Source organism: Pezoporus wallicus, unplaced genomic scaffold (assembly GCF_028554395.1).
Source record: "Pezoporus wallicus isolate ANWC-B61680 ecotype Strahan unplaced genomic scaffold, APGP_CSIRO_Pwel_v1 contig_1181, whole genome shotgun sequence".
Lineage (NCBI taxonomy): Eukaryota > Metazoa > Chordata > Aves > Psittaciformes > Psittacidae > Pezoporus > Pezoporus wallicus.
This window is the reverse complement of record NW_026641428.1, coordinates 6,050,109-6,106,880: the sequence shown is the minus strand read 5'-3', so window position 1 is coordinate 6,106,880 and position 56,772 is coordinate 6,050,109. Positions and strand designations below refer to the sequence as shown.

The window sequence follows — 56,772 nt, the reverse complement described above, 5'->3', positions numbered from 1 at the left end:
GACTTAAGAGCAGAAGCCATGAGTATGTCTGGCTTCTAAATACTGTAACTTGTCAATAAATCTGTTACTTGATTTCAGAGTTCTGAGCTTTGGTGTGCTGTGAGGTGTGGGAGGGTTATGTGTGCATGTCAAGATTTGTGACAAATGTATTGATTTTCTGGGAGATTTGCTTAAGTGGCTCTTGGGTTTCAAATTTGGTATTTCTTATATCCACCCTTGATGCTTTTCAAATAGACACATGGCTTGTTAATGGGTGTTTACACAAAGATACCAGTTTTCATCTAGCAGCCTAAGCGGATCTTTATGAACATTTCACATTATAATCTACTTACCAAATATCATCTACTTACCAATATATCGGTTTTGTTTGTTCTTCAAATGTTGAAGAAGTTGATCTTGGGTAAGTTTTATGGTCCTATGCATAGTCATTGTTCTTGCACTCTCATCTTTCTCATTTTCATCATAAAGTCCTGCCCTTCCCTCCTTACTTACAACAGCTGTGCTGTTCCCTAGATTTGAACATGTCTGGTTTAAGTAAGTGCTCAAAATATCTGCTTAGAGAAGGCTCCCTGTTACAAATCTAACACCTTTAATTGACAACTGACACCAATTTCTGTTAGATTGCTACAACATTGTGACCGCTGGCATCATACCCTGTAGTCCAATAACTAAAGAAACTAGGAATGAAATATGGGATACGATCATCTGTTTCTAAATCATTGGTAATTCTGGTAGCTAAGAAGAAACTTTGAATGGTTTTAGAAAGTTAACTTTTATCTGATAAATATTTGCTTTTACCAAGGAGCACTGGCAAGCTTTAAAATAGTTGACAATTTGATGTATGTTAATAACTGATCTACTGACGTATGAAATTTTGGTGATCAGAAATAACTTTGCTTTGAAGATGTGGTCAGTAATTCTTTTATTTTGAAGGTGGATTACTTTGGGATAAGTTTACTGAACTGATGTTCCATGAAAACACCATTAAACTAAGCCCAGAGGAACCTCTGGAGAAACACTGGATCTTTTTTTCTAGCACTAATCTAATAATAATGATGATAATGGACAGGGATAGATATGAAATTTTTAGTTTTCTAGGTAGCAGTGTTAGTACGGGGTATTTTTAATAATGATCCTTCATATATCACTAGACCTGTTAAAATAAGCCGTGACAGTATTCCTACATGAAATACATGCAAAGATTGCCCTCTAGAGGACATTCTGAATTTTTTTTTTTGATGTATGGTTGTTTGGGGGGGTGGGGGGTATTTATTCCTCCTGATCTCATCTTCACTTTCTGTTTTTACACTGCAAGTGTTCTAGGAGGATGAAATCCCTGGAAAAAAGGTACCAAAATATTCTGTACTCTGTTGGCCATCACTTGATCTGTCACCACACATCACATTGGTTTTGTTTTGTGTCCTGTAGACCAGCCAATAAAAAAAACAGCACAGAAACTAGAGAAACAGTTGAAGTGTATCTGCCTATATTACAAACAGACCAATATGCTTAACCTGGTAAATTGCCACCCCATGATTAAGTGGACAAAAAGTTCACTTAAAGGCATTTTCTACCACCTTCACTACTTTCATTCCTGTGTAACTTCACTGTATTTTCATTGTAGCATAAAATTGTTTCTCTTGTTTTGCTATGCTACCTGTAAACTTGACTCATACATTGATTTCCAGCAGTTTTACCTGGTATTTATTTATGCTTTGAAGTCATCAAAGAGATAGTGTGGATGATGAAAAATAGGAAAAAGATACACATGACTGTCAGATATAGACATCCATGAGGAAAACGGGTAAATACAGCAAAATTTGATTAAATATACCATGCAGTTCATAAATATCCACTGTACTATTGAACTTCTAGAAATTTTGTTGGCAACAAAAAGGGTCAGAGTGAACTCAAGCTTACCTTGTGTCTTACCTCGTGTCTTACCTCCTACTCTATTTTACTTATTACTGCCACTTGGTACACAGGATCGCTAGAAGAAGAAAGTTCAAGAACCTTTCCTGACCCATTAGTTTCTGTCTGTGGCTCTGAACACGGTATCCCAAATTAACTTCTACTTTCGCTGTACCATCAGGAAGAACATATTCTGCCAAGTGCTTAATTTTCTTACTCATTCTCCAAGCTTCATTGTCTATATATTATTTTGTTTGCCTATACTTACTGTTTTTACCAGTGGGGAGATAGAACAGTTTTCAAAATTATGCATGTGTGTAGCCCCACCTTTAGGATCTGGAATGACTCTAGAAACTGACTAAATCTAGAAAAAACATTGAAGAATGGTCTTTTTGTGGTCTGCTGTGGGGGTGCTGTGTCATGTCACATACTCTTACTGCAGCTCTAATGCTCCATTTCACTCTACATGTTCTCTTCTGAAGGTTTGCAGAAGTGCTAGGTTTTGAGTTTTTGGTTTGTTTGGGCTTTTTTCTTCCAGTCATAATTTTTATCCTGCTTGATCACACAGTAAAGCCAGAATCTTCTTTCTTTGTTGTTTGCTCAGTTTGTCTCTTGTCAGAGATAGTAAAATTAGTGTCACCTGTTTACCAATATTCTTATGCAGGATCAGGGAGGAATGAGTTCCTGGCAGGGAAAAAAAACCTTGATTAAATGAACTCTGTAGTCTAGTAATTTTGGCAAGACAAGTCATGGTTAAAAGGCATTATATCAAGTAAGAGTGTAAGTGTCCCACTGAGTACATGTATATACTTGTGTACCCCAGCCTCTTCCTTTCTATTTATCTGATTTTAAAAAGTGACAATTCAGGAAACATTAAAAAACTCCCACATGATGCTATAAAGTGTATTGCAGAATTAATTTGACAATGATCATATTGTATGTAAGTAAGTTTATTTTTCAGTATCAGGGTGGGGAAAATAAGGGAAGTGAAAATTGTGTGGTAACTTGCAGAGTGCTTGCATCACTGAATTCCATGTAATCAGATTTCACAACAAATCATGCTAAAATTGTAACTGTGATTTGGTTCTAATATACCTTGAACTCTTAACCTCATTTTTGCACTGAAGGAATAGAAGGGTCATATATGACATGTACCTTAGAATGGTTTTATCAAACATCTGAATATCAATCTTACTTGACTTTGCATATCATTTTTATTCAGTGCAAGTAATAGCTTCTATATTTTAGAAAGTCCTTCACCATGGCCATTTTAATTCTGGCAATATGAAATTCTGCTATGATTATCTTGACTATAAAAGCTACATGTGCGTACACTAGAACCGAGTTCTCCAAATCCGAGTTGTTCTTCATCTGGAGACGGGGTTGTCCCGCAATTTAATCAAGCTATTACAGTCTAACTGCAGCTGTTTCTTGGCAAAATCAATCTCTGCTGACAGCTTTATGCCACGTACAAAGCCACTGCCTAGCTCTTAAGAACCTTTTCAGCATTGCTTCATACAACCAAAAGCTGTTTGGCCTGAATATGAATGCACATCTTTAAAACTGTCCATACTAACTGGCATATTGAAAATAGGATGTAATCTATATAGCCACTTCTTTAGAAAAGTTCATCATAAAGCTGAATTTTATCACATTCAAATAGTAGTTTTAGCTATATATTTTGAGTTCTTCTTCTACACACTGTGAAAAAAGGTTAACTGCTTGGCTAGTGTCGAGACATCCATTTTGCAGGATTGATTCCATTTCATTTATCTTCTGTTTCTCCAACTCCTGTATATCTTTCAGCATCTCTTTACCTTTGCCCTGCAGAAAAAAATGTCCATATTTCACTAAAAGCTATACAGAGCATGTAGTGTTCACCCTAACAAAATTCTGTTCTACTGTCCCTATTTTAACCTCTTAATAGTTACTCGGGTACAAGTTTGCATTGGTAGAAATTAGCACTAAGACAGGTTTCCCTAGATATCTTTCCCGATATGTAATATCTTCATCTGCCTACATTCTTGTCTGATGGACTGAAAATGAATAAAATTAAAGCTCTCTAGGTATTTATGCTACCAAAACATAAGTGGGCATGTGCCTTATTTTTTAGAACACCTATCTGTAAATAGGAGAGATGCTACTATTAAGGCAAGCAACTACATCCCTGCTTCACCTTTGTGTCCCTTGACCTTTCTGATCCTGTTTCCTTTCTTGTCCATACCAAGCAATGATAAAAGGTATGCCCTCCTTACTGCCTGAGACCAGGGCCCTGAAGAGTTTTAAGTACTCTTACCAGGAGCTGTACTGTGGCTGCTCCAAGTATTTCCCCATTATCTGACTAGTGCAGGAGTATGTGTGGCCTGCTGCTTTGCAGGATGAGCATTACCACCTATCTGTGGCTAGGCCTGGGAGTACAGCAAAATGCTAGTTGCAGTTTTTAGTGTTTGAAACATATGCCTGCCAGATGCCAACACCATGGGCTGCTTCTGGTACACTACAATGTTCTTCACAATCCATCAAAGGGCATTATGTGGTAACACATTAACAAAATGTGAGCTTATATAAATCACCTGCTTTCACTGAAATCTAATTTAAACAATGTACCTCGGTAGTTTCCATAACTACAGCAGCACTTTCATGTTTTTTATAGAGCTCGTGTCTTCGATCTGGCTTAGTCTGAAAACGTGGTTGCTTCTTAACTGGATCATCTTGGCCAAAAGTAGGGGAGCTGGTTTTCAGCAACTGAGTAACACTGGGCACAAAAATGAAAGGCTTGAATACAGACCTAGAAAGAGAAAACAGAACAGAGATCCTTTACTGATAGTTTTTATAAAACTGTTGAGTGGGTAAATTGCTGTATTTTCCCCATTCTTCTAATTCCTTCTTTTAAGAAACGTCTTTTTAAAAAAGATTATCTCCTGATGCCTGATGTTTAAGTCGGTGACGTAGCAGTGTTTCATTAAATGGGTTGGTATATAGTATAATGTACATCATGTTCCTCCTACTTTTTGATTGTGCTTTTTTGGGGGAGGACAACACAGAACATGACAGGATGGACTAAAAAAGAATATAATTAGAGAAATTGCATCACTTCTTAGTTTAGATATTTGTGAATTTTATCCTAATTACTAGCTGCCACATCACCTTGCAGGATCTGGAGTTCCAGTAAAGAAGTGAATACATGGCAGATTAGGCTGCTGAGGCAGTACAGACACCATGCTTCCAGTTGTCATAAATCCACCTTCCATATTAATGCCACTCTCTTTGTCACGAAGAATTCCCATCATTATTTCAGAAGTGATAGATCCTATTAAAGATACAATACAATTATTTACACACACTGCTACTTGTAATACATGTAAATGGCATGTGCTTTACAACTGGCTGCTTTTCCTTTAGTAGGTAATACTAATTTTAGTTTGTCCATGTTGGCACAAAAAAAAATCCTTTCAACAGCATACCTTAATATGTAATACACTTTAAAATGTTATTGTTTTCCCCAAAGTATTTATTTCAAGGAATAGGTGATAATGAGCTGTAACACTTATGACTTAAAGAAGGGGAGAGGACGGCAACACATGATGCTTCCCAGAAAGGTAAAATACATATGGCTAGCAAATGGTCATTCAAACAGTAACTTTTCAGTTGAAAATTAGCAGCTTGAATTAAAGGCTGAAATTTCTGAGCACTGCATGGAAGATAAATCATTATAATAGTTATTAATATTTGTACACAGTTAATACCACTATATTGCTTTAGAAATGTAAAAATAACAACTGTGCACAGATTTTGTGTGTAACTTTGCAAATGAAACACCAAGACTGTCACTTTTTTTTTTATTATTTATTTTCAGTTATCTGACCTTCCAAAGCACTTAAGCTTTAAGTTGACAATAGAAAGGATGCACTGGAGTAACACATTGTACACTCAGAAACTACAATAGTTCATCCATTTGTAAAGAAGTCTTAATCAACTACGTATGTGAGGTATGCTGCCAAATGTCTCTTTAAATTCTTCTTGGTAACACAAACCCCTTTCCACATATGCCTCTGCATCTAGTGTTCAAATGATATTGCTGATTGTGTGTAACATACACTGAAGCTTAAATATCAGCACAGTATCACCAAACAATCCAATATTGTAACAGGCAGCACTTGCAGTAGTTTTCTGGTGTATCAGTTGAGGGTATGCTTATGGCAGAAAACAGCAATTCATGCAATTTTATTTTATTTTATTTGAAGGTGTCATCCACCATCTCATCTTTTAGTGTTTCCCTCAGTGAAGTTCTACCTGCATAAGTACTTCTTCTTAACTGCCTTGCTGTTTTCTCTTAAAATAATTATTCTGCTGCTGAGTCAGACTTCTCTAGTATTATTTTTTATACACAATTCAGTTCGCTGTGGACAGGCATGCAGCACTACATTTCAGCAAGGAAATGCTCTTAAGTATTCCCACAGTAGCCTGGGAATTCAAGCAATTCAGCAAGCTAGATGAATTAAGGATATAAAAGAAGCAGCAATGAGTTTGTCAACTGCCAGTTGGCAACTTGTCCATTAGGAAAGAAGGTATTGCATATTTTCCACTAGACATTTTTATTATTTCATATTTCTGAAATACATTCCCTACTTTTTTGAAATAGAAATAATGTTTATCTAAAATGGTCTTCACATGGTAGGCAGCCTGAAAAAAATGTAATGCCACTGAGTGAAAAAGCTGAGAAGGATACATTAACAAACCAGTGATTTTACTGATGCTGTAAACCAAATAGCTTTTAGTTAGGGCACCTATTTAAAATAAATCTAAACAAACTGAAACCATACTAGGCTGATAACCAGAACACCTAGTGTGATTTTTAAAATGGCTCAGTTAAATGCCTGAAAATGGGGATTTAGACTGAAAACACTGATAGAATCTCAGCATTTTTATAATACAAGTAAATACAGGTATTATGAAAAGGTTTTCGGTATTCAGAACCTGCAATTCCCAAAATGAATGCAGGATTTACATGACCACTAAGGCAGGATAGCAAAAGGTGATTCATTCTGATGCATTAACTAAATGCTAAACCTGGTCTGGCAGAGCTCAGCCAAATAAATAAAAAAAACACAGGGGCACAATTTGGGTTCAGATTAATTACTTCAAATGAGCAAGTGAATACAAACACAGCAAAAATCTGCCAGGTGCATGCAGTTTGAAGAGAAGTAATAGCTTTTTTTCTATAGAGGTCTGAAAAATAAGGAATAAGTGATTAGGAGCACCTGTGTAGACAGAAAAACATTTTGTTCTGCTCTCAGGGTGTCTTATCAGACTGCACAAGATTAGAGTAGCGGTTACTATGAAACTACAAAGGTTTAAAACCAATCTCAAAAAAAAAAATGCAAGTTATGTATCTGAATGCTGCGCTGTTGTCTTAGGCCTCTATGCATGGTACCAGACTGAAGCTGTTCATAAGGTTCTGTTTGTGGCTGCAAACTACTGGGAGCCTGTTTTAGCCTTTCTTTCGGGGTTGCTTTTTTTTTTTTTTTCCCAGAAGTTTAGTAATAATGCATAGCAAAATGTTTCAAAGCAGGTCTTACAGAGTTTAGTGGTACAGTCAGAATGTGTCCTCTCAGTGTTGTTAGTGTAGCTGTGTGTTTGATACTTGACCCTTGTTTAATTTTGCCTCACCAACAAATTGGCACTAATGGATAGAAGACTTCCTCTGAGCAAAAAGTTATTCTAGTAAGTTTGGGTTCACCATATCACATGAATGACTGCCCACATTAGATGTCTAATCATTTATGATTTAACTTAATATGGCTCACTAAATGCTTTGCGTATCTTAAAGATAAAAAATGGTACCTTTGTGTTTGTTCAGAAGTTTATAGCCTTCACAATATCGTCCTCTGGATGTGGTCATTCTGGCTGTATTTACATAAGAATACGTGGCAGCGAAATCAAATTCCTTTTCCCCATCCCACCAGCCCTTGCCTTTGGCGTATTCCCTCAGTCCTGGGTGTTCTCTGTCAATCTTGGTTGTGATAGAGAGCTGGTTGGAAATATTTCGTACACCTCCTGTTTGTAAGGTAAGGAAAGAATCATTCTAATACACTGAATTTTTTTATTGGCATTTTGTTTACTATTAGCTTACTGAAGTAAACTATGCTCTGAAGAGTTTTCTACAAGATCTGAGAGTCCTGTGGTTTTATTTTTGGCCCTCTCTCCCTGCCTATATATATCCTTCTGATTGAAATTCCACTGGCACTCAGTTCTGACTCACTTCTAGTTCCAACATCTTACTTCAGGTTCTGCCCTGATTATTCTTATCTTTATGTTGTTCCTTTTAGACCTCCAAATCTTGTCCTCTTAAGTCGGCTGGAAGAATCAGCCACTTGAGGGCCCGATGCATTGATCCTGTCAGTGCTACCCTGCCATCAAATGGAATTGTCATTGATTGCCAACATCCTTAGGACCACACATAATGCTGTCACTTTCATGCTGTGACCCTCTTGCTGCCCTCTATTTTCCAAGTGCAGAACTGGTCCTCTGACTCTGAAAAGGCCCCCTGTGACTCAGCTTCTCTGTGAAGGGGTCAGCCACTGCACACTGATGACCTAGGAAGCAACTTCTGTTGTTTAGAGGCACACATACGTATGATGCCTTAATGAAATGAAAAGTGGAGAGCTGCTGATTGTCATTGCATTTGAAATGTTTAAAATGAAAAGCATCATCCATACCTTCTACTTTTTCTGCTGCCCAGTATTTTCCTGATGTCTCCAGCACCCATGCTTCCTTTCTGTCAGCTATCAGAAAGCTGTTATAGTACGTAAATGCCATGTGGCTCTCCATACAGTTTCCTCCCTGTCCATATTTTTCTAGCAAATCAACTATGACAGTAAGAGCTTTTTCAGCTGTGTCTGCTCTTTCAAGTCCAAGCCTAAAACAAAAGGAAGATGTTATCTTGGGAACTATAGACTTCACATAAAACTATAGAGTCTAAGTATTCAAATTGACTTGGAATGCTATTTCTATATGCACCTGATACTTGTATGCTCCGGTAAGAGAAAGGAGCAAGTCACTTAAAGGGTTTGAAGTAGGTCCTCTCTGTCCTTGACATGGGGAAAACAACCAAATGGAAACAGAGAAAAGCAGGGAGACAGTGGGCCTAGGACAGGAAACGTCTGTAATACCTGTGCAGGTATGGGACGGACAGTCTGCTGTAGGTTAATGAGCTTACACTGGCATGCTGTAAGACAGGCACAAGAAACTGCATTATTTATGTGGAGATGTGTAGCTAAGACTGAAACTTGAAAAAGAGGAGGGAAACAGGAAATTAGTACAGACCCTAGAAAAAGGCCCTCACACTGGACGCTGAGGTCTAGCTGCGCTCTTGTTAAATGTCATTTCAGTTTAGTATCAACAGTGTAGAGAGAAAAAATGACGATTTCCTTGACGGATTCTGCTCTCGTGTTTAATACCTTTCATGGGCTCCCAGTTCTTGGCGGTGATCTAATGCCTGTGCCAAGAAATACTTAACTTTTAACCATGGCTCTAGAGCAGCAGGCAGACATGTCTTCTGACAGTGAATGCACGTATATCCCCATACAACTCAAGCCAGACGTTTCAAAACTAAGTCCTGAGTGGGGTACCATTTACCAGAACAGCCCGTGCAAACCTTACGAGGTCCATGCCGAGGAGCGCTTCCTCATCGCCCACCTCCTCTCTGCCCCACACCGCTTCGTTCCCGATGCACACGCCGTGCTCGTTGGCGCCCATCTCAGCCCCCCAAAGCCAGGCGGGCCGGCTCAGGACCACGGCGCACGTCTTCTCCACTTGCTCGATCGTGATGTAAGTGCACTGCAAGAAGTCAGAACACGCAACAGCTTTACCTTTCCCGCTATCGCTTTGGCGAGCATCTCCCCTTGGTTAATCCACGAAATCGCGGGCTAAAAATACACAGAAAATAGGACTAAAAGGTGGGTTTTTCCCGAAGGGCTCGCCGCCCCCCGCGCCCTCACCTCCAGCGCGGCGCCGGGTGGGTGCGCGGCGGCCGGGAAGTGCACGACCTCCTGCACCTCGTCCGCCGGCCGGTCCGAGTTCTTCCCGAAGACGACGCGGGCCCCCGCCGCAGCGGGCGGCAGCGCCACGAAGGTGTCGCAGGAGCGAGGCAGCGGGCCCGGGAACATGCTGGCAGCAGCGGCCGCTCCTCGGCGTCCGGCGACGGCAGCGGCGAAGCGGGGCGGGGCAGGGCCGAGCCGGCGCTCAGGCCCGCCCCGCAGGAAGGCCCGCCCGCCCCGCAGGAAGGCCCGCCCGCCGACCCGGAAGGCCCGGCGGGGACAGCTGGCTGAGGGGCCGGGTCGGTGCTGGAGCTTCTGTCTCGCCGCCGCCATGGGGAAGTCTTTCGCCAACTTCATGTGCAAGAAGGATTTTCACCCCGCCTCCAAGTCCAACATCAAGAAGGTGAGAGAGGCGACGGAGCTCTTGCGGCGCTTGCCCGGCGGCTGTACTGGCCCCTTAGGCGGTCGGTTAGGCCGTGTGAGGCGCGCACCGAGGCGCTGGGACGGGGCTGGTACCGCAACGGCATGTCGGCTGTCCTGAGGTGGGACTGGGGCTGGGGCTGGGAGAAGGAAGAGGCAGAGGAAAAGTGAGGAGATAGTTGAAGTTCAGGTTTACTCGTTCACCGGTGCGTATAACCGGTGCCGTATGGCCTTTTTCCTGCCTCCACCGTGTCAGATCTGGACGAATAGGCACCACGCATCGCACAGGAGAACTGCCGCGATGTGCCGATGTTTTCCCGGTATTTCCCACCTGTCTTGACCTGGTTCCAAATCTCTTTCCCAGAGTCGGACCATTCCAGGGGCTCCAGGAGAACCTGAGGTTTGGGGGCTGTGAGACTTCCGTCAGGAAGTGTTGCAGTGGGAAAGACAGTGTCACAGCCACGGTGTCTTCTGAGCCTGCTTTTCCCTTTGGATCACTCAATTTTCTCATATCTTCAGTTTTTAAATCGTATTGCAATTGTAGCTTATAAAAATCACACTGCTTATGCAAAGCTCATTTGTTGAAATGCTGGATGAAAATAGTATATTTTATGTGATTAGAATGGGAATTTTCACTTGTTAAGTATTTTCAATAGATTAAGCCAGTTAAGTATTTATACGTGAACATATTTAGTGGTGGGGTTTGTATTTGTTTAAAATACAAACTTGTTTTAACTAGGTATGGATGGCGGAACAGAAAATATCATATGATAAGAAGAGACAAGAAGAATTAATGCAACAGTATCTGAAAGAACAGGAATCCTATGATAACAGGTGAGAACTGGCATAAGATGACACACTTTTCTCACTGCTTCGGGTTTTCATGGCAGTAAAGATCATATTGTGGGTTATTTGGAATGCTGCCTCCCATTTGCTGTGGTAGGAGGAGAGGACAGTGACTCGTAAATTGATTTGGGATTAACTAGAGGTCACAGGAACTTCTTTAAAGTGGCTTGTGTCTTCTAATTGATTTCAGAATATGCTGTGTTGCACAGAAGAGCAAGTAATCTTGTGTGACAGTATGTTTTGTAGAATCATAGAATGGTTTGGGTTGGAAGGGACCTTAAAGCTCATCCAGTTCCAACCCCCTGCCACAGGCAGGGACGCTTTCCACTAGATCAGGTTGCTCAAAGCCTTATCCAGCCTGGCCTTGAACACTGCTAGGGATGGGACAGCCACAGCTTCTCTGGGCACCCTGTGCCTCACCCCCTCACAGGGAAGAATTTTTTCCTAATGCCTAATCTAAATCTCCCCTCTGTCAGCTTAAAGTAATTTCAGTTTAAAGTAATTTCAGCTTGTTCTCTCTATGTGCCCTTGTAAAAAGTCCCTCTCCAGATTTCTTGCAGGCCCCCTTTAGATACTGGAAGACTGTTAGAAGGTTTCCCTGGAGCCTTCTCCAGGCTGAACAGATCTGTCTTTCATAATTCTGTGGAAAGTTATGTTTCAGTTGTGGTTGAAATGTATAGTTTTTGGTGTGCAGTGGAACATGCAAAAGTATTGACTGGTCTCAGTTTTTTTGACATTCAACTTTTGTTACTCAAGTTAACAAATGAAAAATTGTGTTATTATAATTTCCTGTTGCACTTTTTTATGTATATAAATACCCCAAACTGTCCTTTTTATTTAGATTGCTTATGGGGGATGAACGTGTGAAGAATGGACTTAATTTCATGTATGAGGCCCCACCTGGAGCAAAGAAAGGTACTGTGGTTTCCTGATTGTGAGCAGACAGGACTGCAGGGCTAAAAACCTTCACAAGAAATAAGCATCATGTCTTTTATTTTAAAATAATGTGTTCATAGTGAGGTAATGCTACAAGGTGTGATTTCCAGTTCTTCTTCTGGGAATATGCAGACATACATAGTATGTAACAATTTTGATCTCACAATGCTTTATGTTCAGACTGAGAATGGTTGGGTTTTCTTTTTAAATAACAGTACAATGTGAAGGGAAAAAGGAAAATAAAATATCTTTTCTGGCAACAGCAGAAATACTGTCCTTGACCAGAGATGTTTCTTTAGCCTATTTTGAAGCCAGTTGATGAGGAGGACTGCACCTTACCAAGGTGGTGACTCAGACCACACAAACCTGTATTTTGACAGAGTTACTTTCACTTAAATTTCTGCCTGTAAATCAGCTTGATGCGTGTCATGCACAGAAAGTACCCAAGCAATAAGTTAATTAGTTGGAGTTTTATAAATAATAGAGATTCTTTAGCCAAAAATGCTGGCTAACCTGACTCTGGTAGGTGTGACTATGACTGTATTTAGTAGATTCATAAACAGAAGTTACTGACTACCCCGTGGATACTTACATCAGTCAATTTTAGGGAAATCTGAATATAAGTGCAGAACTAAGAAAATGTACTCCCATTAAAAGAAAACATGTTCCCTTTAAAATGCATCTTTCCCATTTGCGTTAAAACCCTTGGAAATCCTTGGAGGTGGTTATGGAGCAACTTTTGCAATTGTTTTTAAAGTTCTTAAGTTAATCCTTTAAGCTTAGAGCAAATGCAATTTTAAACTAGTGATTTTTTGCTAAAAATTCCTTTTTTTTAATTTAAAGTATTGTTGCTACTTTTGGGAAAAAAAGATTACATTTTTTTGTATTTTTATCAAATTGGTGTAGTTTTGAAAGATTATTCTTGCTTTGCAGGATTTGTAACCGTATGCTAGATGCTGATTATTTATGTGTGCTGTATTTACTTTCTAGTTGCTGAGTATTTGCACTATTGTATTAATGTAAACAAACTGTTTTGTCTCCAGCTTAGACACCAGCTGCATTTTACATGTATGAGTAACATATTATTTCTTTTCTTCCCATGATTTCTGAAAATTCCAAGAGGAAGCTAAAGAGGTATTTCATTACATTGTTTCTTTACGTTTTCTTCCTACTTACTTGAAAAGTATTGAAAAAAAAGAATCAAAATTACTATGTTTTCTATTTTATAGCAAGACGGAGAGACAGAATACAAATTTGAATGGCAAAAAGTGGCCCCTCGAGAAAAGTAAGATGTCTGATTTTATCTGAATAAATGTATTTCTTATTACCTGCCTTTCAGATTCTTTTCTCTTTTTTTTCCTTCCCTTTCTTTTCCCATTTTATCTTTGAAGAGGTCACTTGTATAATCTCATCATATCCTGGCAGTTTATTAGTAAAACCTGTAAACCTGGAACTGTTTCCTTGATAAGCTCAAGTTCTTATTTGAATTTTACATCTGTCTGGCAAACACATTAAAACTCATGTTTACTGGAAATACATCTCTGAAATGGATACACGCTTAACAATCAAAGATAGTTTTGTATATTATGGTTTAAAAAATAATGTAAACTCAGTATTTGTTTTCTTTTGTGTTTGTGTAACAGGTACGCTAAGGATGATATGAATATCAGAGATCAGCCATTTGGTATCCAGGCAAGTTACATAAATTTCACTCTGTGGATGTCTAGGGTATCTTTCAAATATTGTCTAGCTGCAGCATTCACATGAGCTCTCTTAATTTTATCATCTGTTTCTCAGTGAATTTAAAAGCTTCTCTTATGCCTAATAACAGACATTTCTGTGAATGTTAAGCTATGTTGTTAACTAAATTATGTCAAGTCTTTTATTTTTATTCTTTTTGTTCCTTTTAGGTGCGGAATGTGAAATGTATTAAATGCCACAAGTGGGGCCATGTAAACACTGACCGAGAATGTCCCTTATTTGGCCTGTCTGGAATTAATGCGAGTTCTGTCTCCACTGATGGTTCAGGTAGGCAATGAATATCTTTTAAAGATGCAGGTTAGAAACCTTTGGGGAACTTACCATGTTTAATTTTAGGATGCTTAAGTTTCAATATTTCAAAGAGTTGATGAATTAGGGAAAATGCTTCTTTATTCTAAATGTAGGGTCCACAATTTCAAGTTAAATATTCCAAATGACAGGGACTTAATTTTTTTAATTAGTAACGCATTCTAGAATGATGCCATAATGAATGTTGCTTTGCTTCTATCTGTGGCAAAAATTGAGAAGCTGCAACAAGATTGTTTATAACACCATGAAATATTTGTGTCACAAAAGAAAAAAGCCTGTAACAGATCGTCAAAGACTGTCCCAGTTCAGATTCCGGTAAACTGCTTGGAAAAGCTGGAACTGTATCAGTGTATCTTTGTGAATTACTTGGAAAAAAAGGGGAGGTTTGGGGTTGTTTCACATATGTAATTGTGCTTCTGTAGGTGGACAAGCAGTTGAAATCTAGATTTCCAAATGCCTGGTTTCCTTTCAGTGGCTTCTTGCTGCTTCCTGAGCTACATTTTTTTTCCTCCATTAGTTTTCCTGTTATTTGAAATCACAAAGTGTTAGATGAGGTTTGAAGAAGTGGGTATTCTAGTCTGAGGTGCCCCTGCGCATGGCAGGGGATTTGGAAATAGATGATCTTAAGGTCCTTTCCTACCGTAACTGTTCTATGATTCTATATAAACATTCAAATTTAATCTCTTTTTTACCTACAATACTTTGTTGTCCATAAGTTGTAATGCTTTTAAGAGATTGTGACACCGTAAAGAAACACTTGGTAACATGGGTGAGTCTTCAGCCTTTCTGTACTGTGCTTTAAGATCATGTGCCATGTTGTGTATTCGGTTTTGTAGGGATGCCATTACAGTTGCACACTTAATAATACCTAGTTTCTTCTGTCTTTCCTCAGGTTATCTGTTTTATGTAGTAGCTCTTAGTTTTATTCCATATTTAGCCTACCAACAATTTTGCTTTTCAGAATTAGATCACCTGGATATGTCATTTCTTTGAGATGAGTCCTGGAAGACTGGAGTTAAAGGAAACAGTGCCTCTTGCACTTCCCTGCTTGTAGGCACCGTCTGATTATTATACCATTGTGTGAGCCATCCTGTAGTTGACTTTCTTAGCCTTTCTTTTCCAGTAGGTTATAACATTATTTTGTTGCCTCATTCTTATCTTAGACGAAATTGCGCTTGGAGCATTCAGTGGCAGTAGAATTGTATTGTGCAGCTCTTGCATATCAGATATGCTTTTGTGCTGCAGAACTTGCTCCCACCCCAAGTTCAAATGGGTAAATTTTAGATGTGTTTTGGCTGGGAAAGCAGGAAGCATTTGTACTTGCTTGCATGACCTTGAAAATGTTCATCCATAAAAGTGTAATATGGACACTTTGCAATGTCAATATAAGACTAACTGCTTGTTTCAAACCTAACTGAACTATGCATCTAGATGCAGGCAGCGTTTGACTGCTGTGGATGTTTCCTAGTCAGATGTTCCCTGGGTAGCTTTCCAAACCGTGTTTCTAAGCCTAAAGAGAAGGATTTAGCACACATAATGAATTTTGTATGAAGAGCAGTGCTGTAAAATTACTCAGTTGTTCTCAGAGTGTGCCAATGCCCTCTCATTTTCAACTTCGGAACTTAGAAGACAGTGTTCTATGCTGAGCATAGACTTTTTTATAGGTTGAGGAAGGATTTCAGGGCGTAGGGTTGGGTGACAGATCAGGGTTTGTATATATAATTTGTAAGACGCTGTTCCTGGATTTGAATAGTCAGCTGTAATGATACTGATACATTTTCTTCCTTTCAGGGAAACTATGTAAAAACACTGTAGGTAAAGTTTAAAATAATTTTAAGTTCTTGATTTAACAGCAGATACAAGGCTTATAGGAAGTGGTAATATCATTAATTAGATCATCATATGAAAGGTTGCCTACTTTTTGTAACCCCAGGAATACAATCCTTTCATAAAGCTTTTATAAAACTTCATCTGATTTAATAACAAGCTAAATTACGCTCCCTTGACACCTTCTGGAAATTCCATGTATGCAAATGAAGCACTACAGTTAAGTGAGAACGCAAGTTATGGAATTCACTGACTCTCTTAAGGCTCATGATTCATCTACACGGCAAGTTAAAGCTTACATCACACGTTTAAAAGAAAAGTTGGGAGTTTTTTTAACTAAACGCTGGCAGCAGTCACATCTTACCTGGGATGGGAGTAAGTAATTATTTTTGCGTTGCTGCTAATTGTACCCAGTTGTTACAATGCTGCAGATCTGCAGTTAGCTCTGTAATACTAACCTACACTGAAGGTAAAACAGTGTTTTTACATTTCCTATCAACACTGCAACATTAAAAAGACAAATTCTATCATGTTCTTACCAGTATCCCCCAACAATATAATCTTGTCTTGACGTTTTCTCTTTGCTGCTTTTTGTTTCCTCTCATTACTTCTACTTAATGCTTTGTTGCTAGCCCTAATGCTGAATTGGTATCCACCTCTAGGGACTTTCTTCTGCTACTCTGTACAGCACATCTTCTCAAGCTCTGCTTCTTCCTGCTCCTCTTTATCAATATTTGCATGCACTCCTAAGCTGCTTTTGTGTTTCTAGACTAAATTCCTAATGATTTTCTGATTATATTATAGTACTGCAAATATGTCCGTTGCCACACTATTCTTACTTAGATTGGCCAGAACTGCAAAAAAAGTACTGCTTTTTAAGGGACAGACACTTGTAATGATATAATATTTTCTTATGAAACCTTTATGGTTAGGTTTAAAAAACTACAAACAGACCAAAAGCACTTTATTTTTTTCCCACCCATCTCCACGCTCTCCCACCATGTATGACAAATAAGTGACTCTTCATGCTTAGAAAACTGGTAAAACCCATGTAAATAGTCCAGTGATATTCATTAATTATGAATATCAATAAGTAGGTGTATAAATTATGAAACGACTTGGCATCTAAGGTCTGAACTCCAAAGAGCGATTTCCAGAAGCTGTCTGTTCATTTTTAGAATATAGAAGAAAACGTATCTCTGAAGAGAGCGATCAATATGGTTTTCAAGGATAGTGATTGCTTATGGTATACAGCAAGCCTGGAATGTGTATTTAATTTATTTGACTCAGGGTTTTAATAGATAAATGTGTAAAAAATAATGTTTGCAATCAGGTCTCAAAGTTGACAAATGTTGGGCTAAGGTTTTAGAGCAAATAATACTTTCAAAGGTCAGGAAGTAACTGTATATGTAGAAAATCATCTTTGAAAGCTTGATACTAGCCTGTATGTCAGGAAACTGAAATGTAAATATTGTCTCATAAATGGAAGGGTACATCTGATAACTGCAGATACAATAAGGAATAAAATTTTAGTACAGTAGTCAATATACCTGCACTGCAATTCTATAAAAAGTATTTATAAAAGAATTTAGAAGTATTTAGAAGGACCCAATTTAGGCTGTAAATCATTGAATTTAATCTTTTTTTAAAGAGCAAATTTTTGCAATATTCTTATGAAGTCTTTGAAATGATCTTTATTGCTTCAAATTTAGTTACTTGGTAGCACTTTATTTCTTGTGAGTTATAGTCTTCATTCTAATAGAAGATGATCTCTCATTGTTTTCTTGCAAACTGAACTGAGTAATTTTTTCTAAGCAGTGTGTGGTAGTTACACTACTTAAATTTAGCTTAGGATTCTTTAAAGTTTGGAAACATTCTCCCTTGTTAGAGCATGCTGTTGGAAGATGCTAGTCCCTGCCTTGCAAAGTATCTTGGCTGGTAATGAATCTCTAAGCAATCAGTACTTGGGAACCCTCGGCCTTATGGTTCTGAATCTGATATTATAAGGACGTTGGCATCACAAATTTCTGCAGATGTAGCTTTAAAGAAATGGTCTGGCTTCCCTGTAGGAGACTTTCAACAGGCCTATTGTTTCTGAATCTTGTTTTTCTGCTTTAAAGAAGCACACGTAAAGTCAGTCTATTTTTCTCTGTTTTGTCCATTGCTGTCTTACTGTATTTACCCAAATGTATTTCTGTCCAAAGAGGAGTGTGTAGGAACTTAACTGCTTTGCTGTAAAGGATGGAAACATCTCATACATACAAGTTGAGGAACCACAGGAGAAGTTCATTATATATCAGTTAGACTCATGACTGAATTCCATCATGTAATAACTTTGAAGTCTTTAAAAATATCTAGTGTAGCAGGGTGACTGCTCTCAGGAGCATTATTGAACAGAGTTAATTAACCGGGAAAGGAAACAGGACGGTTTAGCAGAGGTAGGCAGCTCATCCCCGAAACACTTGCTCACGGCCCACACAGCAGAATGGGGGAGAGAATCGGAATGATGAAGGTGAGAAAACTCATGGGTTAAGATAGACAATTTAATGAGATAAAGCAAAATCAAAGTTCATTCACTACTTCCCATTGGCAGGTAGGTGGTGTAATCTCCAGGAATGGCTCCATCATTCATAACGGTTACTTGGGAAGACAAATACCCTACCTCTGAACATCCCCCCACTCTTCGTTTTTCCTCTGGCTTTATATGCTGAGCATGAAGTCATATGGTGTGGGATATCCCTCTTGTCAGTTGGGGTCAGCTGTCCCAGCTGTGCCGCCTTCCAACTTCTTGTGCAGCCCCAGCCTACTCATTTGTGAGGTGAGAAGCAGAAAAGGCCATGATGCTGTGCAAGCACTGTTCAGCAATAACTGAACCATCCCTGAATTAGCAACACTGTTTTCAGCACAAACCCAAAACACAACCCCATACAAGCTACTGTGGAAAAAAAAAAAACAACTCTATCCTAGCCAAAGCCAGTACAAACAGTGATAGCCATAGTATTGCTAACAAATCTTCATGCGTGTATAAAGGATTGGCACTTGCTTTTTTTGGAGGGACATTTTCATCTTTCTCCTTGATCAAAAGCAAAAGCTTTTGACAGAAAATGAAAGTAATATTATTAGGATAACCAAATAATTGAGTTAAATACAGGAAGAGCAGCTTTTCCCCATCCTTCTTACTTTGTCCAAGAACTGGGCCTTCAAAGTTCTTAATTCAATGGTAACTTTCATTTAACAAAATCCCAGGAATTAGTGGGGTTGGTTTGTTCAAATGCCCAAATCAGTGAGTTTCAGGGGCAGACTTCTTACTTGAGTTGAAAAAAAAGTTTAAGTAATGCAGAAGCCAAATTCAAGAGCACTTGATAAAAACGCAGTTTGTGTTTTGTTCTAATTTTTTTCCTGCTTCAGGAGATCAAACCAGAATGTCTTATCTAGACTGAGACTATTTTTTCAGCCTCAGAGGAAATGTTTGAGTTCAAACGAATGAAAATGAAACTCCTATGCCTGATTTAGTTGTATTATGTGAAGTTTCTACTCTGATTCTCTGTAAGGAAAGAGTTATTGATCACCTACATACTTCTATTTTTTTTTCCACATCACAAAATAAGCACCAATATAGGCTTTTTCTGCCACATAAATTCTATAAGCTGTGATTCTCTTATTTCAGCAGAAGGATACTTGTCTTAGAATCTTCAGTGAAGACTGCATTGTAATCTTCCTCTTTGAACATAAACTGATGGCAGTTGCTGGTTTGGATTCAGTGTTGAATATCTTGTATGCAAAGACCACTCGTGGACTTCAGTTCACCCAGGTGGAACCACTGCAAGGCAAATGCATGTCTGTGGCACAGAACTGTGTTCTGTGATGAGAGGCTGCTGTCGTTCAAGATTTGACGTACACTGCAGCGCTCCAGCAAACAAGAAAAATCACAATCGGTACCTTAACTTAGGCATGGTGGCTTGGTTATTTTGCTTCTGGGACCATTTTACTCATCTAGCTGGTAATTCATACAAAAAAAATAATAATCTTACCGTTAAAAAAGTGCCTATTGAATAATATCTCACCAGTGAATAGAGATTATTTTTGCAATAAGGCAATTTCAGTGGATGTGGTTATCATGGGATAATCACACCCCTGGGGTACAGCCTTGTCTGTAATCTCCCAGGAGTGTAATTATTTCATGATAACTGCACCCCCTGGTGTTGCATTATTTCCATTATGAAATTCTTAGTTTTAGATAGAAAGTAACTTACTTTGATCACTGGAAACTGCAAAGTAGTGTTAGAATATTCCAGCTGTGAGGCTTACAGGGACCAACTTACAAGATTTATTTCTCCTTTACAAAGCTAAATTAGGCAATCAAAATGCTTCTTTGGCTAAACTGATTTACAAGGGTTTTTACTGATAAAATCCTAACTTTCAGATTTCAGACAAGGTGAAAATATCAGTTGTGGTTCTGACTTCATGTGTCACTGTGTATATATGCATGTGTAAAATATGTAATATATACCAGCAAAACAACCCCAGATCACTAGTATCTAGAAGTTTGCCTGTTTTTACAATCCTTTTTCATCATTAAACAGCAGCATCTGCTGATCTCTGTGCTTTTCAGTACCTTTTGTTTGTGAAATCTGAAAAGCATTTGACTTTTTTAGAATGGAGACTGGTAGGTTTTCTGTGCAAATGCTTTGAAGTCATACTGTTATTTTACTTCAAAATTGCCTACAGTTTTCTTGGTCAGGTAAAGATAGGACAAACTCAGTACTACTTTTTTAATTATTATTATTCTTTATTATTTTTTCCCCAAGCAATCTATCTTATTCAGTGAGGGCTGAGGAGCTGGGATTGATAAAAAGCTGTGGAAGCTTAAATGCCTACAACTTTAATCATCTGGTGTTTTTTTGAACAAATAACCTGTTATTACTATCAGCAAGTCAGGCTAGTGTCTCAGATGGGGAGGTAATTTTATGAATGACATAGTTAGAAGTGGGATGGTAAGGTTAAAAATGTTTCTTATGCTCTTGGCCTGTGAAACCTAAGACTGGAGAGTGCTGAGCATCCTTCTTTGCTATGGACTACTTTGAATGATTTACAGCCAGCTGGCTCTGTATGTGATCTGTCCAGTGAAAATACCAAGGAGAAATAGAGTACTATAAAGTGATCAGAGTGTTTTGGAAAATTCAGGCAAAAATGGTAAAGCTATAATGGAGTAACGTGTGTGCATCTTGTGTCTTATGGTCTACAGAGAGAAAGAAACTGTAGGTATGTCTATGAAAATGCAGCCTTCTGAAGACTCATTATCAGCTCCTACAGTCTGTGTCCTCTTCCTTCACTGCCTGAATGCCCTTAAACTAATTGTGGTTGTAGTTTCCATCAGTCTATCGCTTAGTGTGTTCATCTGATATTTAGCTTTTGGGTGAAATTCCTTTCAATAGTAATCACTTAAATTAATCGGTCATACAGAGACAGCAAAAAAAAAATCTATATTATGTCTAGATCGTGTATTTTTTAGTGACAAATATGGTATTTTTTTGTTTCCAAATAGATAGAAATCTGCATTGTATCAGGAATACAGAAATTTATTTGTGTTCTCTTGAATCTAAAACAACAAAGAAAAGGTATTTGAATATGTTAACTGTGAATATTTGTATAAATGGTCATCTGTAGAAACATACAGTGTATGAAACCTTCCTTTATGATCTGCAGCTGAGACCTTTGATTGTGAACAGTAGGAACCTTAACTAAATCTTCACATAGTTAACTGTCATATTTTAGAATAATCCTCTATTTATGTTTCAGAACACTCTGTATTTGGTGTGAATGCATAAAATACAGATTTCTATTAGAAGCCTTGTGCTTGGCATTAAAGCAATAAATATGGATTCCTAAAGCAGTTTGATAATGTTAAATGGTTTTTACTACTCAGAAAAAAAGTCAAAAGGAAACTTGGGTTTCTCTGAAATACTCAATGACAAAAGCATGGCAAATTATACTGAAATCAGTGCTAAAGTGTTAAATTCAGTTCAACTGCAGACCCTCTGAAGAAGAGCTAATTAAAAGCCAGAGGTTTTTTTATTCATCGATTTCTCTCAATGCCAACTGCAGCAGTCGCTTTGAAGTGTAAATATGGTCTGAATGCAGCCATCTCTGAAATGGATGGGAAAATTATCAATAAAAAAAAATGATCAATTCTGAATTAGTGGAGGCAGCATAAATTTGCTATGTTCTGCATAACCAGGAATCGTGAGCACATAATTTTGATATTAGTTCTTTGTCCTTTAAATAAATAAATGTCTACTATCTCTGTCACAACCACTGTAGAAGTTCACAGATGGTACAGTGTGATTAGGCTCAGTCTGTGACTTCTATTTTTTTTTCTCCATTTTTGTTCAATTTCCTTTTAAGCCATATGAAAAAAGACACACAAAACTGTGCAGAGAAAGTACATGGGTGTATTGACAAAACTGTCTGCTAATTTTAAAGTTAGTTACTTTTTTAAGGCAAAACCTAAACAGCCTTTTATGATGCGTTACGCCTTTGCTACCACACAGAGAAGGCAGCATTCTGAATCTGGAGTATATTCATCCTCTGTGTGATGGTGTGCTAAACTGAAACTCACCAGCAGAATGGTTTTTGGAAATGTAGTTCATGTGGAAGAGCTGTTTGCAGCTGTAGCAGAGCATGGCTTTAGTTATCACTGTTAGTTTTAATTATCACAGAAAATCAAATTTCCATTTGGAAGAATTATGGCCTCATGTTGTCCAAAATGCATATAAGAAAGAATGAAGACAACATGCTTTAGGCCTGCTTTGTTAACAAAAAATATGTAATAATAAAGGATAAGCCTTGAAAGTATTTTGTCCTTTATTCGTAAATTGATTTTTAAGCATGTTGGAGTGGAGTATACTAAGTGTGACATATACCAGTGAATTGATAGTGGATATGCACGTGTGTTGTGTTTACATTCATGTTCATGTAAATTACATCTCCATTACCAAGTCCAAAGTATGATGATGGTGACATTTTTAGGTTAAAATCATCACATCTATAAACTAAAAGATGTCCCACACCAGAAGACATTCTCAGGAAGGGGAATCTGTAGAAAAGCCCTATTCCAAATGTTCAGTTTTAATGATGCACAAAATGGGCATTAGTTAAAATAAAGGTTAAGAAGTTATAATTAAAATGATACCATGAAGAATCTACTGCATTTTCCAGTAATTTTTACACTGAGTAGTCTGTTTCCTTTCATAGCGATGCATAACTGCCACTATCTTAAGTACATCTGGTTACTGTAATTTCCCCTGCCACAGGTGGGAATAGTGGTTACATTATTACTGTTTCTTATCCGTTTGCTTTCTATATGTATTCCAAATAAAAATCCATTTAAAACTTAATTGATTGTAAAGAATAACTCACTTTGCCCATCTGCACTGTGGAGGCAGCAAAAGCTTTTATCAATAAATTGAGCAGGTACTGTCAAGATTGTGCATCATGAGTAGATAGAATTAAAACTGCTATTTTTGATGATACTGGCAATCATAACATTATGGTCTGTCTTTACTGCCACTGAAACCGTTGCAGAAAAAGCAGTATTTCATCAATACAGTCACTATGAATGGAGGTTTTAGCATACTGTTCTCTAATATTGGATAACTCGAAAAATGTGCTTTAGATGTTTTAATGCAAGTCTGCTAGATGGTTCATTACAGCTAGCGATGTTCTCCTGTGCCCAAGCACCTTAGAAGAAACACTCTGGCAAGAACAGTGCATTACATATGTTCTGCATTTGTAGCTTCGGGAGCAGTACAGAAAGAATCGAACATTAATTGCAGCTATAGGTTTCTCTTGTTTCGGAGCCAGGAGTGGGGGCAGTAGTGAAGGGTGGGTAGAGCTTGCTGTAAGCTAGGCATTTAAATAACTGAAATCCAGAATTGTATTTCCCCCCTGGTTGTTCAGTAGAACCAGAACTGATTCTGTTAAATAGATCTCAATTAAGTATGATAAGAAATCAGGGTGATCTTTGTTTGTTATAAAAAAAGGCATTTCCAATATGTTGTAGAAATCCTAGTGTGTTACCCTTCTGTAATCCAGTATAATTGATCCTCATATAGGCTTCAGAAGAAAAAAAAACTATTTACAGCTCTTTTGTTTATTTAATTGTACAAATATGAAGGTACACCAACAGCTGTTGAGCCAAGGTTGCACTCAGGTTGTACTTTGTGTAGAATAAAATCCTTCTTTTCACACTTTACTGAATGGCTTGAGTGTCCAGGTTTTGCTCCCTGACTCTGAGTCAGCTGAGTTATCTGGATTTTTTCCTTAGTATCTTAAACAGAAGATAACACAGAATTAGTAAAGCAAGAACTTCAGTGGGAATTAAGAATCAGGAAGAAGCTGTAGCCTATTTGCTTGACAACACCATTTCTTAAGAATTCTAAAAGCCATGAAAAAATGTTTTAAAAATCCTTTGATGGGTCTTTAACTATGGAACCTCTTTTGTGCAAGCCCTTAATATAATCTTAAATACCTGTAGCTGAAGAAAACTTAACAAGTTGTCAGTTGTCTCAATGCATAAAAATAAGTATGATATCAGTGTGCAATTAATTCGACTATATGGTAAAAAGCTTTTCCAAGACTGTGACTTAATTTTAAAGCAGATAAATGTTTTAGTTTTAAGCAAATGTCATCTGGAAAAGTTTTAAAGGGTTTTTTCTTTTCTTTTCCCCTATCAAAATGTAAATTCCAGAAAATAAGCTTGACAGTCAGATTCAAAAATAGCAAGGTACTGTATTTGACTTGTTTCAGAAAGAATAAGAAACAGATGATGAAACGTTGTAACTTTGAACTTATTTTTAGCTTGCTGATGGATGAATGCTGAGAGACTACTTGTCAGAAGTTGTAACATTCAGCTATTTTTACAGGATTCCTATATCTAACGCTCTGTCAACTCATGGCATAGTGTCATCTCCAGATGTTTTCAGCTACATGAGATCACACAGGTAGCTTGATCACAGATGCTGTCACAAGTCCATACAGAATTCATCCATGAGGACAGTTTTCATACTCCACAAAGTATTTTTCTATGCCTGATGCAGGAGTGATTTTTTGCAAGTTGATGGGTGCTGTCCAAGAGTACTTAGCTAACACCAGTTCCCAAGATTTAGCCAGCTGAGAGCTTCTCAGCTCAATCTTACCATCTGTTTTACAGTCTATGACTTAGTTGGAACTTAGCCAGGCAAAGGCAGATAGCTATCAGGTATACTTATTACTGTTTTTGTCTGAAGATCTTGGAGGGTGTTGACATTTAGTCATAACCCAAAGGCTGAGAAGACTGACCAGTTTGGCTTACCAGGCAAACCAGGTTTGATCACAGTGGGCATAATTGCATCTCCAAGAAGCAGGACTCCTGAGTCAATTCACCAAACAGAGGAAGAGGCCCTCTACCAAGCAGCGTACTGGTACCTCCAAGATACAAGTTTTGGCTCCTAAAGTAAGGAAGCCAAGGACACCTCTGAGAAGCTGAGTTTTGCAAACCTCTGTTAATTGAGGTTCAGTGTTTGTAGTTGCTTTTACAGTTTTTGTCTCCCTTGTTTGTACTGGCCAGGAGAAATTCCTTACTTACACTTCCACACTTACTTGCAGTGTGGAAATAGGAATGTGATCATTTGCTCACACATTTAGGCATCTACATTTTTTAAGACACTGTGAAGAAGCAGCCCAAAAAGAAGTGTGTTACAAGCCCTAGTGCTGTCACATGAAATATTTATGCCCAGGAACCCTGAGAGACCTCAAACTGTCACTGATACTTCAAAGAAAATCAGATCTGCTTATCAAAATAATTAAATTGAAATCATTAAAGTATAAATCAAAATCAGCCTCTTGAGTCATGAATGGGAAAAGAAAGTCACCAAGTGTTGATTCCTGTGATTCCAAAGCAAAGGAGTTCAGTTGTGAGAATAAAAATGTTATTTATTCTCATTGTGTTGCAGAATAAAAGCAAATAGTAATAGAGCTTTACTTTAAGCTGTGCAGCCATTGTAAAATACGTCTTAGTTAAACCTCTTGGCTTTGTAAGCAGATAGGAAACACTCTCTTTAAGACTTGCCAGATCAGATACTGTTTTCTCTCTACTGCGGCCTAGCATTGCTACCTGAGCAAAGGTAGCGATGCAGTGTTGATGGCATCGTGCAGCAGAACAACTGAGAAGTTCAGTGGCATTGGCTGTTCGCCTGTGTCATCCTCTCAAAAATGTCCATGTTTTTAAAACTCAGGCATCACATGGTGCTTACAGAGTACTCCATAATCAACGGTAGTGGACAGTGTGCATGTACTGGGGTCTGCACACAGGAGGGTTGTGAAGTAACACTGTTTTGACTCTACTTCTATTTATGGGCTGTCCTTACAAGCTAAGCTGAACCTAAATTGCTGTTTCCCTCATAATTAAAGGGAGACCAAAATTTATCTTATAAACTGCTTTAGTCTCGAGGTTCTGTAGGTGCATCTGATGTATCTTGTATACATTTACAAAACAAGGTAACATGGATTTGTTAACTGTCCTTGTCGTGGTAATGCCTTGTTGTGACTAAAATATTGTAGATGGAGCTATGAGCATCTCTGACATCATTGACAAACAAGGAAACAAAAGTCATGTAATTGTTAGTATTTTTTTGCATGGCTTGCTTTCCTTCTAAGCCTCCCTGTAGTTTTGGTTTTTAAACCTTGTGCTGATTTCACCTCTAAAAAGCATGTGGAAGCTAGCTCAAACGTTTGTATGCAGCTGTGTGTTGGGTCCCAGCTGGAGCAGCACACCGATAGGTCTCTTGTTCACTTGCATGGATCAGTGTGATAGAGCACAACGCACATCCACTGGGCGCAAATGCACAGAAATCGGTAGTACTGTGCATTCTTTGTAAGCATTGTAAGTAAAAGAGGAAATGGTTTTGCTTACCTCTTTCCAGTGCTATGCACAAAACAAACCTGAAGGATTTGTTTCTAGAAAATAATGTTAAATAGTGCTGTTGAAGGCCAATATGCCTTTGCGTCTCTGGTCTAGATTCTGCCTGTAGTCCTTCTATGGAACCACAAAGTTACAGCTTCTGTCTTAGTTCTTTTGCAAATCTGTATAGACTGGGACAAGTTACATTAATCTATCTAATGCTAATGAGAATAAGTATCCAATACACATCAAAATGTGTACAGTGCTGACACTGAAGAGGGAATACCTGAAAAATTAGTGGGGTTACTTTGTTAGGCAGTGGCTCTTACTGCCTTTGTGTAGTAGGGGTATTCCAGGCTTCAGTCTGGTCAAATGGTTTGGTTTCTTTGGTATGGTGAATTATTCTTTCATGACTCTACACTTTGTCTCCATTCAGCTTCCTCGTACAGGGTATTTGACTGAATTGCATGGCTGGATTATGTTGTTTTTTCAAATCAAGACAGCCAAGTTCTGTTGTTAGGTTTCTGTCTAATGTCAGCTTCAGCTCTAGCCAGAGTAGATTTGGGCAAACAGAGCAAGGTTGTAAGTTTGAAATAAGCAAAAAATGTAGATGCTAGAGCCCATCTACATTCATCAGCTGTCAGTGAGCTTACAATTACACTAACGTGTAAGAAGAAAAAGCACTTTTGGTAAAATCTATGGCAAGGGGGTGGGAAGCAACCCCCTACTTAATAAAAATGTAAACTCAAGGAAAACTTCTAAGGTATCTCATTAGAAAATTCTTTTGCCAGGCAAAATGAGGGACTTGTGAAAAGAAAGTAATGCAAGGGCTCCTTAAACCATTTTCAAAGTTTTATCTTCTTCCTTCCTGCTTTACATATAGGCCTGCCTGTTTCTGTATGCAGTGTATTATATGAGAAAACTAAGAAGTCGAAGCTAACAGTTTGAGACAATGCTAGTTTACTTTCCATATATTTTCCATAGTAAAAATCTCTCTTTCCATACTACTCTGCATTAAAAATCTATGAGTCTTGTCTATCTCAGTAACTAACGAACTCTTAAAACCACAAAGCAGGATCAGTAAGTTTCATAAGACTAGTTAATCTTATCATTTACAGTTAGTTTACTGAAGTAATAGTTATCATGTGCTCCATGCTCTGTTTTACATTCCTTCTAATTGAGATTTACTTTACACAGTTGTGCTAATTCATTGACAGGAAGGTTCATGAGTAAACTAGTGAGAAAATATACTGAAAGCGACCTAACAAAAGAGTCTGTGTTTAGGGTGAAGGGAAAGGACCTAGCTGGACAAGTACATGAAGTTTAGGTGATCACAGGTATTCAGTTAAAGCAAAAGAGTGAGTTACAGGAGTTATAAATTGTGCGGTTGAGTCTGAATGATCCAAAATACATCTCATTTTTTACTCCTTGTTAGATGTTTGTAAAGAAAGATGACAAGTGCCTAATCCCAAACACTTCCTCTAGTGCAGCGTACAATGTGATTTTTAAATTGATAAACCAGAAATCTCTGAGGAGGTCACAGCCTTGAGGCCAGACATACCTGGGTGCCCCAAGTAAATAAGTAAAGATATAGGTAACTTTTACATTTATTTATTTTATTCTGTATGTATACTGAGTTTCAAATAATGATTACTTTTTACATTAAAGTTCAAAAATTTGTATCATTATGAAGAATGCCTTATTAGTGACAGAAGAGCATTTTTGTGTTGTTTTAAGGGAGAGGAGGTACCTAAAAGTCTTATTTAATGTGCTTTCTTTAGGTTTCTTGTGCTTTTTCGCTATAATAAAAATGTATTCTAGACTTACCTAAATATATTGTTTTCAACATGACAAAGTTACATAAGAGAATCTCCTTGTACTTACAGAAAAATGCAATTATTTTCTATTCTGAATCTCCAGACTGCTGTTTTAGAAAATCATATCTGATTATTTGCTCAGCAGAAGATTATTGAGTTGATTTAGCTGTGATTTTACTTAACAAAGCTTCAGCTGAATTCCTACTGTGGAGTCCAAAAAAGGTAGAGAGATATAAATGATACATTCAGACTGTGATTTTTGTGAACAGGGCCATCAATGCACCCCTCGGAGCTAATAGCGGAGATGAGAAACAGTGGGTTTGCACTGAAACAAAATGTACTGGGGAGAAACTTGACCGCAAATGATCCATCACAGGTAATGATCTTTTTACCAGTAAGCTGAAAATGTCTGTAAATCTAAATGTGATTGCTTGTGAATTGTAACTTAATGTTTTCAAATATGCATATCCATAGGAAAGCTGAATAGCTATAGGAGTAGAAAAATGTCCAAAACCTTACTGCTTTCCAGCTTTGTTTCAGTCAGAATGGTGAATCATAAATTACTTCTTTTAAAATCACATATAATAAATTAAATCCCTCCTCTGGGTGATTAGAAATTGTATTTTTCCTGAAGGGGGTGGTTAGGGCTTTTGCCACGTACTTCTGATACAATGCTAACCTTTGGATGAAGTTTGAGGAAGTATGCACAAGTAATTGCCGCCAGGAATGCTGTATCTGAGTCAGTCAAATAAATTGATTGACTATTGTTACATTTATTATTTTGGGGGGTGAAAATGTGTAATTGTCTTTACTTAGACTGCACAGAGTACATTTCTAATTGAGGTGCTTTAATAAAAACATAAAGTGAAAAATTCATATGTGCTCCTTGAGTGAGCCACCATGAAATGGCCTTTGTCCATACAGCAGGATAGTCAAACCACTTGTAAAGAGGGGACGACCTCAAGCTGGCCTTGACATCTTGAGTAAATCAACAGTTCATTGCATCTCCACAGACGGATGTACCTTTGCATTTAAAAAAGCTGGGTACCCCAGAAAAACCTAGCATGGGGGCACTGTTAAATTAACCACAGTGATACCAATGTGTTTAGTTCATGTTAGGTGTGGTGGAGGGGTTCTTTGGGATGAGCTTTTAATCTTTATTTCTTGTTTCTGCTCCTGAGTGTGGCTACAATTAAAAACATGACGGTGGAGAAATGTAGTGTACCAGATGCACATAATTTGAAGAATTCAGGGTCTTCAAAGTAACTATGCTTTGCTGATTGCGTTACTGTATGTAGATTATATGATTACGGTATTTTGCATTGATAGAACACTTTATGAACATTTGAAGACTAATAGCACAACAGTGAGGTAGATGTGTTAATACCCATTTTCCTAATGACTAAAGCGAGACAGAAAAGTAATTTGCTTAAATTACCCTGAGTTCAAGCAGGACTAGCATCTTACCTATTCATCCAAGCATGATAACAATGGAGTGACTTATCCTGGGGAATCATGTGGGCTATAGAATGGGCTCATTTTTATTAACTATTTCAGAAATGTTTCTTTCCCTAGCAGTGATTTTTTCATCCGTTCCTAATAACTCCTGTTGTATAACCCCACATTAAACACCTACTCAGCTTCTGAGACAGAATGTGGGGGATTTTTTTGCTCTGCAGTGAGTATGCTGCTCTTTCCAGAGAGTCTTAAGCTGACTTAGTAATATGAATATATTTGTGCCAGTGCAAAAATAAGGTGCATAGAGGCATCAGTTTAAGTACAGAAATCTGAATGAAGAGATAATTTTTATATGTAAGAACTTAACATCTTGCCATATTTTCCTAGGAATTCATTGCAAGTGAAGGAGAGGATGATCCAGAAGTTGAATTTTTAAAATCACTGTCAACCAAACAAAAACAGAAACTTCTAAGGTAAGTGTGATACCTGGTGAAGGGGGTCTGTATCACCAGGAGTTCTGACTGTGTGGTTGTCCCTGTAACTCTTCTATGCCACTGAAGAATTTAGCACCATCAATATAGAAGAAAATCAGCTTAGTTGAGCATGCAGCTGACCACAAATGGCATTATGCAGCATGGGCTTTTAATCCAATTGGTTTTGGTTTAATCTGGCTGTTCTAGTCTTGTTGTGACGCCTTTGCGCTGGGGCTTGTTTCCAGTTTAACAGGTATACTGAAGTACTAACAATTGGCTCGCTGAAGATGCTGTCAGTTGCTGTTTTTAAGGTATGATTTTGCCTCCACTGTTCATAGCATCTTCTTCCAGGCTTAAAAATCCCATGTTCTTGTTTACTGGTTTACAACTTGACAAGGTTTGTGTGGCTAAACTGAACCTCACCTTGCACCCAGTCAAGGCTGGCTCAGCTCCGCAGTGCTTTCAGCTCAGGGCTTCCCATTTGGTGCTCCAGCAGAGGGAGCTCCCTGTGGTCTTGTTCTAATAAAAAGTCAATGAGCTTTTCATTCTTTGCTTCTATCCTACTGATCTTGCTTTCTTTTTGCTCTGTTATTTTGCAATGTTATCTTGAAATAACCTGAAAATGTTTCAAATGAAAAATATTAACTATTCCTACCTAGTAGATCCCGTACAGGTATCATTAGTTAAAATGGCCTTTTAGGTTAAAAGACATGGGCAATGGGAGGAAGGGAGAAAGGTGAATGGCTAAGCAGGTGCATGAGCAGGTAGGTACATATGGTGTTTGCATATATAATAAATAGTTCTCTGAAAGCAACTGGCGTATTTTATGTTACTTTTAAGTAAGGAATGTGTATGGAGTTTGAGTAATTAAAAAAAATATATACTTTTAATTTCTTCTGGCCCAACACAATGAAATTATAATACTTCATATTTTGAAAGTTAGGTTCAGTGAATATTTGGGTCCTTTAGATATTACTAGTCTGAAGGGATTTTTTCAAATACGCTGAAAGTAGTTTCACTATTCAATCACTGAATAAGAGAAGAGTAAGCACAGATACGAAATTAAAACTAGGTGAAAGCAGTCAGATAACAGTGAATGCATCATGTGCATGGTGGAATATTGTACTTATGGCTAGAAGATGGAAATACTTAGTTGTGTCAGAAGAGGTTATTGAAAAGACCCATACTGTTTGCCTGTAAGACTCGGAGATGCAGGTTTTAGAGTGTCTTGTTTCCATCATTAATAGAAGGTGAATGTTAATTGTGGGGGGTTGTTTCATTTTCAAAATCTCTTCTAAAAATGTACAAACAAAAGCAGCGATGATTTCCCAGTCTCCAGAGCAGGCTGACAAGGGAGATAAGCACTACTGAATGTATTTATTCCTCGTTACAAGGCTAAAGTTGATACATCTTACTTATCTTTTTTAAAATTAAAGAATTTAAAAAATCATATCCCCCTGTTGTGAGGGAGCAGCTGTGGATTACAGGAGGATTCTTAATATGGTTAACCTCAGGTTAGAAGTTTAAACATAATATTTTGCTGAAAGGGGAAAGGAATTCAACATGTTTTTAGGAAAACAGCATATTTGCTATAGTGTAGGTCATTGTCAGAAGTAGTGAACTTTAAAAGTCTTTGTAATTTAGAATATCTTAACACATCTGATTGCACTACTGTTCTGTTTTGAAATTAAAAGGAAGTTGGATCGTCTGGAGAAGAAAAAGAAAAAGAAAGAGAGAAAGAAGAAAAAACAGCAAAAGAAAAAAAGCAAAAGTAAACACAAGAAACATAAGACGAAATCCTCTTCCTCATCCTCCAGTGAGACTTCAGTAAGCAGCAGTGACAGCGAGACTGACAGCAGAGATAAAGCGGCACAAAAGAAGGTGGATTCTAAGAAAAGAAAAAAAGACAAGTTTTCAGAGGCTAGCAGCAGCAGCAGCGATTCAGAAGGAAAGGCAAAGACAAGGAAGGAAAAACTTTATGAAGATCTCTCCAGTAGTCATGGTAAAAAGGACAAAGATAGGGAGACATACAGGCCTTTAAAGCAAGACAGTTCTGCGGAGAGCAACAAATGGAGCTCCTGTGAGGGGGAAAGAAGGTCCAGAAGCAGATACCATAGCACCAACGAGAGAGAAACTGAAAGAAAGGAGAGGAATGGTAGAAGCCCAAGCACGGATGAGAGGAGCAGGAGAAGCCCTTGCACAAGTCACAGCAGTTCCAGGCAAAGGCAAATAAGAGAAAGTCCAAGTCAAAGCCTTGGTGAAGAGTGGCACAGGAAACATGAAAAGAGAAGCCCCAGCGCAGATGTTCATAGAGACAAGAAAAGAAGCAGAGAGAGCTATGGGGAGAAGTGCAGTAAAGTGGAACACAGAGAAAGGAGCAGACGCAGTAGAAGCAGAAGCAGAGAGAGGAAAAAAAAGAGATAGCATAGGGGACAGGTGCAAACAAGAACGTCTCTGGGTTTTGATGAATACCTTTAACAAGGGCTCAATTACGCGTTGCTGTTCATTTTCCAACCTCTGTAACTAGATTTTCCTACATAAAGCCAACAACATCATTTCTATAATGTTGGAATATTTGTAAATTAGGTATAAATGTTATGGTATTTTTCTTACTGTATAAATATCCTTGTTGGCAAATACCTCATGTATACACAGAGTAATTCATAGACCTGATTTTAGGGGTTTAAAATATTTCAGAGCAGTATGTAGTATTTTTGGTTCTGTCAGTGATGATTTCTGTTTAGATGCAACTGTCAGGGGAAGCAGAGAGTAATTTGGGAGGAGTCCTGGGATGTGCTGAACAATAGCAAACAGTTGAGATAGTTCTGGATAAAGTCTTCTTCAGATATCAAAACATCGTATTGTCAAGGGTTTGGGTTTTTTTCATACTGAAGCATTTTTCCTAAAGTTCCCTGTAAGAGATCAATTTCCTGAGTTAAAACAACAGAGAAGACATAGTTCACATAAGTGTGTAGCCAACATTTTTTGACCTCCTGCAGTGTACAGCTTGGTCAGGGCTATCTAAACATCTTGAACCCCTGTTGCTGTGTGTCAGTACAATGTCAAGTTAGTGTTCAATAATCTCTCAAGACATGAAAAGAGTATTTACTGCCTCAACTGCTTCAGGTATTTCATTGTTTGTGGTAGAAAGTGAATGTAAATAGTCATCCTTTTGTTTTCATGAAACAAACTTTTGAGGTTTTTTTTAATGATTGTCATTTGCTGCACACATTGTTATGCAGATGAACTTCCATAATAAAATACCTTCTTCTTTAAAAACAGTAAGAATTGCTGCCTTCTCCAAGTTCTGAACCAGTACAAATGCATGATGCAACACTTCACAGGGGTTTTCTTGCAAAAGAAATGCTTCTCTGCCATTTAGGGGCTGCCAATGGGAGTACATTAGTTAGTGGGCAGGTGGAAAGGCATCACCTTTTCAGAATCCTCTCTATTCTGGCAAATAACTTTCCTCCCCTCAGGACAAATGGGACTGTCTTTTATTACCAGTCCACTTCTTCCAACAGTCACTCAGAAGCTTTTCAGTATCACAGAGTATGGTACATGGTGGAAGTGACCTGGCTTATCTTGTAGTGCATGTGAATGGGTTTGAAAGGGTGAGCCATTAAGGAATGTCACCCTCTTCTTTTATAAGCATTTGTGCTAGGTTGCTCCAGGCGTTCTTGCTGGAGCGGCTGGGAGCTGCAGGGCATGCGCAATTCAGTAGAGTCAGGCCCCATATTCATGTGTGTGTGGGAGCTCCGATGTAGAGAGAACAGGAGGAGACTGACAAAACACCCGTACGAACAATCTGAACAAAACCTCTTGTGAAGAACTTATTATGCTTCTGTGTAAGAGAGGACAGAGAAATGTGATAGGGTAAAAGGCATATTCTGGTAGAACGTTTTCATGTTAAGTGCAGCGTGAAAGATAGGAGGAACAGCCAGTGACTACTGCAAGGTTCTTCTATTCTGAAGACAGGTCTCTTGCTTACAGGTCTGTCGGATTGTGGCACAGGAATCTGCCAACTACAATGCTGACTTTTAGCTGAAGAAGGAAGGACAGCTCAACGTCCACCAGTCTTGGCATTTTTGTGGGCTTTTCTATTTTCTTTTTGCATGTAGTTAAACTGTATATGGTGTACATCGTGCCTTTTCACATACAAAGAGTGGCACATGGCATGGGCTTACTGTGATGGTGGCCACGGTGAATGAAAATTAGACCAGAAGAATAGCAGCGGTTCGGATATATCTAGCTGGAAGAGTACCTGTTGAAGAGCACAACTTCAGTCCTCTTGACACCTGTTCTGCTTTCAGTGCAGCCCTGGGGAAGGTTGGTGCAGCTTCGGAGGGAGGCGCTCGTTGCGTTCCCCAGGCCAGCCTGTGCCACTGCACCGGTATGAGGAGCGAGCCGGCTGTGGGAGGACGGGGCTCCTTCACCACCCTTGGGTGCCTTAAAAGCAGAAGGGGTGGGGTCGTGGGACGATGTTCCCAGTGCGGGCCCTCACGGCGCTGGGCCCGCCCCGTACCCCGCCCCGCCCCGGCCCAGCCGGGTATTCCGCCGCGGGACGCTCGACGGCCGCGTCCGGCTGCTCGGCAGCGCCAGCGGGGCCCGGTAGGAGGTGCTGTCGGTTCACAGATGAAGGTAAAACCGTTTCTTTATTACTAATTTCTGTCTCCAAAGCCTCGAGATGGGGTTAATCCTCTGTCCAGGCCGGGGCCCGCGGCGCCGTGAGGCGGCTCCCTCATCTCGGCGGGAAGGGCCCGGGCCCGGCGGCGCAACCCTGCCCCGGGGCTCCCCTCGGTCGGAGCGGGAGCAGCTGGGGCTGAGGGCGGGCCGACGGCTCCCTGGGGGCTAGCGGGCAGCGCTGAGGGGACAGGGCCAGATAGGTGGAGCGGCCCTCGCGGTTTCAGCTGGGGGGCGGGCGGCCGCGGGCATCCGTCCTAGGGCCTGGGGTGCCCGAGCCGCCCTTCAGCTCTACTGCCCCGCGGAACCGATCGTTTCCAATTAGCGTTGAGCCGCGAGTCATTACTGTTCCGGCAGTAAATAAACAGGTGATTCCAGATCGGGTTCCTGCGTGGATCGTTACAATAAATATCCCTGAAGGAAGCTCTTTATTTATGTTGTCATTGATTAATTCTCACTACCTCATTTGATTTCGATTTAGAGCGATTTGATTCTAATTTAATTAGCATGTAATTTGGATGTACATAATTACTGTAATTATGACATTCAGGTAAGGCAGCTTTAGGCTGAAAGGCAATTTCAAATTTTCTAGCAACCTACTTTGTACTAAGGAACGGACAAGGACTCCGCGCCCTGCCACCCAAGTAGCAATTACCGCATCTCGGGAACAGGCGCTGCCACAGGTCTGTGTTAAAACAGCGCCAAGAAGGCGAGGCACCGCCGCTGGGTCACCGCCGGGCGGGAAGCCCCGGCCCTCCAGAGTGGGCCGCGGCCGCGGGTCAGGCCCGCGGGGCCGCGCGGTGGACGGGGAGCAGTGACCCCTCTCCCCGCGGCGGGACGCTGCCTCTCATCGCGCTGCGCCCGCCCGAGGACGGCCCCGGAGGAGCTGCCGAGCAGAGCCCAACGCGCTGCCTCCCCTCAGGTGGGTCCGTGCCGCCGCAGGCCCCCCCCGCCGTCCCCCACAGGACTTCATGCGGTGATGTCCTTGCTTTCCCCCCTCCCGTTCACGGGGGTCCGGCTCCGGCGCTCCCTTCTCTCCACCCGCCGAGGTCCCCCCCGCGTTCCCGCCGCCGGTTCTCCCTGTGGCCCGGCTCGGCCCAGGGCCCGGCCGCGCCCCCGAGCCCAGCGCCCGGAGCTCGGGGCGGCACGGGCCGCTAGGTGGCGCCCAGCAGCCGCCGTGCGGCCTGCGCTGGGGCACGGCCGGGAGCGATCGCGACTCGCGGGTTGCGGGGTGGGGGGGTCTTGTCGTTTCTAATGTGTTAAGAATGTTATTCCTTGAGGAGAATTTGTAGCGAAATTATTCTCACTTAAAATAAACACTTAGCGCACCAATTACCCGAAGGGGCGGGCTTCCCTTTGGATTCCCTTCATCTGCGTGTCGGAGGGGTGGGAGAGGGCCCCGGCGAGCAGATAATGGCTGCGAATAAATTACAGCTCCCGCAGATAAAGTTTCCATGTGAGCTGAAAGACGCAATTAAGAAACTGTCCGGGCACGAGATCGGGTGTTTATATATTATCTCATTAGAACAAAACCATTAATGTTACCTTTTAAGTGTAAAACGAGCCGTCGGGGCTGAGAGTCGCGGCGGGGGGCAGGGGACACGCTTCCTGCAAACAGGGACTTGCTGGTCGGACAGCGTTTGCTAAGTGACTTCCCCGGGCGTTTTCTCTTTTCCCGTCGGTTGGTGTTGCCGTCGCTGGCCGGGTTTTAGCTGCGTTTTGAGGGGCTAGAGTGGAAGGGGTGAAGCTGCTGCCCGCGAGGTGTGGGTGCGGGACGCTGTAGCTGGGGCGAGATGTGAGTGGAATCCGCCCTGGCTCGCCTTTGCTCAGCGAGCGGGGCAGAGGTGTGGGGAGCCTGGCTCTGCCCTCTGCTTCTCTCCTAGCCGGCGCCCGGGAGGGCATACCTCTCGTTCCCGGTGTTCCTCTGCTCTCGGGTTGGCGTCTCCCCGTTGCTGAACTATGGATTCAAAGAGTGAAATTAGATTTTCTCCCCGATTCTCACACCGCCTGTTCTTTAGTTTTTCTTTGTGTAGAAGTTCCCCAGACCATATAATTATCGCCAACATGTACGAAAGAATGGTGTCATTTATTTTTAAAAAGGTGACATGCTTTCTATTTTCCTGGTTAAACGAACCGGCTCTGCGGCCCAGAGCTGCTCCCTTCTTCGTTTCTGGGGAGTCTGTAAGTGATGGACGTTTTCTGACCCGAAGGGGCAAAGGCAATGCAAAGAGGTCCTTGATCATTGAGCTGAGAATTGTAACCCCGGCCTGGCAGAAACTGGACCTGGATGGTGTCCTTTGATGTGTTTTATTATAAATCGAAAACAAAGCTGACTTCTGCCCCGCACCCCGCGCAGTGCATTCCTCCGCAACCCCGGCAGCGCCCGACGGGGAGGGAAGGGGAGGGCGGGAGCGCAGCCATGCCCCGACGGTGGTTTACGTGCCCCAGCACGTCTCTTCACCCGCTCCCCTCCCCGCACCCTGCAGCCGGCGGGACCTTGCCGGGGTGCTTTAGGCCGGAAGAATTCCGGCGCGGCTCTATCTCGGGGAGGGTACTGCTGGCAGCGAGGTGCCTCTCCCGGGAGGCTACCCGCGGAACGGCCCGCGGGGTCCTGCTCCCCGTCCCGCCGCCCCGGGCAGAGGCGGCGCCGGCCCTGCCTGGCCGCTTTTGTGAGGCAGAGGTGGGACGCGGTTATTAGTATTCACGGCAGATGTATTTTTCTTTAACGCAACGTCTTTATTGCAGTTGGTGGCCGACAGCAGAATCCGTTTCCCGATGTTATTTGCATTCCCGGTTTTATGGAGGATTAAAATATTTATGTTCCTCCAATCTGTACCGCGCAGATGAAATTAACTTTTTGTTTCCTTCCCCTCTCTTTATATATATATTTTTTTAATAACACAATTATCTCATTTAACAATTTGCCTTTAAAAAAATACTGTGGCTGTTAGGTTGGTGGTCAGGAGACAAAGGGAGTGAAAATAATTTTCATTTCAATAATTGCCTTCTGGTCAATTTAACTGTGCCTTATTTTGAAAGAGCCTGTCTAAATGAGATTCCTGTCCCAAATGTGTTCCCAGGCCTTAGCCCAGCCTTTAATTATTCCCGAGGTTTTTTTCTTCAGAATAAGACGCTGCACTGAGTAATCACAAAGAAGTCAGAGAGCATCCTTGAACCTTTTCAATAGCAGAGCCACTGATATTCAAATAACATGCAAGGACCATTTGACTGCATGGGGACATAAGCATTTCCAATTCACTATTTGCATAGATCAACTGTCTTTGAAAAGGAAAGGAGCAGTTGTCTTCCATAACATTAAAAAGCCTAGTTATCAAATCAAGTGCTTAGTTTGGGGCTTTTAAAACGTTTACATTTTATCTCAGGTTGCCCTTTACCGTTTGACATGCAAATTTGGTGCAGTTAATTTGGACAATTAAAAGGATCTTCAAGGGAGCTTTGTCACCGAGAATATTCGGAGTTTTCCCCGTGGACCAGCTGAGATAAAGTTGGCCAGAACAAATGATGTCTAGGAGATTAATTAGATATTTGATAAGACATGAATCCCTAATAAGGGAATACAAGGCACAGGGGGCTGCTGTGTGCTCTAAGTCAAAATTAATAACATTTAACAAGATTTTCATTTAGGCATGAAATGTCTTTTCCGGAGTATTGACTCTGGCGATTTATTCCCCCGAGACCACCTCCCAGCCCCGACAGCCTTGTGGCGTTGAAGGCTTTTTCTAAATTAAATAAATAGCTCCCCGGCACAGTTCGGGTTTTGGGGCCGGTTTCTGCTAAAGGCGCTGAGGGCTCGGCCTGGGTCCGGCTGGCAGAGAGCGGTGTACTTCAAATTCGTTTAAAAACCCACAAACCAACCAAACCCCAACATAAAACGAAAACTGGGGCGGTTTGAAAAGAGACACGGAGCAGGCTGGCTCGGCGGCCAGCTCCGTCCACTCCCGGCTCTCTGCACCCGCCGGTTGTTAATCCCGGTCACTAGAAGGGGGACAGGGAGGGAGTTCTGCAAAGGAGTCCCCCCTAAAAACCAGACCCCGGCGAGGGCTATGCAGGAGGAGGGGACACAAAGAACAACAAAACCCATGAGTCTATGGTTCAGAGTCCTTTAATAATACCAAAATGAAAATATGTCAAGATTTTTTTTTTGCCATACAGATAAACGCATTTAAATTTCTTTAAGAGACCTTAACTTACGTGTGTTTGAGTGAAATGTTAACTCAACATTTTAAATATCTTTTACATATATACTGACTTCCACAAAGTGCATCAGAAATTTAAAATAATAATTAAAAAAAAAAAAAAAGGAACCAAAACCCCCAAAACCTCCCTGAATTTCAGGAATTCACCAATAATCAAGAAAAAAAAAAAAAGAAACCCCTCCCCAACCCCTTTCAGATCAACATTTACAAGAAAAATAAGCGAACACGATCTTTTTTTTTTCTTCTTTTTTTTAACCCTATTTATACAGATGTTTATGCGATACAGAGGAGCCGTCTCGGATTTGCAGTTTGATTTCTCACCTTAAGCCTCTCTCAGGATGCTTTCCTTCCAACAGAAGGAGAAAAGGAGAACGGAAGAAAGTGTCACTTGGAACCTATTGGCCAGGCGGGACGGGGGAGAAGGGCCGCCCCTCTCCGGCCCCGCCGTCCGCTCCGCTGCGGCCCTGGGCACCGTCCGCGGCGAGGGGCGGCTCGCGTCCCTCCGGCCGGCGCGGGGCAGAGTCCGGGCGGCTCCTCAGGGGCTCCCGAACAGGGACCGGGGCCAGGGCCAGGTGGCGCTGCCCCTAGGAGTCGCCGGGCCCCGCGGTAGGTTCCTTGCCCGGTCCGCGGGCGGCGGCGCCCACCCCGTCGTGCAGGATGAGGTCGGGGGACTCGGAGCGTGGCGTCTCCAGGTTGCTGGCGTCCGTGTCGCTGTCGCTGCCCTTTTTGCCACCGCCGCCCCCGTTGTGCGTTTTGATGTGCTTGCTGAGGTGGTCGCTGCGCATGAAGCGCTTGTTGCAGACGGGGCAGGCAAAGCGCTTCTCGCCCGTGTGAGTCCGCAGGTGCCGCTGCAGCTCGTCGGAGCGGGTGAAGCGCTTCCCGCAGAAGAGCCAGTTGCAGACGAAGGGCCGCTCGCCCGTGTGCCAGCGCAGGTGCGCCTTCAGGTGCGAGGTCTTGCCGTAGACCTTCCCGCAGCCGGGGATGTGGCAGCTGTGCAGCCCCTTCCGCCGCAGGCTGGCCCCGGCTGGCCCCAGCCGCTCGGCCTCCTGGCAGTTGGGGCAGTCGCAGGTTGCGCGGCCCGAGTAGCGGCGGGCGGAGCGGGCAGAGCCGCCCCCGGCGGCGGCAGCGGCGGCGCCCGAGATCATGGCGCTGGCCGCCGCCACTGCCGCGCTGGAGTCCGTGTAGGAGGGCAGTACGGGCTTGAAGCCCTCCTGTGTGAGCAGATGCTGGCTGGTGGAGAGTAGGTGCGAGGCGGCCGTGGAGCCCAGGCCGGTGGAGCTGAAGGCGGAGTGGGTGAGGGAGCTGAAGTCGGGGTTGTAGGTGCCCAGCTGGGAGTGCAGCGAGGCCTGGGGGGCGCCCGAGTGCAGCGAGCTCTGCAGCCCCCCCGCCGGGTTCTGCACCTCCAGCCAGGAGCCCGGGTTGGTGTGCACGTCCCACCAGGAGGAGGCCGCCCCGTTGGCCACCTCGCCCGCCGACAGCGTGGAATGGAAGCCCGACTTGTACCAGGACTCGTAGGGGTGCGCCATGCCCACCCGCGGGTAGAGGCTCTCGGCTGCCGAGCTGTGCACTTTGGAGATGAAGGCCGACTGCCCGCCGGGCTCCTGCGGAGACACGCCCGCCGCCGCCGCCGAGTTGGAGAAGAGGCCGCCGTAATCGCTGCTGAAGGCCGACGAGGTGGGCGAGGTGGAGGCTAGGCAGAACGCGCTGTTGGCGGTGCCCGAGCCACTGGCCAGTCCGCTGGAGCCTCTGCTCGTGGCCACCGTGAAGCCCGAGAGGCTGGAGCCCAGGTTGCAGCTGGATGTGGAGCGTTTCCAGGGGTGGAAGCCCCCTTTGGCGAAGGCGCTGGACTCGGGGAGGGTAGTCAGGGGGCTCGTGTTGCCGATCTTGTTGCAGGTGGCGGCCAGCATGGCCAGGGGAGTCGTTCCAAATCTCGGCTCCTCCTGCGGGAGAGACAAAGCCGGCCCGTCAGCCTCACCCCTGCCGCCACGCCGGGCTCCCACACGGACGCGGGCAGAACCCCACCACGACGAGGGACACCGCGGAAAAGTTTTGGAGGCAGGTTCCGGCCCTGCCCCGCTCGCCGCAACTCGTTTTCCGTCGGGGACCCGTTTCGGGGCCCGAGGGGTTTACATCGGAAGCGAATCCCGACGGGGACGGGCCACACGCGTGTCAAGAAAGGACGGCTGGGGACAGGCGCCCCGCGCAGCACCGGGCTGCTGCAGCCCGCCACCGATAAACCGAAAACCCCCTGGGAGCAGGATGCGGCGTCTCCTTGGGGGCCTGTACAGGAGCGGCGGAAAGCCGAGACGGCAGGAAAGCGGGCAAGGCGCGGAGCCCTGCGACCGACGCCGATCGCGAAACCTAGCTAGTGGGGAAAATTTTTGGACGTTTAGCGTGCGGCTTCGGGTCAAAAAAAAAAAAAAAGGAAAAAAAGAAGAAGAAAATAACAAACGAAAGGAGGGCCGTTTTCTCTCCGGCCAAGCGAGTTTTCAGACCCAACGACTCGATGGGAGACCCGCAGCGAAATCCCCCGAGGCGGGCGGGATCACCGCTCGCTCGCGGGCCAGCACGCTTTGCCCGAGGGGCAGCCGCCGCGCGGCGGCGGCGGCGGCAGCAACAGTTTTGTTTGGTTGTTGGTTTTTGGTAGGCTGGCTGTTCCGGAGGGCAGCGCGCGGAGCCGACTTACCCCGAGGATAGACGTAGCCATAGCACGTCGCTGGGCCGGGCAGAGGGGCGCGGGGCGGAGGGGGACGGCGCTCGGTGTGCGCCCCGCGCTGCCCGGCGGCGCTGAGGACACTCCAGCTCGGCGGGGCTAAACTCTGCCTAAGTGCGGGCAGCGCCCGCTTTGAAGTACCGCTGGCGGCGGCGCTCGCCCAATGAGGGCGCGGGCGGAGCGGCCCGGAGCGGCCCGACAGCCAATCAGGCTGCGGCGGAGGTGCCGGCGCCGGGGCTCGGGGCGCGTGCCAGTCAGCGCGCGGGGAGGTAAACCCCCTCCACCCCCCCATTCCCCCCCCCCCCCCCCCCCCCCAACCACTCTCTGCTCCGGACTGCGGCGATCGCGGCCGCAATTAACTACAAACGGCGGGTTGTGACTCCCGACGGCCCGAGCCGCCGGAGTGAGGCCGCGAGGACCGGCACCGCACCCCGCACCGGGGCGAGGGGAGCCGCAGAGGGCAGCAGTCGTGAGCAGGGGGTCGGGCGCAGGGCCGGGGTCGCGCCTGGCGCCGCCGCCTGTAACGTGTGCGGCGGGAGGTGCGAGATCCCCCGCTGCGCCGCAGCCACCTGCCGTGCCCCCATCTGCCGAGCCCTACCTGCAGCGCTGCTGCTCAACAGGCCCTTTGCAGGCCGTCACTGGGCGGCTGACCGCGCTGGGTACAAGCAGCCTGGCAGCGCCTAATGGCATTCTATGAAAGCGGGTTAATTTTTTGGTTTTGCTTTGCTAAATACTAGACGTGATTCCGGGCACAACGTATTCCCGAGTTTCTTCGCTAGAGGAACCGAGGAGGGGGTTTTAGTCATATAATGCACCAGAAAAAAATCCAAAGGCATCCCCTTGCCCTCGTACCTGGGCGGTAGGGGGAACAAGGGGCATATGACATTCTGTCGTTTAAGAGACGATTTTATTTTACAGCGTAGTCCCCAGCAAAATACTTTGGAAGTGGAATTGGCAGCCTGCAGCAGGTTTTCAAGCCCCACATACCCCCGTGGAACAGGGCTGCTCACGGCAGAAGGCAGGCTCCCTCCGGGCAGTGCCGCGGAACAAGCCTCCCTAGCACTGGCCTCTGCTCTGTGCACACTCCCCACTCCCAGTGAGCGACACACGCTTTACCTGCGCTCTGCATGTGCGACATGTCAGTCCAAACCTCGGCTCCATCTCTTGCGAGCTAGTCCCTTTGATTCGCAATTAGTGGAGGCTTCTTAAGTAATTGGCTAGAACTTGCCCGTACTATGTCGGCGGAAGATCAATAGGCGTGCAACTTTTTTCATCGTTGCGATCGTCCCTGCGAGGCTGGGAATAGGAGTTCTTCCCTGCGCTGCTGCCGTCCCCCGTGCAGTTGGGTGCAGCTCTGAACCAAGCAATACGAATACGTTCAAGCAACGCTCTGCGTTAGAGTCAGTATTTCCTTCTCCTCGCCTCAGCCATCCAGTGTAAAACCTCCTAGCAGATGCAAAATAGGCATCGCTGAGGAGCAAGATAGAGAAGCCGTGAATTTGAGGGGATTTCTCTTTTCTTGTTTTGATGTTGTTTTGTTGGGGTTTTGGTTGGTTTGTTTGTTTTTTGTTGTGGTTTTTTTTTTTTTTCCTGTGCTTAAACAAGGCAGGCATTGCGTTTTGTTGTACATTGTGTTATGCGACCTGCAGGACGCCTTCCACGCTAGGAAAGGATGTCTCTGGAGATTAGCTTTTATTTAAACGTCTAAAGCTATTTTCAAAGGGCGCTCGCCTTTTTGTCGCCGCGTATTAAGCAGAGTCGGGGCAGTAGGAGGAAACGCTGTTCTGAGCTTAATTCTTTCCACATTGACTCGCAGCCAGCCAGGGGTCCGGGCAGTGCATGGCGAGCCCTTCCTCCAGGAGGGAGCTCTGCCTGGCGCGGATGGCGAGCGGCGGCTTTAGCCGGGGGGGCTGGAGCACTCGACGGGAGGAGGCGATTTAAGGCGGTGGCGGGGGGAGCGACATAAACCCCGCGAGAGAGGCGAGGAGTCCGACAGGGGCACCCGGGAGCAATCGCCCAACAGGTGACTCCTCTCTTCCTTCCCTCCTTCCTTCCCTCCTTCCTCTCTCTGGTGAGAACCCCGCTCCTTCCCAGGAGCCTGCGGAGGTGGTCGTCAAGTGGTAGCGAGGCGCTTCTGGCCAGCCCCGGGGCGGCGAGGGGGAGAGAGTCTTTCCCCTCTCCTCGGGGAAAGTCATCAATAAAATAAGGCTGGGAGGCAGAGACCGAGAGCGTGACGTTCGGAAATGCTGCCTCCACATCAGCGAGTAAAGGCATCCGCTGCCGGCCCGCCGTCCTTCCCCGGTGTAGCCGGGTCTCTGTTGTGCCTGCGGCGGGCGGCTCTGCCTCACCGCCGGCCATCCCTGCGCCCCTTCCCAACTGGGAAAGGGGCTGAAATCCGCGAGAGCGAGGCAGGCGGCGGGGAAAGGCTGTGCGGATGGCGGCGAGGAGGGGAAGGCTTGCTAAAATCTTTAGGGGGTCAAGTATTTTCTGACATTTCTTTTTTTTCCATACTCCAAAAAATCGAGTTTTTAAACAAAGATCAATGTGTTATGCTAAAGTGTTGAGCTGACTGTTAAAACATTTGGGGGGATAATGACAATGTAACAAAGGCCTGGTTTGGAGTGAATCATCACCCTTTTAAAAGTTAAAGCAATTTTCAGGAGAATAGCTTTCAGCAAACGCTTTACATTATTCAAAACGGCCAAATAATGCTCTATTATAGCGCCTGAATGCTGCCAGTCAGCCCGTAAGTGCAATTTGTGCAAAGGCTCGGTGCCTTATCTCCACTTCTTTATAAAGAGGTGAATATAAAACAATTTCTTCCAAACCCAGACAGAGAGCACGAAAATTGCTTCCCTTTCTGCAATCAGGGCAATTTAACTGGAGTGCAATTAGCACTATTAAATGTCGATTCTGCATAAACAAATCTGACTAAGAAGCGAAAGTGGGGTGAGAACCTCATATAAACTGAAACTGATTTTTGAAAATTATGTATCCGGGTCCTTTACAATTGATCCGTGACGTTTTCATCTCGGAATATATTTACATCAGAAATACACTACGGTTAAATCAACATAAATCTATTTAAAAAATAGTATAAACCCTCCGTGTGAATGCTAATGAAGAATAGCCTAATTAAATGCAACAGTTCACTTCCTTTGAACAATATTGTTTCCCATCTTCCCTTCACGCGTGTCTTTTGATCTGCGCGACTACTAAAGTTGCTGTCTTTAGGAGGTAAAGCTGGGAAACAATTCCTTCATTAAAGCTGATTGGGAGGCTCTGGGTTCATCCTCAAGAGCGTCAGATGGAATGGCTCTGCTGTTCAAACGCAGCTCGGGGACAGAGCTGCCAAGTATTTCCCCACTAAATCGATTTACCAGCAGTTAAACGTGAGGTTGCTGTACAATTCCCCCTGAACCCTAGGAGGGGCACGGAGTTTTACACATGGATGTTACGGGTGGGAGAGGGGCAAACCCTTCCAAGTTGAAGAGAAGCAGCCTCTGCTGCTGCCAAGCAGAAGGGAGGTGGGCAGGAAACAGGCGAAGTGCTCATCGCCGAGGGGAGGAATCGCGTCCTACCAGCTTTTATTTTTTAATGTTTTTTATTTTTTTTTAAGCAACACGACTTCCGTGCTGAAGAGTCCCCTCTCCTCCCCCCTCTCAATTACACTTTGCATTTACGTGATCTAGAATCCCCCACTGATTATCAGAGAAACGCAGAGGGGGACCTAGTGATAAATTAATAACTTCAGTTAAGGAAAAGCATCCCCACTATGCCGCCCAAGACTAGCTATTAAAAGGGGGAAGGATAGCGTTAAAATACAGCCCCTGGTGCCTGTTGAGCCCGCTGAATTCTTGCCACTACAGAGTTCTTCATTTGTGGATAAAGATGAAGGGCAGCTTTTGATTAGAAGGAAATCTTTTATAGTTAATAAAAAGGGAATGAGCACTGGGATCAAATAGATCATGGGAATTAAATGAAAATTACGGCACTCTCCAGCAATCCCTGCTTGAGCTTTCAGATTGTGTTTGTGGCAGAGTGCAGGAGTCCCCTCTCCTCCTGCCCCCCGCACGGAGAGCCCCGAGGTGGAACATCAGATCGGGCTTGCAGCTCTTCCTCGGTCTTTAAGGTGACACTGCTCAGGAGCGACAGGGCCACCCATCCTACCGGCGCTTAAAAAAAACCCAGGGTAGTTCTAGAGACCCTCTCGTCTACGGAACTCAGCCAAAACAGTGTTTGTGGAACTAATTGTCTTCCGCTAAATTTATTTGGACCATGTATTTTAAACCTCCCTTGTTCTGTTTATTTCAGCCAAAGAGACGTTAACAATCCCGCGGAAGACGAGTGTCAAAGGAAGGAAGGTGACTGCAGCCTGTGTGATGATTTTAATTACTACAATTATTGGAAGATTATTCAACAGCATCATGGATTTGTTTTCTGCCTTGGTAGGAAAGTCTGAGGAATATTTTGTGAGGAACGTTGTACGAGGATTTTATCTCTTGGTTCACGCGCTTCCCAGCGCTGTTAGGATGTATAGGTTGGGCATGACAAGCTCGGGTTTGCTACAGCAGGTGCCAGGCAGTGCCAGCGCTCATAAAGCTTTCGTAAAACGAAGGTGTTTCTAAATAGGACTTTAATTACGGAACGGCTGGACCCACATTTATAGAGCGTAAAACCACCTTCTCACACAAGTCTATTAAAGAAGCTCCGGTGACTTGGTGATGAGCTCTGGGCTTAGGCACGGGGGCAGCGGCCGCCACCGGCGGCAGTGCCACGGTCCCGGCTGCTGTGCCACTGTCCCGGCAGGTTTCATTGGCACTGGCACCGTCCCAGCCGGTCCCGGCGGCAGTGTCACCACCGCAGGTCCCGGTCGGCCCCGGCGGCAGTGCCCTTGTCCCGGGGGGTCCCGCCGGCTGCCGACCCTCTCCCCCCGGGGCCGGCCAGGGCCGAGGGGAGCGGCAGCACCCTTCAGGGAGGCGGGAGAGCGTCCTTACGGCACAAGAGTCCCGTCCCCGCGTTCCTCCCGGTATCCCGCCTCTGATACCGGCCGAGCTCCTTATACCACATTTTTAGCCAGGCGTGACTCAGAATGTTGGCTGTGATTAAGCAAGCTGTCTATCTGCAGATAGAGACATGTGGGAGCGTAATAGGCAGGATGATTGACATTACAAAGTTGTCTTCCGTCCACGATGACCAATAAATCCTCCTGTAGGTTTCGCCCCTTAATGAATTGCTGGTTTGGAAGAGGAAAATAGGCTGGATATCCCCCACCCCCCTTCGTATGTTCCCCTCTCTTCCCTCCCCCTGTCCTGGGATTAGGGCGAGGAAAGACGGGGAACCGTTCATTGTGCTCCTTCTGTCTTCTGTAATTACTGGAGCTCAGGCTTAAGGTGAATTTCAGCTCAGATCATGAACCATTTCACGTTCAAATGCAAGCTTGCAATACTTTCCTAGTGGCAATTAGGAGCCTATTACAAGCCATTAGATTGATCAATGTACCTTAAACAATGTGAATGATTTATATGGCAAAGAAAAAAAACCTTCTTACATCCATTGTACTGTTCCAGCCACCAACCTGGCCCTGTGTCTCCATTCATCACAGATTTAAACAACAAAAGCAATTTATTTAGAAAACTTCCATGCAAAGAAACAGGCTCAGTTCTTTCGTCTGGTAGGGTACCCGAGCTTTATCTGTCTTGTTGTAAAGAGATGCAGGCTGGAAGAAATCAAGCATATGGGGAGAGGCGGGGAGGGGTGAATTTGCTGGTTTCCAAACGGACTAATTCACCTTGTACCTGAAAGAAGGAAACAAAGAGATTCCTCACTGCTTCCTAAACAACCCACTAGTCCACTGTGCATATGTAATGCAAGGAGGAAAGCAGTAGCATACACGTGTGTTTAACAAAGTGTTTGAGTAGCTTTCGGTGTAGCCCTTTCATGACATTGCGGACACAGAACTGCCAGCCCTGGAAGTTCCAAGGCAGGTATGAAGTGGAGAGTGGGCTGGGATGTGCCAGGTGAAGGAGGACGGGGGTATAAGCAGCTTTCTTCACCATGGATAAATATTCTAACCATTCTACAACAAAGAAATGTCACAGTGTTGGCTGCTATGAAAGCCAGAGCAGCTGCCCTCTAGGCCTTGGTCTGTTTGCGTCTGCTCCCCTCCAGAACTCAGGAAACCTCTCATGCCTGGGAAATTCCTCCCAGCTGTGGCAGCCCCAGAGTGAGGGGCTGGGAGAGGCTGGTGACTTTGTGCTTGCCAACGGTTTGTTAGGGGTACAGAGATGCAGGTTGGAAAGGGTAGGATCATGCCTTGCATGTGGTCAGTTGGTAGCCCCGTCTCTTGTATTTTCCATGGTTTTTTTGCTAACCTTACTCACTTTGCTACTTAGCACTGCAAAATTAATCTTCTCTATAGCTACGAAGTAACTGAATGAATCTTTGGCTTGGTGTTAAACAGTTCTGACATGTTTCCAATTCAAACTGAGAAACAACCGCACCGCCCCACCCCATGTGAACTAAATAAACTATTCTTTAAAATGGGACTTTGATGGGAGCAGTGTAGCTGGTGACAGTGTTAGTTAGAAAAAAACCAAAAACATTTGTAAGTTTTTGTTCAGGTGGAAATTTATTGTGAGATATCCCACAAGGCAGAATGTTATTAACATCCCTATTATTATTTGTGTTTCAGTAACAGTCTGGTCTACTGTTTTCTACATTCTGGTCTCTGGCAGTCACTGCGATGCTTGTCAAAAGTCACCATTTTATCACATCGTTTTCTGCAAAGAGGTAAGCACACAGCACATCAATATTGGTACAAAGAAAAGAAGCAAGGGGTGAGTGTCAAGTCCTGTCAAGAGATATGACTGTTTCGTTACAAAGCACAGATATGGCCACTTCTGATTTTCTAGGTTGTCCATATGCGATTGAGACTATTCACTTACTTCTATGGTAATCAGCTGTTTGCTTTCTTGATAAAAAGGGATTAGTAAAATGCAATGTCTACCATATCAAGGGAACGATAGATGTGACAGGAATAAGAGGTGTCCTTCCTCTTTCCTTTAGGAGATACCACAATGAGAGGAGGTGTGTTTCTATGGAATCTGTCACATACTAAACCCAGTTCTTCCCTTTCTTATAGACCCTATGCCATCAAGAACTTCACCCGTAAAATCAGCAGTGTCCTGCTTACTTTAAACTTGTTCTTTCTCATAGAGGATATGGGAAAAAAGAATAAAAGGTACGGAGGCCTCTTTCAAATGTGTAGAGGTTATCCCTTTAATCACATTGTGCTTTAAAGCCTTTTTCCTTTTCCAGAGCTTTGTGTTTGCCACTTTGCCCAGGAGAATTGCTGGGCCAGCCCTCTCAGGACAGGTTCTGGCCTTCCTCTACTATAAGTATCTCCACAAAACCTGTCTACCTGAAGTGCCTTCTGCAAGCCTTAACCTATAAACACGTACACCCTCTTTGTACAAAAGCAGCCGGAGCTTTCTAATATGCTGCTTCAGGCATTTACATTCCATCTGGGTTGCATCGCCCTTTAATTATCCATCTTCTTATTGTGATCAAGTGAACTTTTACTAATCTCCACATTTATTGTTAAGGTAAATAGATGCTGCTTTTAATCAATATGGATGGCCACACCAATGCAGTTCGAAGTAACTTAAGACAATTGTAAGGAGTTCAATGTGTGTATAATTACAGAGAACGTCAGCTATTCACTCCAGTCTAATTCAGTGTCTCTTTAGAGACAGACCTCTTCCTTTTTGTCATTCCCACTCTCACCTCCTTTGCTCCCCCCTGCAAAGCAGGCAAGAGGAACACAGCGGAGATCAAGCAAGCAGCAGCCCTGCTGAACTTCAGGCTGCTTAGCAGATTGAAACTGCTAGGTGAATATAAGCATACGGGTACAATATAACACCTTCTTCCAACAAAAAAGATTGATTGCATCTTGGCCTGAGTATTAAATGTGCTATTATCAGAAGCAGCTGAAATAATGCATACAGTCACTTTAAAAGAAAGCAGGTTTCCTTTGCGAACATGCCTATTATTTCAATAGTACTTGAGAACTATTTCAATAGTGGCCAGGTTGTTGCTTACTAAAGTACATTTGAATTTAATACATATATATCAAGGTTTTTTCTTAATTTTAGTTTGAATTATTCCTGAAGTTCTCATTAAATTTACCATTTGTAAAGGACAGATAAAATGAAAATGGCTTTTAGAAAAATAGAGCTGGAAATTATTTTGGCCTTTCCGACCTGGAAAAGGTGATAATTTGCAGCAGCTCTAGATACTGGACATATCTGACATTTAGGTATTCCCTCACAGTTTCAGACCTTTGTACAGATGAACTCCATCTGGGACAACCCAGCAGTCAACTTTCTGTTGCCTTAATGTAAATAAGAAGACTACAGCTGTTTTAAGCAATCTAGGCAGACAACACCAATGGAAAATGAATCTCAGGCGAGGGCAGTGCTAAGAAAAGAATGCCTATTATCCACGATAATGCTCCTAACATTTTCTAAACAGCTATTACCTGTGTCTGTCTGTAATTGTCCTTGTTACAGTAACGGTGCAAGCTTTCTTTCAGAACACTGATAGAAATCCCTCTCCACTGACTTTTCCAAACATAAACAACCTATACAGCATTTTCTGATGTAAAACAAATGTGGTAAGTAGGTCCCACATTAAAGAATCATTTTGACTAGAATGTCTGAAATGCTCAAGGGCTTTTGGGTGGATTAGAAAATACCGCCATTTGCATTCAGTTTCCAAAAGCGGTCCCATGTATACTTACGAGTGCTGGTAGGACCTATGTAGCACATTGGTGCTGAATTTGGAGGATTGCAGAGAACAGATAGCTCGCCTCCTCTTTTGCAAAGCGGTGCAAAACAAGCCATTGTGGATTTCTGCTGCCCATTATTTCTCATGGCTTTTATTGCTCATGAACATGACTAATTGTTAATGTTGACACTAACAAACATTTGCCTATATAGAAAACAACACAGCTACAAAATTCGCAGTTACAGCAAAGCACCTAGAAGCCAGCATCTCTATCGCTCTGCTTCCCGTTCATAATCCTATTTGATAAACCCCATCAGTTACTCTCCTTCAAATGAAACTGTCTCTAAATACAGACCGTTAGACACCTCAGAGAGATTGAAAGCAGTGAAACAAGGTGCAAGTTTACATATCTAAATGTCACCTCAGTATTAAGAAATAGAATGTTCACAGTTCTTATGCAGTACTTACTAAGTGTAACTTCATCCTCCGTTATGCAGTTTGGAGGAAATTTAGCAAAGCTCCTAGGTTTGCTCAGCCTGAGACAAGTGCATCAAAACTGTGTGCTGTTTCTTTCTTTGTAATTGTGACAGATGAAAGTACAGGCCTAAAAGGAAGCGCTGTCAGTGTCCTTCAGCTCTTTCACATTACCACTGTACATACATCAGGATGTAAAATCAAGTAGCCAGACCTTTCAGCCATTACGCAAGTTGTTATGCACTAATTTCAACAGAAGCTTTATCTGAGTGAGGACTACCTGCTCCTCCTGTTCAAAGTAAGATGTTGAAGTTAGCACAAGTAGAAACTTGTACTCATTCAGAGAAAATGTTCTGAAAAGCTGTAAAGTGCAAAATCCAGGGTCAGGCTTTGGAAAGATGTGTTGCTGTATTCTGCTTTAACTCCCAAAACTCTTTTGGAACCTTGTTTTCCCAGCAGTTGGGATGTGCTGCTTCCCAGACCACAGGGATGTGATAGTGCATTTTTCCAGGGAGTAGCTGTGGTACCTGCAAAGAGACGACTCATATTCCATGAAGCAATAGGAGTGCAGGAGGAACACCTCTTTGTGCAGAAGTGCAGGCTGGGAATGCTACAAAAGGTGAGGGAGGGACTCAGCCCATGTAACACTGGATGTGCTAGTGTTGTGTAAAAATCTGTGGCATCTTGCAGCTCTGAGACTGAAATTGCTCAAACACAAACTGTTTGCAGATGGTGTTTTACCTGAGCATGTCCAATCACACTTGTGGCTGCATAAGGAAGAGGGAGGGGATCTCTGTAAATAAACTGCTTAGAAAGAAAACCAAATAATCGAAGTAGCAGCTTGGTCGTTTGATATTCAGTTGCCTTTTGTTACAGTATTTTTCAAATAGCTGTTACCATAACAACATATTTTTCTTTTAATTTTTTTTTTTTAGCTGTTTAAAAAAAAAAATAATCTTCCCAGAATCCTTAAATAATAGCTTCCATTAACTGCAGTGACTTCTGTTGGGGAGGCCAGTGCTGATGTCACAAGCCACTCACAAATCTGGCAGATGTTTTGTTTGATAAGGCCAATTTGAGCTTTATAAAATATGTTGTGGGTTTTTTTCCTAGCTCCAGAGAGTAAATATCAGTTAGGATGGGATTTGGAAATGATCATTTGCCAGGAGACAAAGTGCTTGATAGCTGTCAGCAGAAAGTGTTCCACCCCTGAAAAACTACATCAGACCAAACCGTAGATTCTCCTTTAACATAGTGGTAGTGTACCAAATACCAAGAGATGGACCTTAGAGACATATGTATAACAACAACAACAACAAAAACAAAGGAGGAAGAAGAAAGGAGGTACAAATGCTTCAGGAGGCCAGTATTTTTTCCTTATTCTACAGTGTGTATTTTGCTAAACTCTTAAGGTAAATCCTGTAGATGAGAGTGGTTTATCACAATCAAACAGAAGTTACTATAAAAACAATTGGAAGAAAATGAAAGAAAGGGACTTAAATCTGTAGTGATTTAAACACTGATGCTGCCCCAGAAACACTGGCAATTTTATTTTGGGTTCAAGTAATCTGCATGACTAAGAAATAATCACTTTTCCAAGCCTTCCACACACTTGACAGTAGCAAACATGTCCAGATTATTATATTTAGTAATTTTTCTGCTAATACCATCCTGTTTCTGGGAACAGGAACAAAACTATTAATTTTTGCAAGGCTTATTTTATAATCAGGTTTTTACAATTTTATAATCAACTAGAACCATGTTTTAGTGTAAGTTGTTTTATTATTTCTTTTATGCTGTTAACATAGAACAAGAAAAGGTTCCATGAATTGCTTAAGCATTGTTATCTAAAATTTCTCAGAGGAGAAAAAAAAAATGAACTGTACATTATTTCTATGTTGATTACTTGGATGAAAATGCCTAGTAGCCAACACTGGCTTGCTACTTTCCTAGGGAAGGTGTGCTAGTGTGTACATCCAGATGTGTGCACGTGTTCTTTGTAGTAGCTAAAAAGAATATTTTAAAACCTTTAAAAGTAAAAAGAGTTGTTAAACAATGTGCTTTCATTTCTGTTCTCTTTTTCCATAAATCTACATTCACAAGAGTAGCTTAAATTAATTCCAGAGAGGATATTCCAGATTCACACAAGTAAAAATGACATTGTAAAATGAAGTGGTTATCTGGTCATAAGGCTTCAGTGAGCTTACTGCTACAAGATCGAATCTTCAGTTTAGTTTGTGAAGGTATCAAACATTCCAGTGAACCTGAAAACAGCACTGTTGTAAACAGCATCACAAATCCTCTTGCTCTGTTTAAAATTCAGATTAGATAGCAATTTTTTCCTATGTTGCTCAGATTTCTAATATGTAGATGAATATATTTCTGCAAGTACATTAATTTCCCCCACGTTTCGGTGTATTTAAAAGCATACACACATTGATTCTGCTTTTAAGGATGTTAATTCCACTTTTAAGAATACTAATTCCACTTCTAAGAACACTAATTCCACTTTTAAGAATGCAGCAGGTCCAGGATTAGGCTGTCTGCTGGAGCCTTTCTTTCTGATTTAGCAACAGACCTGTGTCGGGGCTGATCTAACACTCTTCATCACACATCACTTGATATAAAAAGGTGAAAGTGGTACTACAGATGCCTGCAGTTTGATTGGTAATGTCAAGAATGTTCATCCACACAACTGTCTGCTACATCTTATTTGCTGCAGTGAGGTTACTCAGTTCTGAGATAATTTCATACAGGCAACAAACCACAGTTTTGAAATCAAGTGACAACTACTACATACTCCTTTTTTCTGCTCCATATTGGTCATATGTGCATGTTAAAGATGCTGATGAGATGCATTGGATTTATTAATAACAATAATCTCTTGCACTGACACCACTCTGCTGTAACTAGGACTGAGAAGACAAGCTTTAAACAAAAAGAGCTTTCATACTCTGCTCTCTCTGGTGTGACCAGTCATTGTAGCTTGCTCTAGGACTCATAACTACTGAGGGGACTTTTGAAATGGGCACTATTTGAACTTCTGAGCATGGTCTATAATCTTCATTAATAATTACATCAACTGTGACAGTTCAATTCAGTGTAGGTATCTGAAACTCTCTCTGAAATTGATGATAGGCATGCTTTATAGCTTATGCATGTCAGAAGTTATAAGGCAAGTCTCATCATGGAACTTAACTACTTTAACATGACTTTTTCAATAGTCCAACAATTTAAAACAATTGCATAGTGTTTTTTCTTTCTAGCTTTTAAAATACAAAAAATGTTTCATTGCATTTGTAGGGTTGAATACAGTTAAGTGACCTCTACAAAAGACTCCCTCTTTGAAGTGTTCTCTGAAGAGAGCTTCAAGGCAGCTGAGTGTCCCAGACTGTGATTTTGCAAGGTTTTGATGCTAGAAAATTGTTTAACAAACAGCTCCAAAATATTTAGATTTTGATTAATAACACACAGTCCCGTTGTATTTAAATAACATAAAGTATGAAATCTAACATGTGGCAGAAGAGTATGTGTTCCACATGGTTAGGAGAATAGGAATAGGGACATACCAATATCTGAGCAGGAGGGAAATAGTTATGCAAAGCCAATTAAACAATTCTTTAGGAATATATTAAACTGTTGTCTCTACTTACGCCAAAACTTTTCCTCCAACTTTGTGGTTGGAAAGGATGCTCCTTCAGCAGTGGAGGGAGTTCTGGTTACCATTGCTTTGTTCTTCAAATGACCACATTGTGTATGAATCTGAGAACCCTGGATCTGGTTAACACTGACTTCCCAGCAGAGAACAGTTTGGGGATATTAACCAAATTATTTAGTATATGTAGTATATGAATAATACTAAGGTAATTCACGAAAAGTAGTTGAGTATAACCATCTGGAAGAGAATGCTGACACTGAAATCACAGGGCCTCAGAACCTTTGACCATAGTTAAATTCTTGTATAGTCTCACTATCTTCTCAAACCTTGAAACTTTACTCATAAAAGCAGCTTTACTCTGCCAAAAGAAGTTTTACTCTGTCTAAGGAAGTAAAATACTACTATATGGGGAGTCTTGCCAATGAAAGGACTTGGGCTGACTGAACTGGCCTACATAGAAGGGTTAATTTAAAAATCCCACTTCATTTATACCCTAATTGCTAGCTAGTAGATTAGTATCACACTTAATCTCATAGTAATTATATATTAGCTGTATATATTAGCTCTAAGATGAGATCTGATGTTTGCAAACAAGTATTTATTTTATTAAATGGAAAGGAGAAAAGGCCTACCCAACTTTGGTGTCATATGCCTGCCACTCAGCTGCATATATAGCTTTTCAATTCCAAACCAAAAAACTTGTAACTTCAATTTCTATTTTTGGACAAGCCAAGGGCAAAAAAAAATCCAAAACATTGATTTGTCAATTTTATTAGTTTTTTCTTATAACGAAAGCAAAATGCAAACTTATTATCTATTTGCTGTGAATGCATTAACATTGTGAATATACAAGTTTCCATTTAACGAGCCAGTGTGATGCTGCAACTGTCCAGATGTAACAGTAAGAAAATGCCATGTACCAGTAATTCTCATTGATTTCAATATTATTATTATTATTAATAATGGCTGGAGGTAATATGTAGCCACAGAGATATGTGCAATGGAAAAGACTCATAACCTGCATTCACATTTGAACTATCAGTCTGAAGAAAAGCCTTCCAAATGCGGCTCTCCATTAGTGATGGGTAGTGGTTACTATAGGAATATGCTTTCAGCACTGCACTGCTATCTGAAGTCAACATTGACTCTAAAGTGGTTCTGTCCTCAGACTAACATAGCCATGACTTTTAAAAATGCAAAGAAAAGAGCTTATTCAGCAAGTCATACTAATTTTATCTAGCCCACATTTGGAAATTGTTTAATTGTGGATCGGTATTACTAAATCTCAACAATTACTTTGCAGTTGTTGGTATAAAAATTAAAAACAGTCTTCATTTAATCTCTTTCAGAAGAGTTGAAGCTGGATGTGAAAACAAAATGTAAATAATAAATGAAAGCCTTATCATAAAATCCTTGATACCTAACCAGGTTATTACCTAATGATTGGAATCTAAATTCAGAATCAGTTACAGAACTTCGTGTTTAGCATTCATCCATCCCA

At 42.3% G+C, this 56,772-nt stretch overlaps 3 protein-coding genes and 1 long non-coding RNA gene across 5 annotated transcripts; 2 read left to right on the top strand and 2 right to left on the bottom strand.

Annotated features, from left to right (window-relative positions):
- Positions 1-2,798: 2,798 nt before the first annotated feature.
- Positions 2,799-10,097, bottom strand: SCRN3 (secernin 3). Its single transcript, XM_057423785.1, has 7 exons — positions 9,912-10,097; positions 9,569-9,750; positions 8,631-8,830; positions 7,756-7,968; positions 5,059-5,221; positions 4,519-4,699; positions 2,799-3,735 (listed from the first exon to the last, which is right to left on the bottom strand). The coding sequence occupies exons 1-7, from the start codon at positions 10,077-10,079 to the stop codon at positions 3,580-3,582; spliced, it is 1,263 nt and encodes a 420-aa protein (XP_057279768.1). The 5' UTR covers positions 10,080-10,097; the 3' UTR covers positions 2,799-3,579.
- Positions 10,098-10,254: 157 nt separating this feature from the next.
- CIR1 (corepressor interacting with RBPJ, CIR1) lies at positions 10,255-34,017 on the top strand. Its single transcript, XM_057423784.1, has 10 exons — positions 10,255-10,353; positions 11,110-11,204; positions 12,058-12,131; positions 13,273-13,286; positions 13,382-13,437; positions 13,796-13,844; positions 14,063-14,180; positions 29,075-29,181; positions 30,651-30,736; positions 32,431-34,017. Exons 1-10 carry the CDS (start codon positions 10,282-10,284, stop codon positions 33,158-33,160), a joined length of 1,401 nt encoding a protein of 466 aa, XP_057279767.1. The 5' UTR covers positions 10,255-10,281; the 3' UTR covers positions 33,161-34,017.
- Positions 34,018-35,289: 1,272 nt separating this feature from the next.
- LOC130607077 (uncharacterized) lies at positions 35,290-55,647 on the top strand. The gene is made up of 3 exons (XR_008974156.1): positions 35,290-35,377; positions 49,044-49,141; positions 54,917-55,647. It is a non-coding gene; the product is annotated as an uncharacterized LOC130607077 (long non-coding RNA).
- SP9 (Sp9 transcription factor) lies at positions 40,090-42,471 on the bottom strand. 2 transcript variants are annotated; one of them, XM_057423864.1, is made up of 2 exons: positions 42,323-42,471; positions 40,090-41,576 (listed from the first exon to the last, which is right to left on the bottom strand). In XM_057423864.1, the coding sequence occupies exons 1-2, from the start codon at positions 42,341-42,343 to the stop codon at positions 40,221-40,223; spliced, it is 1,377 nt and encodes a 458-aa protein (XP_057279847.1). In that variant the 5' UTR covers positions 42,344-42,471; the 3' UTR covers positions 40,090-40,220. The 2 variants fall into 2 exon arrangements, with proteins under 2 accessions (XP_057279847.1, XP_057279848.1); XM_057423865.1 differs by lacking the exon at positions 42,323-42,471 and adding an exon at positions 41,767-42,000.
- Positions 55,648-56,772: the final 1,125 nt, after the last annotated feature.

Coding starts and splice junctions, on each gene's coding strand:
- SCRN3 (XM_057423785.1), bottom strand. CDS start 10,079: ATGTTCCCGGGCCCGCTGCCTCGCTCCTGCGACACCTTCGTGGCGCTG. Junction 9,751..9,911: donor CACCCGGCGCCGCGCTGGAG/GTGAGGGCGCGG, acceptor GACTTCTTGCAG/TGCACTTACATCACGATCGA. Junction 8,831..9,568: donor CTCGGCATGGACCTCGTAAG/GTTTGCACGGGC, acceptor CTTTTGTTTTAG/GCTTGGACTTGAAAGAGCAG.
- CIR1 (XM_057423784.1), top strand. CDS start 10,282: ATGGGGAAGTCTTTCGCCAACTTCATGTGCAAGAAGGATTTTCACCCC. Junction 13,438..13,795: donor AAAGTGGCCCCTCGAGAAAA/GTAAGATGTCTG, acceptor TTTGTGTAACAG/GTACGCTAAGGATGATATGA. Junction 13,845..14,062: donor ATCAGCCATTTGGTATCCAG/GCAAGTTACATA, acceptor TGTTCCTTTTAG/GTGCGGAATGTGAAATGTAT.
- SP9 (XM_057423864.1), bottom strand. CDS start 42,343: ATGGCTACGTCTATCCTCGGG. Junction 41,577..42,322: donor TGGCTACGTCTATCCTCGGG/GTAAGTCGGCTC, acceptor TCTCTCCCGCAG/GAGGAGCCGAGATTTGGAAC.